Source organism: Ceratotherium simum, chromosome 33 (assembly GCF_057802395.1).
Source record: "Ceratotherium simum simum isolate JZ-2026a chromosome 33, ASM5780239v1, whole genome shotgun sequence".
NCBI lineage: Eukaryota > Metazoa > Chordata > Mammalia > Perissodactyla > Rhinocerotidae > Ceratotherium > Ceratotherium simum.
In genome coordinates this window covers 18,963,308-19,033,029 of record NC_141932.1, presented here as the reverse complement: position 1 = coordinate 19,033,029, position 69,722 = coordinate 18,963,308, and the positions used below count along the sequence as shown (strand labels likewise).

General features: G+C 54.6%; 1 protein-coding gene across 7 annotated transcripts; it reads left to right on the top strand.

Annotated features, from left to right (window-relative positions):
* Positions 1-34,954: 34,954 nt before the first annotated feature.
* POU2F2 (POU class 2 homeobox 2) lies at positions 34,955-69,405 on the top strand. 7 transcript variants are annotated; one of them, XM_087421690.1, is made up of 16 exons: positions 34,955-35,022; positions 42,625-42,690; positions 42,819-42,853; positions 42,992-43,048; positions 46,336-46,452; positions 46,699-46,977; positions 59,553-59,658; positions 59,745-59,836; positions 61,633-61,794; positions 62,025-62,166; positions 62,256-62,404; positions 62,480-62,656; positions 63,850-63,916; positions 65,028-65,229; positions 65,361-65,434; positions 65,686-69,405. In XM_087421690.1, exons 1-16 carry the CDS (start codon positions 34,956-34,958, stop codon positions 66,015-66,017), a joined length of 2,124 nt encoding a protein of 707 aa, XP_087277816.1. In that variant the 5' UTR covers position 34,955; the 3' UTR covers positions 66,018-69,405. The 7 variants fall into 7 exon arrangements, with proteins under 7 accessions (XP_087277816.1, XP_014650603.1, XP_014650602.1 ...); XM_014795117.2 differs by lacking the exon at positions 46,699-46,977 and having other exon boundaries at positions 61,681-61,794; XM_014795116.2 differs by lacking the exon at positions 46,699-46,977.
* The last annotated feature ends 317 nt before the right edge of the window (positions 69,406-69,722 follow it).

Genomic DNA, 69,722 nt, shown 5'->3' with positions numbered 1-69,722 from the left:
CCCCACCAGGGTGCGGACTCATGTGGCATTCACAGACTTAATCCGCCGCAGTGAGGCCAGGGAGGCAGCATCTGTCACTTTCACAAACACAGGCAACGGAGTCTGGGAGAGACACACTCCACTTGCTCACACCCGCTTGAGAAGTAGATGCTGGAACTGCTGCCCCCCGCATGCCCAAGACAGAAACAGCCCCTCATGGCCCCCCACACCCAGGCCACACCGATACACCGAGTCACTCCCTGCATTAAAGCACACACACATGTACACACACGTGTGCACACATGTGAAGCACAGCCCCGGACATCCTAACTCCCCATGTGCACAACCACACACTCAGACACTCTTTGACTTTAAGCACAGCTGCTGACATCCTCACCCCTCATTCACACACACACACTCACGCACGCACGCATGCACACACACTTCTTTTGACTTAAAGCACAGCTGTAGCCATCCCACCAGCCATACACACATGCCTACAAGCGGACTCACACACACACACTCCAACACACAGCCCTGCGATCCACCGGAACCACCGTGGCCAGCGATCATTGAAGAATGACGGCCTGAGTAGTGTGGCGAAGGGGGGGTTGCCCTGAGGCCTGGGCCGCGGGTCACACAACAGGGGACATCATTCCCATGAGGAAAGGGTCAGGCAGACCCTGAAGGGGCTCCGTTGGTCTGAACGGTTCTGCCAGGTAAGGGAGATTCAATACATGCAGGCCAGAGGCGGGAGCCGGCTAATGGCCGAGGCCGCCGATGGCCGAGAGGGCTGGTCAGCAAGGAGGGGAGGCTCGACAATTGATGTGACTCGGGGCTGGACAAACGATGGCGCATTTGGCTGGAGCCGGCTCGGGGGCCACAGGCCAGAGACCAGGTGGCCATTCTCGCCTCTGTGGGGAAGGGGCCAGAGCGGGCGGTGTTGCAGCAGGGTGGGTTTCCCAGCCTGGCTCCGCCATGCATCCTGCCTGGCGTGTGTGTCTTGGGGTCTTTGTATGTGTGAGTGTGCATGCGAGTGTGTATGTGTTTGTGCACACGCACGTTTATTTGCGATTGTCAGTGTGCACCTACCTCCGTAGAACTTTGCATCTTCAGGACTCTTGGTGTGCATCTATGCGCACACCTTTGTGTGTGTGTGTTTGCTTCTGGGTGTGTATATACATGCCCACCCACAAAGTGTTCAGGCACCTTTCTCGTTGGACCCTGTGCACCTTTGTGTCCAAGTGTGCATGTGTATATCAAGTGTGTACAGACCTTCTTATTGTGAGATGCTATGCTCTCTTGTGTACTTGTATTTTTTTTGGCATTGGGGTGAAGGTTGGGGTGAGGGAGAAAGCATGGATCTGGCTCTGAACTCCCAGCTCTCCGTTCATCTGGTGGCCCATGAGGCTGTCTTTGTGCATCCGTTTGAGCCTCTGTCTGGGTAGCGGCGGGTGTGGGATTGTGTGCTTGCCTGCTCCAGAGTTTGAATATCTGTGTGTTCATAATAGCATCTCCCTCTGAACATGGCTGTGGGTGGGGTGGGCCAGACCAGATGAGGGGGACATCTCCCTGAATCTCATCCTCCCTCTGGAGGGAGTCACACAACCCATGCTGGGTCTGGCTGGGACCCAGCAGCACGGCACAGTGTGGACCACCCCTCCTCCTCCTCCTTCTCCCCCCATGACCTTTGAGCACAGCAGCCCCAAATACATATTTATCAGAGGGGCTGTGGGGACCAGCCCCTCCCCCACCACTCCCCTCAGGGCCCAGCCTGCCTGGCTGCGGAGAAATTAACCTTGTGACACAGGAGCTCGCTGACACCCCGGCCCCCTCCCCATCCACACAGCACATATGAGCATGGGTGGGTGTGTGTGAGAGAGAGACAGAGAATAGGTACTCATTCCAGACTGGGAAGGCAGCAGCAGCAAAGGGAAGAGAGAGACACAGGTATACACATATCCACGTCACCCCTGACACACATGCAGCACATGTACACACACGCACACTCTCCGAACTACAGAGGCTACATAAGTCTTGAACAGATGCACGGGCAAATTTTGAAATAGATATACATGCAGACACAGGCCGTGGTTCTGAAACAGACACACAGACAGATTCTCAAACATGTGATAGGCATGTGCACCTGTGGGTCCTGAGACCCAGGTACACATAGCCTTGGTCAGAGATTCTCTTAGAAAATGCATGGATACTAAAGCCTGCTGATCCACACAGACATTTGCGCACATATCTCCACAGATGCCTAAATGGACACACCAGATTTGGAAACAAGGATAAGCACAGACTGACACACGGGTGTGAAAGCCCAGATGTCCATGCACGCACGTGGGTACCGAGACATCACAGGGCAAGACAAATGCCAGAACACCGGGGTTCTCTGCATGTGGAGATTTTTTTTTCAACAGAAAAGGTACAAACACAGATACTCAAACATGGCGGCATCCCAGCCCACATGCCCACGGGTGCACACGTTCAGAGGTTCATGAGGAAGCCAGAGATGGTGACCGGAAGGGGTATGTCCTGAGTTATAGCACACAAACATTCCCCACTTTAGACTTGTCCTCTTAGAGCAAAATGAAAATGGGTAGGTGCTCAAGTCTGAAAATGTTGTTCATGGAATGAATCTACTCATCACACAGGAACTGAGCCTTACGTGAGCCAGGACCCGTCTTAGAAGATGGGAGGAAGTGATTTATAGGACAGACCTGGGCCTTGCTCTCCAAGAGCTCTGAGCCGACAGGATGGGCACTGATGGGCCTCCGTATGTAGTTAGTTATAGCATTGGGGAAGGACAGGAAGAAGGGGCTGTGGGGGGATCACGGGAGATCCTGGTTTAGATTGGTGGGTCAGGTGTAACAACTCTGAGGAAGTGACATTTAAGCAGAGTGTTAAACACAACACACAGATTCTAAATGTGCACACACATCGAAACTCACCAAGGCCGCACAGGCATAAATAACACAGGACACAGATGCCGCCACCTGCACCCCGCTGTGCCTCGATGCCCCTCTAGAAAACTCCTTTGGTGAGAAAGGGGGTCCCCCTGTCAGAGGCCCAGATGTCTGGGTTCTGACAGAGGTGGATGGAGCATGCTGGGGTTGCGCCAAGCGGGAGGCTGAGCTGCCCAGGAGAGTCCAGGGGGCTTCACTGAGGAGGTGCCGTGGAGAAGGGTGGGCAGGGTCCAGAGGAAAAAAGGAGGCAGAGGGCTTTCCAAGTGGAGCCACTCACCTGTGCACAGGCACGGAGGTGTGAGCTCATGTGGGACGTCACTGGACCAGCAGGTGTGTGCAGGGAGGGTGAGAGATGAGACCTGACATCACTGGGAAGGGCCACGAGGCTCCGGCTTTATTCCAGGAGCACCGCGTAGTGCGGAAGGGTTTTGAGGGGGACTTGATGGGATGTGAGCAGGATACTAAGTCAGGGATCCCTAGGAGTCTGGTGTGGAGGAGGGCCAGGAGGAGAAGGGGGAGACCTGGAGGAGGGACCCCTGCCCTGTCCATCTACTCTGGGAACGCTGGACGAGGCCTGGCCAGGGAGGTGGCACAGACTGCCTTCCCCTTGCTCCCAGCCCCGTCTCTTGGCCACTGGGCAGAGTCAACAAGCTACAATTTGCCCCAACATGGAGCTTTGCTGGGAGGTGGAGGTCAAGGGTTACAGTCCCCCTTAGGAACCGCCAACGCTCTATTGTTTTGTGAGACCTCCTGTGGCTAGGCCTGAGCTGGGAGCCAGGGCACACGGATGAGCCAGACCCTTCCCTGACCCAGAGGAGCCCCCAGTCTGGGAAGGTGGACCCTAACAAAGCCTTGTCAGGGACTCCAAGGGTTTATTTATTTTTTTTTTTGAAGTTTTTATTTATTTATTTTTTTCCCCAAAGCCCCAGTAGATAGTTGTATGTCATAGTTGCACATCCTTCTAGTTGCTGTATGTGGGATGCGGCCTCAGCATGGCTGGAGAAGCGGTGTGTCAGTGCGCGCCCGGGATCCGAACCCGGGCCCCCACAGCAGCGGAGCGCACGCACTTAACCACTAAGCCACGGGGCCGGCCCTCCAAGGGTTTATTGAAGGCTTCTTAAGCTTGTTCTTAGAGAGCGAATGGGTCAGAAGGCCCCACAGGGTATGTGGGGAAGGAATGAGGACCAGGGAGCCTGGTCTTTGAAGATGAGACCAACCCTCACCTGCCACAGTGAGAAAGCCTGTGGTTCCCCCCATCACACTTAGAACATCTTCCTTATCCTAGAAGCCCTATGTGATCTGGCACCCTCCCACCTGTTCAACTTCTGCTCCTTTCCTCCTGCCTTCTGAAGCTCAGGCTACTCTGACCTTCTTATTCCTCAAACACACTAACCTTGTCCCTGCCTCAGGGCCTTTGCACCTGCTGTTTCCTTTGCCAGGAAAGCTCTTACCCCCACACTTCATTTGGGCCGCTGCTCAAAACCTACCTTCCGTGACAGACCTTGCCTCACCTCTTGGTCTAAACCTACCCCTTCACCTGCTTTATTTTCCTTCTTAGCTCCTGAGTATATATTCTTGTCTCTTGTATCTCTCCCTCCACTGAAAGATGAGGGCCATGAGGGCAGGAACTTTGTCCTGTTCACGCTGTAACCACAGTGCTCAGCGCACAGGAAGTGCTCAGTGGATGTTTGTCAGATGAACAAGATCCAGGTCCCCTGTCATCCTAGTTGCCCAGTATAATGGTGGAGCTGGACATCTACTGCGTCAGACAAGGGTGGAGGGAACTCACCTTCCAGGGGGCTGCACCTACCAGTGCTGTAGGGGGATCGGCAAGTCAGGCCACCTCCTCCTGAGCCTTGAAGCAGCCAGACTCCAAACCTATCATCCCAGGCCTGTGCGCTCCACTGCCTCCCTCATGACGCTCCCCTCACCCCAGCAAACTCATCTTCGTCCCCCATCATCACGTCTGCTCACCCCTCACACTGCTGCCCTTCTCCCCTTTCACCCCCAACACACACTCTGACGGCCCTGCCCCCAGCCAGCAGGAGGGAGACCCCAGACTGTGGTGTCGCACATCCTGCTTCCAGTCCCGGCCCACGGCCAGCGGCGAATCCCGTCACTCCTTTCAAGCCTCAACTTTCCTCTTTGGCAAAATAAGGTTTTTGTGGGGATGAAGAGTGATCGTGTGTGACGATGAGACTAAGAATAGCTGCTGTTTATCGAGTACCTGCCAGGTATTAGGCGTTGTGCTAGCAGCTTTGAACTTTTTTTCTTTTCATTAAAAGAAAAGGAGGAATAAAAGCCGAGCATGGCGTATCCCTCGCGTGTCAGGCCCGGAGTGCAAGGCTGTGACTCACAAAGGTGAACATAACCCGCCTGCACAGAGCTTACTATTCCATGTACACATGCCCTCCTGGAGTACCGCGGTCAGAGGGTGGGGGCTCGTGCTCCCGTAGGCGGCCCCTTTCCGCAGAAGCCCCAAGGGATAGTTTGGAGGCCACTGAGGCAACAGCTCGCAGGGACGAGACACCAGCCCAGCCATCCCTAATTCCCCTTTACTAATCCAGTGGGAACTTCCATTGTTCCTCCCTGGATTGCCAGCAGGCACGGGGTCTGGCCTAGACTTGGTCTCAGGAAATGCTTATTGAATGAGTGAATGGAGGAATGAATGAATGAATGAACAAAAGAGCACACTGACCCAAGTGTCTTCATTGCGTTTGCTCACCCCGAGACAGGTTATCAGGGCACACCTTCTCCCTTCCCCTCCCACTGTGTTCCCTCTCACGGCTTTCGTGTCCTGCTCGCATATGTCATGCGTGGCTGCTCATCCTAACATCATTTCCACCACTCGCTTGCCCCTTCCTGTGTCAGGCCCTCTGCTAAGCTCGTTATAAGCATGGTCTTGTTGATTCCTCACACCGGTACTGTGAGGCAGCTGTTATTATTATCTCCATTTTATGTTTGAGCAAACTGAGGCTCAGAGAGGGGAAGTGACTTGCCCAGGGTCACACAGCGAGGCAGCGGCAGACCAGCTTTTTGACCACCATGCTCTTCTGCCCCACAGAAGCACCTGCTCTCTCACTAGTCCTCCGGCCTGCATGCACACTGGCTTTTGCAATTTTCTGCCTCCCAGGAGTGGGATGGCACGACCTAGGAGCCAGGAGCCCTAGCTTTGGTCCCAGCTGTGTCACTTTGGGAACATCCTTTCCCTCCCTCTGGGGCTTGGCTTCCCCTTCAGCGGTTCCTCCTGTCTGTAAGTCCTCAGCTAGTTTCCTGAAGAGGGGACAGGGTGCAGAATTCGCTTTGGTCCTACTCCGCCCTCTCTACTAGAGGAGAAACCAGAGGAGCGAGTGCTTCTTCACTCAGCAGACTTCAGATCCATTCACATTCCGGGGGGCACTAGACTCTGCTGAGCTTGGACACAGGGGGACATAAGACACATCTGGCTGGGAAAGGGAAGGGGGACGGACAAACACCACTCACTGTGTGCCCACCAAGCACCTAGCCACGGTCCTGCCAATGCAGGGTTCATTAGCCCCGCTTTCTGCAATTACAAATGTTAACTGATGTGACACATGTTCATTGTGAATAAATAGAAAATGCAGATATTCAAGGAAATGGGAAAAGAACCCACCATGACAATCTAGTTAAATGAAAAAAAAAAAAAATTAACGTCTTGATGTCTAACCTTCTAAATAGCTTTTTCTTTTTTAAAGATTTTTATTTATTTATTTTCCCCCCAAAGCCCCAGTAGATAGTTGCGTGCCATAGCTGCACATCCTTCTAGTTGCTGTATGTGGGACGCGGCCTCAGCATGGCCGGAGAAGCAGTGTGTCAGTGCGCTCCCAGGATGCGAACCCAGGCCGCCAGCAGCGGAGCGCGCGCACCCAACCGCTAAGCCACGGGGCCGGCCCGTAAATAGCTTTTTCTTAAACGGGAGTATGCCTGCAAGTTTACCCAAAGAACTTATTAAAATTCAGATGCCCGAGACCAAACTCAGAGTTCTGAGTTCTGCTTTAAACCTTTTTCTTTGGGAAAAATAAAGAAAGAGTGTGTGTGTGTGTGTGTGTGTGTGTGTGTGTTTCATAAAAATAGGATCATATGCTACATACCGGTTTATAACCTGCCTTTTTTCCTTCCTGACAATGGATTGTGAACATCGCTCCCTTGTCAATGAATTTATTTCAAGCATATTTTCTACAACTCCACAGCCCTCCTTTATGTGGCTGCTGTACCGTTGTCTTGTCGTACCAGTCCCCAGTCATAGGACATCTAGGTTGTTTTCCAGCATTCCTTGTTATAATTATCCCCAGTTAACAGACGAGGACATTGAGGCTTGAAGTCTCTTGCATGTGTGACAAGCCAAGGCGCCATCCAAGGGGAGCTGGGGGTGGCTTGGGTGCTGAGGACGGTTCCCAGCCTCACACAGGGTGGTGCTGAGGGGCCTGAGTGGAGGAGGGGCTTGAGTAGAAGCCCCCAGACAGAAGACACGTGACCTGTCAGAGGGGAGGTGGGGGTGCTTGAGGAGGAGACCACCCTCTTCCAGGCCCCCAGACCCAGGCACGTTGTGGCTTGAGCGCTGCCCCATCCGGCTCTCCCCAGCCCTCTGGCTGCCTCCGTCCCTGAGCCCACTCACCGCCTGCTCCATCCTTGCCAGCTTATCAATAGGTTAAGTGGTCAGGTCAGCGATATTGACCATTTGATTAGGACCTTGTCAGATCAATCCCTGGCTCATCTCACGGGCCTCCTCCCCTGCCCACTCCCCCACCCTGCTCTTCCACGCCAGAGAGCAGGTGGCTCCGGAAGCCTCTGCCCTCCCCACGCAGCACCCCAGAACCAGGAGCCCTTCGGCAAGTTCAGAGCAGGTGAGAGCAGCCTTGGCCTCACCATCTCCCATCCTAGTCCTGCCAGCTCAGGAGCTCAGAGTGCTGTCTCCAGTTCTGCCCCATCTTGCTTGCCTGGCCCCCCAGCCCCTCCCCCCTGTGGGGGCCCCTCCCAGCCCTCTGTCTAGGGGCAGGATTCCTGCATCCCCTCCTTGCATCCCGCTCTCTTTCTTGCAGTCATTAGATCTTGTTTGCTCTGTGTCCCCTGCCCCTCAGATCCAGTCAGATGCAGCTGCCCCCTCTTGGCTGTGTGACCTTGGGCAAGTGACTTCACCTCTCTGAGCCTCCATTTTCTCATCTGTATCATGGGGATGATACTAAATAGTCGTGAGGATTCTGCGAGATCATACCTGCAGAGCAACTAACCATGCCTGGTGCATAGCTAGCGCTCAGGAAACACCGGCTGCTCTCACTAAGGGCTGGTCTGCTGAACTTATCTGAGCTGATACATTTGTGGGGGCCAGTCGCTCTGGTGTATGTGGGCAGTCGGTGTGTGGGGCCAAGGGGCACTGTGGTCCTCAGGCCTGTCCCAAGCCCCAGCTCGGGGCCATCCCCCGTGCTGGGCAAGGCTGGGACCCCCAGAGGATCCAAGCCCCAACCTACCCTCCAGGTACCCACAGTCCAGCAGGCGGGTGGCAGACCGACCCCAGGACACAGCAAACCATTATACCGGCTGCAAGGAGAGCTGAGGGGCCAGGACCAGACGCTGAGGTTTCTTCTCTTCTCCGGTGAGCGTTGGCATCTTCCCCTTCTCTGTGGCACGGCTGCAAGGAGCATAGACTTTGGAGTCAGAGGAATCAGAGTTCAAATCTCAGCTCCTCCACTTCCTGTGCCAGGTCACGATGGGGCAACCGCTTCCCCTTCTGTCCCTCAGAGTCCCCAGCTGTGAAGTGGGGAGAAGGCATCTTCTAAATAGCTCCCACTCCCACCATCTTCCGGTCTCGAGGCACTGCTGGAATAGGGCTCCCCGCTCCCACAGGGCTGTCTCTCCCACGGGGAGATGGTATCTGCTTGGGAGAGGGGTCTGTCAAGGGCATGTGGGGGCACGAGGGCCTGGAAGACGGGATGAGGAGAATTGGAGGCAGATGGGCCAGGGGTGGTGCTGCTCATGGGCATCGCCACTGAGGGGGGCAGAGGGTGGAGACCAGCAGGGGCGCTGCTGGAGGGAAGCCCCAACGTGGGACACTTCCTCAGGGGAAGACCCCAGCCCTGAGGCGCTGTCTGACTCCAGGCCCCTGAGAGGCACGGGGATTCCCCCGCCTGCCCTGCCATCACTTACACCAATATTGACGGTTAATGCCGTGTCGCCACCGTGTTCAACACTCAGCGCGGCTAATTGTTTTGACTGGGAATCGGCAAGGCGATTAAACGCCATCGATTTTGCCCTGCGCGCTGCATCGATTTTTAAATTTCCTATTGATCCTGGCCCTAAATCTCCTTAACCAAGACCTCACCGTGGAGATGACAGCAGCTGATTAGCTCCGGGGTGGGGGGGAGCAGCTCCTGATGGGGGAGAAACCCCAGCTCCTCCCTCCCCCCAGGGACCAGAGGTCCTGGCCCCCTTCTGCTCCTGAAGATGGAGGCCCAGGTAGAGAGAGGGGCGTGGGGGTGGAGTTGGGCCGCCCATGTTCCTTTACCCGCTTCTTTCTTTCCCATTTGGGTTTTTCTCTGGTCTCTCTGCCTGTGGCTCCCTCCGCTCCTCTTCTCTCTCCGTCTGTGTCCCCCCATCTCTTCTCTTTCCTATCTGTCTATCATCCATCCATCTCTCTCTCTCTCTCTCTGTCTGTCTCTCTCTCTCTCTCCCCACTGTCTCAGTCCATCTTTTTGTCTTTCTCTCTTCTCCTCCTGAGCTCCAGTCCTGCCTTCACTAATTCCTTGTGTTCTTAGTTGTTCTGGTCCTCAGTCTCCCCATCTGTGCTGGCAGATTTGCCATGAGATAGAAAAGTAGTCGGCCAAACTTCAAGGTCCGTGACGATCCTGCCTAACCCCCTCTCGCCTCCCCTCTGCAGACTGTGCCCACAGGGACTCACAGATGTCAGATACAGATGTCAGACACAGATGTCAGACACATGTAGGCTTCCTGCCTGTGTCACCTCGCCCACAGAGCTCTCCCTGTCTGAGCCACGGCTTCTGATGTTGCTCACTCTCCACTCATCAGTACCGCCTGGTGGGAGAGTCTCCCTAAAATCCTGTGTCCTCTGGGAAGTCTCTCTTGATCCTACAGTCCCTGCCCTGTCTCTGAGTGCCCACAGCAAACCAGCAAGGGTGGTCTTTGTGCGGGTTCGGGCAGCTTTTCTAAGAAGACTACCTTCCCAGAAGGCAGGAAACCAGGTTTCAGCAGGTGGTATGCAGGCCCAGCTCTCTAACCAGCCCCACCCCTTGCCAAGCTGTACAGGATCCTAGGGAAGTCACGTACGTCTCCCCGCAGCCTCGCCTGCCACATCTGTAAAGTGGGGATGATACCAGCTGTCACTCTTCCTGTGGGGCTGCAGAAAGGCTCAGTAAACACTCTGGGGAGGGGTTGCCCATGTCCTGTTGTCCTCTCTGTCCTCTCCATCTTCTACACAACATGCAGCGGGACCTTTCTAAAGACAAACTGGATCCTGTCCCTCTCCCCAGCTGCTTGGACCAGGCCCTGCTGGATGCAGCCCCTGCTGTCTCTGAGCCTCATCCTTCCCACTTCTCTCGTTGAACGGTGGGCAGGCAAAGGCCTGACATTCTTTCCGCCCACTTGGCCCTCTGCCTGACTAAAGTTTGTTTGTCTGCCAGGCTTGCTCGGTGTTCGCATCCTCTGTAAGTCTTCCCTGACCTCCCCTGGGATTCTACAGCACCCTCTGCCTGTCCCCAGGTGTTGGTACCAGCTCTTTATTTAGTCTCCCCAACCTGCCTGTGAGCCTCCTGGTAGGCAGGGCAGAGACTTTATCTAGTCCATCTCTGCATCTCCCACACTTGGTCCAGAGCCCAGCTCAGATGAGCCTCAGTATTTGCTGATTAACCAAATGAGTAAATCAACAAACAAACATACGTCAGAAATATCATCATGACTTATTTTCATCTCCCCACAGCACACAGGCACCTAATAATGAGTCAACCTTTCAAATTTCTTTTTCGTTTGATCCTCCCAGCAGTTCTTTGAGATAGACAGTTTGTTAATTAATTAATTCCTCCCTCTATCCATTCGCTCAATCATCTGTCATGAACTTGTTGAGCGTCCTGTGCTTGCCGGGCCCTCTGCCAAAGGCTAAAGCTGGAAGACCAGTCCCTGCCCTTTAAGGAGCTTCCAGTCTGATGGGAAAAACAGGGCAGGCACCAGCATGCCCATTTATGAGATGGGAACACTTAAGCTCAGAGCCCAGAAATGACCACTGAAGGCAGCAAGTGGCCAGCAGGACCTGACTCCACGTTCACCAACTTGGGACGCCTGGTGATGTGAAAGGAGCAGGTCCCTCTCCTCGAGGGGTGCCTCATCCTGCATGAAGTGGAGACGTTTCTCGAATTCCTCGGGGTGCTAACTCCCCTTTCCTCTCTCTCCAGGTTCTCGACTGGACCGGGTTGGTGGCCTGAATGTATTAGCTTCGCTGCGTCTGCCCAAGAGGTAAGGGACACAGCCCAGAGCTTTACTTGTTGCTGTGCTCTGGGTCCTGTTTCCTCTCGAGGCCCCTGCTTTCCCATTCTCTTCCCTGGCCCCAGCCGGGGGGTCTGCCCTTCCTCCTTGTGCCTCTGCCCTCACGAGGTTAGTCTGACTAATTTGTGTTTTCATCCTCTGTGCATCCTGTGGCTTTCTGGCCAAACCAGAAAGTTCTGGTTCTGGGTGTAGGTGACCGTGGTGGTCTCTGCTGATGAGTGTTGGGGCTCGGGCTCAGACCAGCTTGGGGTCAGGCACACCTGTGTCTGAGTCTCTTTTCTGTCCCTTCTTAACCTCGAGTGACTTGGAATGGTCAGAGCCTCTATTTCCTCACCTATAAAAGGGAATAATATCAGAAGCCACCTTAAGTGCTGTCGTGAGGACAGAGGCTAGTGAGGCAGTTCAGATTCCAGCTCCAGAGCTGGGTGGCGCCAGCTCTGTCCTGTGCCAGCTGGGTGAGCCTCAGTTTCCCCATCTGTCAAAGGAGGGTAATAAGAGCACCCACCACACAGGATGTGAGGGTGAAAGCAGTTACTCTGTGAAAGCATGTAGCCTCAGGAAGTGGGAGCTCGAAATACAGCTGGAAGCTCCCCTGAGCAAGTAAGGATCCATGAGGTCCCTCCCTGGAGCCCACTGAGACTCCGGAACAGAAGTGGCAGTTCTCCAGCCGCTCAGCTCTGTGTGAAGTGGGCGTTCTGGGCCTCTGCTCCGGTGCTCGCTCCACTCAGCTTGTGAGGCTCCCCAGTGAGCATCTGGGGAGGGGGGATGGGGCCTCTGGGTGGAACCTCCCCATGCTGCCACCCCTATTCCAACCAGAGCAGCTTAACCCACAGGCCTCAGGCCTCCGGGGAAGTCTTTGGTTGCCCTCATCGGCCTGCTACCCGGGCCTCCTTGCTGCACCAGGGTCACAGACAGAAGCAGGTGAGAGCTGTAGCCCTGGGTTTGCAATCTGGTGTTGTAGGGACCGTAGTGGACTGGAAAATGAGTTGGTGGGGCGGGGCTGCTTTTCAGCTCCACTGACTGTTCCCCTGCAGAGAGGCAACCCCCACTTGCCAATTTTCCGATTTCTCAAGAGAAGCCAGAAATCCAGACTTTCATGTGAAATCTCCCAATTTTTAAACGTTGGCAACTGACGCAAAATTTAAAAAATCCCCTTGTGGTTCAAACCACATGTTTCAGGCAACCTTTGGCCCATAGATTTCTAGTTTTACAACATTTTAGTATAGACTTTCTCCCAGGAAAACACATCCCTACATCTACCCTATTGTGCTTCAACCTCAAGATGTTCACAGACCCCCTGAAGCTCATCCGTGGACCCTGTTTTAGCTGGTAAGGAACGTAGGAGTCTGAACTACAGGATGCGTTCTTTCTCCAGAGAACCAGACTGGTAGCTTTGCCGGAACTCTCATGTCCTCTGATGCTCTTGACGCTGAAAAGAGGGTCAAGGAGCTTCCAGGCTGCAGAATTCGTTTGGAGGCTAGAGGCTGGCTTTGAGGAATTCCTGAAAGTTGGGCTAACGTAACAGAGGCATTTAAAAGGAATTGCGTTTCAGAGTTGGTGGAGGTTGCAATCAGGTCTACGATTTTAGTTCTTTTTTTTTTTTTTTTAAAGATTTTATTTATTTATTTTTTCCCCCCAAAGCCCCAGTAGATAGTTGTACGCCATAGCTGCACATCCTTCTAGTTGCTGTATGTGGGACTCGGCCTCAGGACAGACAGAGAAGTGGTGCCTCGGTGTGCGCCCGGGATCCGAACCCGGGCCACCAGCATCGGAGCTCGCTCACTTAACCACCAAGCCACGGGGCCAGCCCTATGATTTTAGTTCTTTGTGTTCAAATAGATATTTGTTAAGTATCCAAGGCTTCATATGCCTGAAGTCGTATTTGGAGTCAACCCTGATAAATTTAGCAATGATACTACTAACAATGGATAACACTGGGGCTAGTTGTTGGTGTTTTGGTAGAAACTAGAGACAATTATACAGCAGAGAGATGTTTTGCTGATGGAGTCGGTAAACTGGCCTTGAAGGCTGTTACCAAAATATCTGAGTGGTTCAAGGAAAAGTTCAACCTCCCAGGGAGACACGTTTGAAGAAGGCCACACTCTCTTAGGTATATAATTTTGTTCCAAAACAACAATTACAACTCACGTTGCCCCCACCCCTCACTGTCTTTAGAGCCACAATTGGAGGGTGAGTGATTCCCCAAACGTGTCTGGAGGCCTCCTCAGTGCCCCGCTGGAAGCTGAAGCCTGGAGCCCTGGGATAAGCGAGACCCCCTCCAGGTCTTGGAGGTGCTGGGTCAGCCTCTGGTGCCCATGCAGCTCCCCCTCCTTCACTCCTTCTGGCCCCTCCTCTGGCTTTCCTCCTGCCGTGCTAGGGCCTTCTCTCCACTCTTCGTTGAGTTCACTCCTCCGCCTCCCTCAGATCCATCTAAGTCTCCCAGACCTCCTTGGGCTGGGTTGCCCCAACCCCATTCTTCCTTTCTGAGCACTGTTACCATATCTGATCATAATCATTATCATTAGAGCTTCATGACGGGTTGGGGGGGGGGGGACTTCTCTGTTTGTCCAGCACGTCTACGCCCAGTCCCTGGCACAGTGTAAATGCTCAAGGAGTAGTTGTTGAGTGAATAAATAAGTGAGCACACAGACACATGAACCCATAGCCATCCATTTATTCCTTCAGCCAACATTTCCTGGGGGTTCTCGCAGGCCAGGCCTTGTGCCTCAATCTGGTGACGCAGAGGGGAGGCAGACCTGTGTGGCCTGAGGGTCCTCCAGGCTGGTGGGGAGACAGACACAAACACGACTAACCTGAACTGGTGGGTCTGCAAGGTGCTCTCAGGAAAGAGCAGGATGTGATGACCCACCAGGAGGGCCTCAGGCAGTCTTTGGGAGGAGGAGATGGTAAGGGGGCGCCTGAAGGGTTAGGAGAAGCCAAGGAGTAAGTTTGAGTGGGTGGGTCATTATTGGGAGCTGTGGAGGCTGGCCGGGCCTCAGAGTCCCCACGGCCAGCTACTGTCCACTGGGCATCCGAGGCCCTCCCAGTGCTGGGCAGGAGCAGGGCTGTGTCCCCACCTTGTCTCTCCCTCCCTCTGTCCTTCCATCCTTCCGCAAAAACTCCGTGGCCTTCCGTGTGGATGGGACCCTGGGGTCACAGAGGTGATTCAGATACAAGCACCACTTCGTACCCAGGGCACCTGCGTACTCCGAGGGGGGTCTGGAATTCCTGGGAAGTAGGAGTTTAGCCATGGGGGCAAGGCTGCCGTTGGTGGGTCTGGTGAGGTGACTTGGAGAGAACCTGGGGCTGAATAACGAGAAGGGACGTTGAGCTGCAAGGTGGGCACTTCTCCTGTGGGCAAGAGTGTGGGTGTGGTGGTGGGATGCTCCAGGATCAGAAACGCAGGTCTGTGTGGCAGCTCAGGTGTTCTGCAGACAAGAACTAAGAAGCCAGTAGGTGGGGTTAGGGATTTTCCCTATCCCCCAGGCCATTTAGCCACCCTTCTGATTGCACCTCTGGCGGGGGCTTTGGCCGCACAAATAGGGTGTGTGCTGTTGCAGATGCGGCTTGGGGGTGGGGTGTGCTGGGTGGAGCTTCTGTGTAGGGGTGGCTCCTTGGATGTAGGTGGGTGGGCCGGCGTGCCCCACAGGGGGGATCCGTTGGGCGTGGCTGTGTGAGGCTGTGCGCAGGGCTGTGCTGCTGCAGGCTGTTGGCCGGGCTGCAGGCTGTGGCACCTCTCACTGCTGTGGAGTCAGGATGCGAGGGGCTGTTTGCCATTGTGGGGTGCTGGCAGGTGGCGAGAGATTGCTCAATCCCTTTGGCTGCCTTTGCTGTCACCCGGTGAGCGGAGACAGCTGTCACCCACCCAGGATGGGGAGTGTCTGTCAGCCATGGGTTGGGGCATTACAGATGTGGAGGAGGTGGAAGTCGTGCACATCTCTCAGCAGCTCCGGGATCGATGGGTCCCTGGCAGCCCTGACAGTCCCAGAGCAAATGAAGGCCCAGATGCCCACTATCCTGGCCAGCATGGAGCCCCAGGGCCCGAGGGCAGGCACTTGGCCTTGACTCCAAATAGAGGGCAGGGTGAGGGCCAGTAGGCAGAGGCAGGCTGCAGAGCCCGACCCTAGATGTTTTTAGCAGCCTTTGTTGGAAGTCATGGTGAGCGCCCCCACCCCCACCCCCACCCGGGCATTGTCCAGCTCGTGTTTCCCTGCGGGTCTCTGCTTCTGGTTTCCTTCCTCTCCTCGTCCTCACCCTGGGGCTCCACCCGCTGTCATCCTCTTCTTTTTTCCTTTGCTTGGTCTTCATCCGTGTCTTGGCCTCTCCATTCCACCCCTGTTGCCTCCTTTTTCTCTGAGCTTGGACCGGTGTTCTGTCCTCTGTTTAGGGTGTATATGGGTCCACGTCTGGCTTTCTGTCTCCAGAGAGAGCCATACGGAGATGTGGACCTGGTGGGGTTGGGGAGAGGGGGGCGAGGAAGAGAAAAGGAGAAAATGCCCTTGAGGGAAAAGCAAGAAAGGAGGTGCCCCCCACCCCCGCCCCAGCCACTCAGCCTCTTGGGGCACATGTGGACAGGAGGGCCAGAGGGGTCATCTGAGAAGAAGGAATCAAGAAATATGCCAGAGAGGAGTAGAGTGTGAGAGAGACTTGGGGAGCTTCAGAGAGCACCCCACGACAGAGAAATGCCTGGAGAGAAGGAGCAATTGAGAAGAGCGGACAAAGAGACACGGAGAAAGCAAAAAGTCAGCCGGGAAAGCAGAGTAACTCTGAGACAGTTAGGAAGAAATAGAGAGAGAAAGAGAGAGCGCCTGCGAGCGTGAGGGCAAGAGAGCCTGCCGGTGAGAGATGAAGGCCACCAGGCTTGGGGGGAGGGGGCAACAAGAAAGATGGGGCAAGGGCAGCCAAGGAAAGTGGGCACGACTGTGGGGTGGGAAGGACGCGCCCCACCCCTGGTATCTGGGGACCCTGCCCCTCACCAGGCCACTGTGCTGGATAGAGTGTAAGGAACTTGGCCAAGGCCCCTGGTGTGTGTGTCCCTGTGTGTGGAGGAGGAGGGTGACAGGGAGTGTGGCAGGAGGGATGTACTGCTCCCACTTGCGCTTGTGATCATGAGCCCAGTCTACTCCGAACCTCCCTGCAGCTGCCCCAGACCATCTGTGTCCATACATGCTGTCCCCTCCCTGCCTCGGCTCACAGGGGCCCAGAGGACTGTGGGAAGGGCGTGGGCACCCCTGGCTTCTGGCTTGGAGGGTGGGGAGAAAGCTGTGTGTGTGTGTTTGTGTGTGTGCGTGTGAGAGAGAGAGAGAGAGGAAGGGAGGGAGGGAGGGGGGGAGGGAGCTCACTCTGGATCTGATCTCCTTCAGCCCCTCTCCAGCTTTGCTGTCCCAGTCTCTCCTGCCTTATCAACTTCCCTCCACCTCTATCTGCATGTCTCTCAAGGTCCGTCTCACCAACTGTCTCACTTTCCCTGTCTCCTCTCCTGTCTCTCTCTTTTATCTCTCTGGCTCCCTGCCTCTTCTCATTTTCTCAGCCTTTCTGTTCCTCTCTGTGGATTGTTCCCATTCTCCCATTCTCCCCTTCTCCCTCCCTCTTTCTCACTCGCTCTCGAGCTCTCTCTGTTTTCTAGCTCTCCCTGTCTCTGCCCCCATTCTCTCTTTATCTGCGTCTTCTCTGCGCCGCTCCATCACTGGGTTTTCAGCTCTGTTGTGTTCTCGCTCTCTCTCTTTCTGTCTCTCTGGTCTCTGTTTCTGTGTCTCTCCATCGGGCCCTCCCGTTTTCCCTTCCTCTGCTCTTTTTCTCTGCCTTTGCCTCCCGTCTGTGTCTCTTTCATCTTCTGTCTCTCACACTCTCTGTGGGTCTCTTTCTCGCCCTTGTCTCTCCCGGTCTCTGGCCGTCCATCCCTGTCTCTATGTGTCTCTCGCGCTCCCCCTCCCTTCCTCTCTTTTTTTCTGTTTCTAACACCCACACTCACATCCTACCTCAGGAGTAATTGCTTTTGTCTGGGTTGGACTGGACTTGTGGTGGGGGGAGGGTGGGGGGAGCGGGTGACGCTGGGGGGGTTGGGAGGGACGGAGGTCGCTTGGTGGAGTTGAGGTGGCCTCTGTCCACCAAAGCAGGGGGTGCTGAGGAGCAGAGGTCTGGCCACCCAAGGGGGAGGGGAGAGGTGGCCCTGGGACCATCCTGGCAGGGGTCTGGGGCCTCTGTCAGGGAAGGGAAGAAGGCAGGCAGGCCCTCACATTTGGATTTGGAGAGGATGTAGCGATAAAACCGGCTAGCCAACATTGAATTGGCAGGTTCTGCTGCCTCAAACCCTCCCCCACTCAGAGACCCTCCCCTCCCAAACATCATAGTGTGCACCGAATCACCATGACACACATGGGGACACACCCAGAGCCTCCGACCCACTCGTGGGGACAATCTTAGCCATTGGCACACAGGGACACGCGGAGTCACGTAGACACACAGAAAACACACAAGATCTCTGACATTCATAAAAAAGAAAGAGCCTCCGATACACACACCTACAGCCACCCACCGACACAGGCACAGAATCACACATGCAGACACGTGGGGACTCGCTCCACGGTCCCCAGACACTCACAGAAACATCCGTGTTCAGACACAATCAGCCAGGGCCTCACACATGCCAACACACGCAGATTTCCTGGAACACAGAAACATGCAGCTACCACATCACCTGGGGACGGGGGGTCACTGAGATGCTCCTGGGAACATATCCATACTTCCCTGAGGGACAGACAGATTTGCATACACACATTCAGACATTTGGGGACACCTAGAATGGAGGAGACATTCATGAAAGTACACACACATAGAGCCACCAAGGCCCCTGGGACACACCCACAGACTGGTGGTCACACAGACTTGACTTAGTAGCTGAGACATGTGGGGACACACAGTCCCAGAGTCCCACAGCAGAGCATAAGGACTCAAAGATACACAGCCACCCAGGAACACAGGGGACATGCGCACACCCTACACATATGGCAACTCAGACAGCACAGCCCTCTCCTGGAACCTCCTGTCCGAAGCCTCACAAGCCCCTACCCCCAACACAGGTGCAGGCCGGGCCCTGGGATGAGGCCACGGCAGCTTCTGCCCACAGATACCCCAGGATGGGGCAGCCAGGGGCTCTCTGGGTGGGCAACAGGCTGCCTGGGGGTTGCCCCACTGTTCTCAACACCCACTCACCCTTGCTTACTCCAGCACCCCCCTAGGCCTTCCCCACCCCATTGGCTCAGGACAATGTCTCCTTGGCCCCCCAGGTGCCCCCTGCCCACCTCCCAGAGGTCCATCCCTCTCATACCTTCAAAGGGCCCCATCTCCCTGAGCTGCTCCCACCTGAGGAGATACCTGCTTTCTCCTAGGGGGACTGTCCCTCAATGTATCCCAGCCCCTTACCTGCCAGTGTGACCCCCGGCCCCATCTGGTTCCCTGCCCACTCCCGTACTCACCCCCTCTCCTGGCTGTCCAAGCTCTCAGCCTCCCTAAGCTCTCCCGCTGTAGGGAGGTGGGGGGCCCTGGCCCCTCAGAGGCGTGGGTAAGGGGTACATGGGAGTGGGGGGCCTGGGTGCGGCTCCGAGAAAGGGAGGCCAGGCAAGTGGGGAGAGAGAGAGAGAGGCAGAGGCAGGCAGGCAGCCAGCCGGCTTTATATCCCTGCCGTATTGATCTACCATGTCACAGCCCCGGTCGATAGCCAGCCGAGAAAGAGAAGGAGAGAAGGGAGGGGAGGTTTGGGGGAGGGCAGCAGGACCCCTATAGTCCTCGGCCCATCTGGGGCTTCCTTGGCAGGCTGTTGGGGACATGTTCTAGCCGGCCCACCCCCGCAAAAGAGGCCCACCCATCCTCCCCCTCTTCCTCTTGGCTGCGGCCCTCTCCCTGAGAGCTGCCTGGGTAGAAGAATTTAAGCACAGATCTGCCCATTTCTTTCTGTCTCTGGCAGCTCTTCATCTCTCATGGGCACAGGCTGTGGGGGTTGGAGAGGGGTTCCCAGCTGTTCACTGCCTCAGCTCCTCTCTGCCCTCCACAGTTGGGCTGGACAGGTGGGAGGCCTGGAGGCAGTGTGGTGTTTGGGGACCAGCAGGAGTGCGAATCCTCCTTCTTTGCTGTGTGAACATGGGCAAGAGAGAACCTCTCTGACACCCTCTTCCCCAACCATCGCCAGCCAGGCGCTCAGGAGGGCCCTGTCCATGTCAGTTTCCAGCCCTCTCTGACTTGAAGTTCCACCTCGAAGCTGTGCCAGGCCCGTGCTAGAGACAGACCACATTTAGAATTTCTTTCTCCTGGTCCTCCCACCCCACTGGCCTGAGAGAGGAGCAAGCTCAGCCTCTCTTCTCTCTCCGTAGAACCTTCTACCACTTGTCTCCCCCGCCCTCCCCCCCATGGAGGAAGCCTCCCCTGACCTGGGCGGGGAAAGGAGGGATGTCTCTATGGGTAGGAAGGAGAGAAAAGGGAGAGGTTCTGGGATCGTGCTGAGAACCCTGGGGCTGTGCCTCCATCCTGGATCCCAACCCTGCTTCTGTCTCCCCTCTCTGGGCCTCAGTTTCCCCCCACCCCCACCCACCCCTGCCCAAGCTCGAAGGATCTGTATGGTTGTGGGATCCACAGGGATTGGTGCAGATGGGAGTCAGGGCCATCCGGAGGGTGCTACCAGGACCAGAGGGTGCCTGCTGCGCCTCTCTCAGCCAGGACTGCCTGGGTCCCAGGTGCGTCCCCCAGCCCCCACCTCCCCGGGGCTCCAGTTCTTTGTCTGTCCAGATCCTCCTCCTCTCCCAGCCCAGCCTCCCAGAGAGGTTGAGGAATCACCTTAGCCTTGACCGGAGGGGGAGGGCAGAGGAGGGGCAGGCTGGCCCCACCCCTGCCTCCTGCCCATGGCCATCCACACAGCCCCTCTCCTCCCTGCTTCCCTGAGTACCAGGCCACCCCCCCAGCGTCGGGCCGCTGCTCCCTTTGTTAGGAAGGGGGAGGGGAAAGAGCTGAGCTGAGGGACGTGGCCTGACCCCCGACCTCTCCCCTTCCCTCCTCCCATCTGGGTCCCCAGAGGCTCAGAGCCCCCTTGACGGACAGTTCTGACCATCAGCCAAATGGCTCTGGGAGTGAGCAGGGGGCCAGGTAGGGGGGAGGGGACGAAGGCCTGGCCAGGGCCCTGAGCCCACCAGAAAGGGGGGCGTTTCATGGGTTGGGGAGGCCCTTAGGACAAGTGGCAGGGAAGATGGGCACTCTCTGGGGGGAGACTGACTGAACTGGGGGATGTGGAGGCAAAGTGGAACTCAGCCCAGAGCCAACAACTCTGGACACCCTATGGGTAGGGGCCTGGCCTGGGCAGACGCCCCCACCCCGCCCCCACCCAGCCTGCGGCATTGGGAGTGCAGCGAGTTTTAAAAAAAATTAAAAGAAAAAAAAAATAACAGGAGCAAGAGAAGCTGGGGGAAAAAATATATAAGAAAAAATATAATAAGAACTAAGCGGTGGCTGCAGGAGAGAGAAAGGGCAGGAGGCGGGGAGGGGGGCGCAGGGGGGAGGCCAGCTCGGGCCCTGGTCGCTGCGGAGGCCCAGCCGCCGGCCTCTGCGCTGAGCCCTCCGCGTCCCCCCTGCCGGCCCCCTCCAGCCCCGATCGATCCAGTTTCTTGGCAATAAAGCATTTTTATTGTCAGCTGCCCTGAATGCCAAATGTGAGCCTGGTCCTGCTCCCCCCTCAACCCGCTTCCTCACCACCCCTCCCCCAGCCCTCCTCCACCCCCTCCCCACCGCCCCCCACCGCAGAATCAGCATCGTCCATCACCAAGACCCCCTCCTCTTCCTCCTCATCCATGTCAGCCATAGTCCTGTGCCTCCTCAATAATCCACCAAGCCCCCTCCCCAGCTAGGCTGCTGGGCCCCCCTCCCTAGCCCCAAACCTGCAGGGGAGCAAAAAGGTGGGCTCTGGGTGAGTGGTCTTGAGGGGTGCAGGGATGGACAGGAGGTTTTCAGGATGGGCAGGGAGGGAGATGATGGCCACAGGTTGAGGGAGGCGTGGGCAGAAGTCAGGAGAGCAGACACCGCCTGCAGCACGCTGGCCAGCAGGGCACAGGAACAGGTGGGGAGGCAGCCCAGCCCACTGCAGTCCTCCAGGGCCTGCCCTACCCCATCCACACTGAACTTGGGCCCTAGTCTCCTCTCCATCTTGGGGAGGCAGCCGGGGTGGGGAAGAGGTAGGCCGGGGTTGGACACCCCTCCTGCGTACCCTCTCAGCTGTGCTGCAACAGTCCCCCAGGGCTGGGGACAAGGCCACACACACCACAGGACTTCTGGTGTGAGGGCCAGAGCAGAGGATGTTGGGGAGCAATTGATAGAAGGCCCTGGTGGCCCCACCCGAATCGCTCCTCCTCCCCCTTTCTGTTCTCTCCTTCTCTTTGTCTCTCTGCTTTCTCCGTCTCTGTCTCTGTCTCTCTCTGTGTGACTCCGACTCTCCCTTTCTTGCTGCCTCTTCCTCCAGAGATTTAAGATCCCCCACACCCTTCTCTGTTTCACCTGCATAGGCCCCAGTTATTCTTTCCCTGCACCCCCTTTCTCTGCCCTGTGGCATGCTTTCCCTCCGACCCTTCCCACCCTGCCTGTCCCCACATCCCTGTCTCAGTCCACGTGTCTCTTGGTTTATTTCCCCTCCCACAGCCGTGAAAATACACAGAGGCCCAGGTCCCAGGAATGTCACCAGAAAGCACAGGGAAAAGATCTCAAGCCCCTCTTTCTTTTGGGGGCATCAGTGTCTAGAGGAGTTAGAACGTGTCTCCATGTGGAGAGAGGGAACTGGAGAACTGGAGATTGGGTCCCACAGACTCGCTGTGACACTGTGAGCAGTGGCTTCTCCTCTCTGAGCCTCAGTTTCCCCCTCTGGGTCATAGCCGCCATCTCAAGGAGTCAGTGAACGAGGAAATGTAAGGTGTCTGGCAGATAAGATTACTTGACAAATGGCCATCTCCTTCTCTCTTGTTCTTCTCATCTCTGACTCTTGCTCATCCCCTGGGTTTCAGCTCTTTCAAGCTTTTATATCTGAAGAGCATTTTTCCCCAAGCACCGTCAATATTCATTATCTTTTTGGATCCTCACCACTACCCTGTAAGGAGGAATTATTATTTTGATTTTACAGAAGTGGAAACTGAGGCTCAGAAGACTCGAGTCCTCTGCCTTAGGTGCTTGTCCCCATGAAGGATCCATTTAACTCATGCATTCCACACGTCTGAGCACCTGCTGTGTGCCGGGCCCTGTGCTGGGCCCTGGGGATAGAGCTGGGAACAACACTGGCACAGCCGACTTTCATGGAGTGACAAACTAGAGGGGATGCAGATCTTTAAGTGTAATTACCAATTCAATGCAAAATCAGAAACTGTGATAACCCCTCCCCCTGAAATTGTGATAGGGAGCCCACAGAGAGAGGGCAAGACATTTAAGCTGAACCTTGAAAGACAAGTGGGATTTAACCAGACCAAGAGCCTTCCAGGCAGAGGGAGCGGCACATGCAAAGGACCTGGGGTTGGACAGAGCTTGGTTTGAGGAAGAGAGAGGAGGCAGCATGGCTTGGAGCAGGGTAGGTGAAAGGGAGAGTGATGGGGGAAGAGATGGGAGGTGTGGGCAGGGGCCAGATCACACAGGACTCTGTAGGCTGGGTTAAGGGGTTTGGATTTTATTCCCAAATGGAGGGAAGCTCCTGAAGAGTCTTAAGCAAGAGAGTGACTCAGTCTGATTCGTTTTAGAAAGATTCTCTCAGGCTGCCAGGGGAAGAGGAGACTATCGGGGTCAGGCATGGGGGCAGGAAGACCTGCGGGGAGGAGGCCCCTGAAGTCATCCAGGTGGTGACTGGAGAGTGGAGGAATCAGAGAGCGCTTTTGGAATTGGTCCTGATCTCCAGGCTCAGAGAAGTGGAGTTGCCGATCCAAGGTCACACGGCTGGTCAGGCGGAGTGAGGGTCTGACCCCGCACACACCCGAGCTTTTCCTCTCACCAGGACAGGGGCTGCTTTTTCTCTATGAGGCTGGGGAAGCCTCTGGGAGGCAGAGGGCTGGTTTGCATCGATTTGGTGTTCTCCACGCGAACCTCAAAGTGCCTGGTGTTTTCGGCGCTGAGGAGAAGTTCATTGCCAGACAGAGGTCCTGCATGGAGCATGTGAGAGGCCTCCACGGAGGTGAGCTCTGAGCGAGGTGCGCAGGGGGCGAGTGGGTCCAAAGGTATCGGCTACCCTCACAGCTGGCCTGGCTGTGTGAGCTTGGAGAATGTACCAGGCCCAGGGACGCTGTTCATTGTGCATCCCAGCATGGCCGTGACTCAAGGCGGGTACCAATGTGAAACCTCTTAGCGAACAGTTCATATTGTCAGGAGGCCATAACTCGGTCTGGGATGGGAGACATGAGGATGTCTCAGACGGCAAGCCCAGGTCCAAGCCCAGTGTTTCCTGCCGAGCCAAAGGGAAGAGGTACGCAAGGGTCTGGGGGAGAGGTAGAGCGTGGTGGATGGCAATGTGGACTTTGGAGTCCAAATACCTGGATGCTAATCCTGGTTCTACCTGTGTGACCCCAGGCAAATGATTCAACCTTGCTGAGCATCAGTTTCTTCATCTGTAAAATGGGCATGTTGACAATGGTTCTTTTGTAGAGTGTTGAGAAGATTCAATGAGAAAGTGCACAGAGGGTGTTTCTAACCAGTAGGTTCAGGGCTCTTCCTTTTATTGTCTAAAGCAGAACTCTTGGTTCCCTGTCCCCGAGCTCCTCCAGGGGCTTGTCCCCATCTCAGTAAATGGTTGTCACACCCAACGCCTACCCATCTCCCTTGATCCCTCACTTTCCTTCAAGTGTCCAGAGCTCGGAGTTTGCTTCCATGACGGCAGGGACTGTTTCTCATATGATCTGGGCCCACCTGATTCCATCAGTTAAGCTCCTCTGAATAAATGTTTGTGGAGCATCCCCTGCAGGCAGGGCCCTGAGCAGATGCTGTTCAGAGACCACACAGTTCTGGAAGAGGCACAGAGAGGTTGAGTGGCTTCCTTAAAGTGACAGAACAAGGACTCAGCAGGCTCCATAGAGACTGAGAGAGGCTCAGGCCACTTCTAATTCTTGGGCCTCCCAGTGTGCTAAGAATGAAGGAATGCCAAAATGGAGTTACAGACTTGTGCTCTTAGCAACAACAACAAAAGGCCAAATTAACTGGGTCATTTCAGGATTTATTAAATCAAAATTCATAGTGTCCTACAGGTGGGCAGTCTGGCAGGGGTACCCAACTGTAAAGTCAAAAATGTACATCTCATTTAATGAGGCCCTTCATGAATGTGATATCTGGGCCAAGTGACAGCCCCCTGACACCTGACCAAGCCCTGCAGCTGGGAGCTCACCACCTATGTGACTCCAAAGTTGACACCTTTTCCACCATCCTCAGTTGCTTTTGCAGAGATGCAGGAGGCCTAGGACCTCTTGGATTTTTGAGAGGAGAAAGGTGCACACGATCAGTGTAACACAGGCAGCAGGCCTGGTGGTGAGGAGAGTTGGGCTCTGGAACCCACCTGCCTGCTCTGACCCAGCCCGGGGTACTCCTCGGAAAAGAGGGGATAATACCAGCACCGGCTTTATTGGATCGTTGGGAAGGTGCCAAGAGATGATGCAAGGCAAGCATGGAGCACAGGTCTGCACAGAGCAGGCGCCCGGTAGCTGCTCTTATTACTTATGATAATAGCAGACAGTCAGGGGCCGGGGCCATAGAGGTTTGAGAACTCCTGAATGGCGTGGCCAAAGCAGATGCACCCTGGGTCCCCTGCTCTTGGCACAGGGTCTGGCAGAGTGGGCCCTTGGTGAAGGTGTAGAACTGAATCGTATTGAAGAGGCTTTGGGCCAGGCTGAGCAGGGGGTGGGAGCAGCAGGGAGGACAGGGGAGCTTAGTGGGGGGCCTGGCCTCTGATTTCTTCTCCACCCCCATCCACTTCCTGTGAGGCCAGGAGCACTCCCATTGGCTCCCTTTTGCATGGTGTGGAGGCCACTGTCCCTCGGCTTCTTCAGCAAATAGATACTGAGTGCCTCCTCTAGCCAGTTACAGGCGGTGAGGACACAGTGGTGACACGAGTCATTGTGACCATTGTCACAGCTCTAACCTGAATGTTGAGTGGCGGGTTCACATGAACATATTATTAAAAATAAATAACATAAATAAGCAAATACATCATGAAAGAGGGCTCTGCCCGTCCCAAGGATGGGAGTATGCCGTGAACCAAGGATTACGATTAATGCAATTTTGTGCACCTGAGGCCCATTTATTTTTTTCACTTGTTTTATTGAGGTCATATTGGCTTATAACATTGTGTAATTTCAGTTGTACATTAGTATTTATCAGTTTCTGTATAGACTGCATCGTCCTCACCACCAGTACTCTAATTTTTATCCGTCACCATACATATGTGCCCCTTTACCCCTTTCGCCCACCCCCCACCCCCTGCTTCCCTTCTGGTAACCGCTTCTCTTGGTCCATGCGTTGGTTTATCTTCCGCATATGACTGAAATCATATGGTGTTTGTCTTTCTCTATCTGGCTCATTTTGCTTAACATAATATCTGAGGCCCCTTTAAAAAGGAGAGTAAAACCAAACAGGACAGACCTGCTCCCTGCCCCCCCCCCCACTCCGGCCTGAGCATTCTGGTGGGGGGAGACAGATGATCAACAAGCACATAACACGTGGAAACTTGAATGCTGGACAGTGGGAAGTGCAGGAAGAAAATGCAGCCTGGTCAAGGATGGAGAGTGATGAGGAGCGGAAAGGCTACGGGAGGTGCGGTGATCAAAAAGACTCCTCTGTGGAGAGGGCATGTGAGTGGAATCCTGGAACAAGTGAGGGAACATGCCACAGGGACAATGGGGAAAGGGCACCAGGCGGGGGAGAGCAAGAGCAGAGGTCCTGAGGCACGTCGGAGCTGTGCTTGGGCTGCAGGAACAAAAGCCAACCTGGAGGAAGTGAGCAAGGGGTGGGGGGCGGTGGGAGGTGATGTATTAGCCCGCGGGCAGGGGCCGGGTGACACAGCCGGGTGGAGAGGCGGCTGGTTAGGATAAGGAGTTTTGAAGCTGGCTTATTAGGCCAGCCTCCCAGAGGCCTCCCAGGCTTGGGCCGTTAGTACCCTGGACAGCAGCCACAGCCCCTCGGAGCACCTGCAGCCGTGGGGCGCACCCTACCGAACATGGACTTCCATTAAGGTCTGCTTCTGGGCAGGAATTGGGGGTGGGTGGGGAGCAGATGATATTGCAACGCGTACGAATTTGCCCCTACCCTCAGGAAGCAGAGTCGTGTGGACGAGTCATAAATGTGCGGTTTCACCAGTCTCTATAGAGTGAACATCTGTGCAGCCACCATTTAGGTTGGGACAAAAGAGGCAGCCAGTGCCTGGGAGCCCCCACCCCATCTGTCCTTTCCCGAACATACCCCACCCTCCCTCCTGCCGGAGGTAACCACTGTCCTCACTTCGTGGATAGTCATTTCTTTGCTTTTCTTTGGGTTAGCCACCTGTGTATCACTTAATAAATTCTAATTTTAATTCAAAAATGAATATAATCTCATTATAAAAACCAAAACTATAACAGAAAAGGTTAAAATCCCCGTTGAGTCCCCTCTGCTTTCCCAGTCCTGGTCCCCTCACCAAAGGTAGCCGTCATTAGTTAATTAGGTACCTTCCAGACTCTTTTCTCTGCATTTGTCAGGACCTGCGCGCCCATAGAAAATGAACAGTATTTTCTGTATGTGTTTTACATAAATGATATTAAGTGATATAAATCATTCTGCAACTTGCCTTTTCACTCAGCAGTGTCTTGGAGAACGTTCTATGTCCATATCTGTAGGTCTATCTCATTCTCTTTCATGACCACACACTGAGTATGAATATACTACAGGATCCTTAGCCACTGTCCTATTGGTGGCATCTAGGTTGTTTCTGATTTTTCTCCATTTCAAACCTTGATGTGATGAACACTTTGTGAACTTTTGAATTCCTTGTATGTGGTGGCGAGTATTATATTTAAGATTAATGAAGTTCCTGTCAGCCCATGTTACTGCCCTCATTTCACAGATGAGGAACCTGAGGCTCAGAGAGGTGAAGTCACTTGCCCAGGCCCAAGTGAATGGAGGAACCAGTTTCCAAACTCTCATATGTCTGACTCCCAAACCAGTCCTGTATACACTATATACACCTGTACAGATAATTACAGGGGGCAGGTGCCTCATTCAGCAAATACTCCTGGAGCCCTGGCTATCTGCAGCCCAGTGCTGGGCTGGGACTCCACAAGATCGAATCAAACCCACTCCGTGGGGGCAGACTCACTGAGAAGTAATTACCACGCAGGACGACTAGTGCTAAAGCCCTGGATGCTGCCTGGAGCTGTGGGAAGACTGAGGTCAATACTATTAATTGGGCCTCTGGTGGAGTCCGAGAGGGCTTCCAGAGAGGGGAGGTCTGAGCAGAGGCCGTAGAAGTGGGCAGAATTTGTGCGGCAGACAAAGGAAGCGTGAAGGACGGGCACATAGGAGAACCCAAGTTGTTGAGCAGAGGAAGAAGGTGAGCTCTGAGGGCAAAATGGTGAAAGAGGTTGGCAGGGGCCCCCATCCACCTGAGCTTGAAGAGCCAGCCTTGGGCTTCATTCTGTGGAGCCTGGAGGGGTTTATCATTCAACAAATGGGGCTCGAGCACCTGCTGTGTGCCAGGCACTGTTTTAGATGTTGGGAATACCACAGTGAACAAGACAGAAAGGGACACCTGCTTTCAGAGAGCTTAGGCTTCAGAGCGGGAAACAGACAATCAAACGAGTCGACAGTAATGGAGTTCCAGATAGTGCTATCAAGAAAATACAGCTGGGTGACGGAGTGGAGAGTGACTAAGGGAGGGCTTCTTGGAGGAGGCGGCCTTTGAGCTGAGTCCTCAAGGATGAGAGAAATGGGAAGAGACCGAGAACAGCATTCTATGGGAGGGGTCAGCAAGGTCAAAGGCCCCGAGGTGGGGACAAACTTGGCTTCCTCCACTGTGGCTGGTGCGTGGGGAAAGGTGAGGTCCTGCAGGGCCCCGGAGGCCAGGATGAGGGGACTGGGCTTGTCCTGGAGATAGCAGGCAGTTCCTGGAAGGCTTCTAGACCAAGGACGAGGAGCCTTGCATTTCAGCCTTTGGACAGCTCCCTGCGCTGTGGGGACAGAGGTGGCCTTGCGCCTGCAGTCAGTGCTGGGTGGGTGGGAGGTCTGGCCTGGAGTAGACTGTGCAGCGTAGGGGTGGGTGGGGGCTCCTGCGCCGGGAGCGGAGCCTCACCAGAGGCACTTGCTGCTTTGGCTCCTTTGGAGGCCCTGGTGGGTATGTGGTGATGATGCCAAGGACCCTGTTCTCAGGGGACCTACAGTCAGAGAGCCACATACAAGCCAAGATGAGGAGCGGTGAGCTCAGCAAGCAGTTTAGGCACAGGCTTTGCGGTCAGAGAGACTCCAGGTCCCCCCGGCCCAACTGTATGAGGCCTCAGTTTCCTCATCTTTAAAATGGGGATAATGAAAGTTCCTAATAAAAGGTGAGGAATCACTGGAACCCTGAGTATACCCAGCCAGGCCCTCCTCAGTGTAAGCCTGCAGGACATTCTCTCTCTCTCTCTGTATTGGTCCGACAGCTAGTTGATCCATCAATACATCTTGCCTGTTCTTGTTTCTTTCAAGCCACAGACTGTTCAAGCTGGAAGAAGTCTTAGAGTGCCCCTCCAGCCCCCCTCCCACTTACAGATGGGGAAACTGAGGCCCAGAGAGCACAGGGGGCTGACCCTAGGTCACCAGATGGCCAGTTTCAGCATGGGACCTGGTCGGTCTCCTGACTTTTCTTTAAGCCATATCATGTTGCTTCTCGGTTTCTTCTCACTTGAGGTGAACTCCTGGGAAATTGGTGGTGGTGGGGTGCAATAAGCAGTGTTTGTGTCGGTGTTAGTTTATTACGCATCTGCTGGCTTCCTGGTGCAGACCTTGCTGCTTCTGAGTTGCCTCTTCCTGATCCTACCCCAGCACTGACCCAAGCATCCTCCCCCAATCTGCTTCCCTCCCCACTGTCCATCGGTGACGGCCTCAGTGTCCACCCAACCACCCCGCCCAGCTGCCCACTTCCAGGCCCACTGAAGTCCTATAGCCTCTCACTTGAATATGTACCCTCATCTGCATCCTCACGGCCCCTTCCTCCCCTGTTGTCTGGACCATTGTCCCAGCCTCCACTCTGCTCATCCTTCCTCCAGATTCCACCCGCCAGCCTGATCTCACCAATCCCCGATGGATCTTCTTTACCCAGAATCTCCCTGCCCACGGCCTTCCACCTACAACATCAAATCCAGCCTCAAGGCACGTGTGGCGCTCTGCCTGGATCTTTCTCACCGAGCTTGAGCCCTCCCTTCTCCCCCAGTCTTTCTATGGCAGGGAAGGCACTTCTAAGTTCTGGGGCCTCATTCCTGACTCCTCCCTCTCCCTCACACCCCATCTTGAGCCAGTCACCCATCCTGTTGGGTCTACTCTCAAAATTGCTTCTAAGGACACCTGCTCCTCTCTTCCCCCACTGCCACCCTGCTGGTGCCAGCCATCTTCATCTCTCACGTGGACACCACCCATTTCCTCACAGCTGACCTCTCTCACACTCTGGCCCTTCAGACTAGCCTCCCACAGCAGTCAGAATCATCCAGGAAAATGTTCACAGAACCACATCACTCCCCTGCTTAGTACCTTCTCGGTGGGGTCCCACTGTACTTGCAGTAAAGTCCAAAATGCTTACCCTGGCCTGCGAGGCCCTGTGGTCTGGCCCGGGCCTCTCCACCTCGTCTCTCGTATCCTCCTTGTTCACTCTGTGCCAGCCATATGCGCCTCCTTTCTGCTCTGGGAATTGCTGTGTGCCTGCTGCCTCGGAGCCACCACCTCCTGTGTTCCCACTGTCTGCAGTGCTCTTCCCCACATTCGTTGCTTGTGAATGGTCGAATTGCTGTGTAAGTGCCACCTCCTCACAAGTCTTCTGCACCGTGCCACCCTCCATCTTACATCAAGTATCATCCTCTTCCTATTCTTTCTTTTTTTTGGTGAGGAAGATTGGCCCTGAGCTAACATCTGAGCCAATCTTCCTCTATTTTGTACATGGGATGCCACCACAGCATGGCTTGACAAGTGGTGTGTAGGTCTGTGCCCAGGATCTGAACCCACGAACCTGGGGCCATTGAAGGCCAGCGGGTGAACTTAACCACTATGCCACCACGCCGGCCCCTTGATTTTTTTTTAATTGTTTCCCCCCAAAGACTGTGAACTCTATGGAGGGAGAAAGAACATCTTTGTTTGTTTGTTTGTTTTGCTTTTTAAAAAAATTTCAGCTTTATGGAGGTATAATTGACTATTTTGCTTTTAACCACTGTGTTCTCTGAGCTTAGCAATGGCCGGGCACATAATAGCATTTATCGGATGCTTACTGAATCAGTGATGGAATATCAGGGTATTTTCGTCAACTCCATCTCCCCCTTGGGCCGTGAGCTCCTTGAAGGCAGGTTTCAGATCCACCTTGTCTCTGGGTCCTCAGCCCCCAGCCCAGGGCTTGGCACTAATGGACACACAGGAAATGTTTGAACTGAAGGAAATGGGGAAGGGTTGACCACCTTCAGCCTGGAACTGATGGGTCAGAAGGAGTCCAGCGCTTTGCTGAATATCAAGAACAGACTCTAAGGGCTGTGGGGGTGGGCTGTGGGCTGGGAGGAGATTCTGGTGTTCCTGAGTGGGCAGGAAGTGGCTTTTCCTGCTATCCACTAGAAGATGGGGAACATTTCGAAGCTCCATTCCTTGGACTCCTATGGTAGAGTAGAGAAAGAGCAAGCTGTGAGGAGGACAGGTCTGGGTTTGAATCCTGACTCCACTACTCACATGCTGTGTGACTTGGGGCAAGTGACTTCACCTTTCTGAGCTCCAATTCATCAAAAAATAGGGATGATAACAGACCTTCCCTCCTTGGATTGTCATGAAGATTATAAATAATGTCTTGGTTCAAGTAGCACAGAATAGACAGTGATGCTGCTGTTGATGATGATGATGATGACAGAGAAGAAGAAATACTTTAAGTTCCTCGATGCTGGGTGCTCCTAGGCAGAATATGGGACGATTACAGCTTGACCTTGACTTAGGGCCACTGGAGAAGCAATTCCGAAGGCAGGGGTGAGGATGAAGCAGGTGTGTAAACAGGAAATGAAGGCTGGAGCCCAGAAGCCAGGAAGGTGAGGAAGAAGTGGGCAAGCAGTGCCCAGGTGGGCCAGGCTGGGTTTGATTCAAGAGTATTGGAGGCCCACTGGAGGATCGCATGGCCCTGCAGCAGAACCAGCCAGACATCAGATATCTCTTTGTCTGTGTGTCTGTCTCCCCCACCCCATCCTGTTTTTCTGTGTGTTCGGGTCCCTAAACCAGCTTTCCCTGACCCCCCGGAGGCTGCCTGGCCTGGGCTCTGCTGGAGGCGGATGTGCTGAGATGCAAAGGGAGGCTGGAGTCAATGAATCTTAGGCCCGAGTTCATCTCCTGGCCCAGCTGTCGACTCATAGCGTGGCCTGAACCTGGTCTCCCTGTCTCCTGCCAAGCTGGGGGTCTGAGGGGCCTCTCTGAGCTCCCACATGCTACAGCCCTACAGGCGAGGCAGCACTTGTGGGGAAAGACCCCTTGGGTCCCCACGCAGAGCGGGGACACAGCGGGGGCTGAGTAGAGAGGTCGCCAGAGACAGCAGGACTCCAGAAAGAAGCTTGGGAACCGAACCACGGAGAAGGTCCCCAGGGGCGGCCGAGAGGAAGAGGCCATGGCTGGGGGCCCTGAGGGGTAAAGAATCCTGCTCTGCTGTCCCCGGTGGGCTGGCTACTCCCCCCCCCAACTCCCTGCCAGGCCCCCGGGGGCCTCGCTCTAATAATGTATTTGATCGACTCGCCGGCCGCGTACAAGCGATTATTGTCTTGTCGGGAGTCAAACGTATCGATCCGGTGAGAAATATGAGCGGAGCAATGGGGCCCGCGTGTCAGTTACCAGCCCCGCTGGCCCTGGGGAGCCCCCTACGTCTCCTTTAATTACCGCTCAGCCCTGAGCCCAGCCTGGCCTCCCCTGCACCGCCTCCCTCCCAGGCTCCCCACACCCGGAGTGGCCCCCGCTGCTCCCCAGCTCCTATGCCCTATGTGCCTTGCTCAGTGGAGCTTGAGGCCTCTTCTCTGGCTGAGAGGCCATCATCTCCTCTGCCTGGGCCTCCCCGTTCCTGGCTGCCAGGCTCTATGTTCCAAACTCTGCTCTTCTGTCCTCTCTTGGGCAGATGGAAGTCTCAGGCCCACTCTCCTTCAAGATTCCCTGACTCCGGCTCAGGGACTCAGTTCTGGTCTGCCTCCTGGCACGGGAGGCAAGAAGGACGGGGTGGTTTCATCCCATGAGGGAGCATGTAAGGCTTTCCCCAGCTCCCCCGCCAGCTGCAGACCTGGGAGGGCAGCGCTGGAAATGGGTGGTGCTTCTCTCCTTGCTCCCCATGAGGGGCTGACACCTGGTCACATTCAAAAGCTCACTCCTGACGTGGAAGACGTTGACTTTGTCTGGGGTGGAGCATGGGGTTGGCTTGGTGGGGTTTCGATCCCCCATAATGTCCTAATGACCCTCATTTCCAAGCCCCCAAAACATAAATCCTAAATCAAAACAGAACTTTCTGGGCAAATGCAGCTTCAAGACAAGGATCTAGCAGCCACCTGCCACCAGACTGCTGTCCGGAAGACCCTTACGTATAGAAATGCTGCATCTGAGAGAGTGCGAGAGCGAGAGAAAGGTGTGCGTGCACAGGAGGCCGGAGGTCTGAGTTGGAGCCTGGTTGATGCTGTGTGGTCTCTGGATCTCCTCAGTGAAATTCAGCCTTCACAATACGGGATGTTGTGGAGTGTAGAGAGCTGGGAACTGCCCCCTCTGTGTGCAGATGTAAGGACCGCTGGTCATTCCCATCGTCCAGTGGGCCTGCCTGCCTGGGCGTGTCTGGGTGCACAGGGCCTGTGTGCAGACGGAAGGGCACTCATGAAGGTCTGCCTGTGTGTTATATCCTGCGTGGGAGTGCATGGGTGTGAGTATGGGCACACATGGCCAGGAGGCGTGTCTGGGCACACATGTGTAGATGTGCTCTTGTGCTCGTGGGTCCATGTGAGGGAGCAGAGGGGGTGTCTGTACCGGAGTGACCAATGGAGGGTAGGGAGGATTGGTGTTGGGGCCTGTGCACACAGAGGAGTGTTTCCGTGTGTCTGCGTGTGCACACGTGTGTGTGAAGTGCTGGGGTCCAGGTGTAGAAATACTTGAGTGTGTGTGTGTGTGGGTGAGTCCAGGCGTCCTTGTGCGCGCGTGTGGTTTGGGGGTCCCCCAGCATGGGGCGCAGCGAGTCCTGCAGGGCCCGGGGCGGCAGACGGGCTGTTTGGAGGCGCCAGGCGGCCTGGCAGCCTCGGACCGGGCGCCGGGAGGAGAAAGAGGGTAGCGAGCTCAACCGCGCCTTTGTCTGCACCGCCGTGCGCCGGGAGTCCTGCGCCTTTGTGTGACCCTCGCAGGTGTGCGCGCGGGAGCGTGGGCGGGGGCGGGGGGGGGAGGCGCGGAGGGGAGCAGAGGGAGGGGCTCCCTCCTACGCAGCCGGCCCCGCCCTCCGGCCCATTGGCTGGGCGCTGTCGCCCTCTGGCGGGCGCGGAGAGAACCGCTGGGCCCGGAGCGCCGCAGCGCTAAGGGCCACCGGGCAGCTAGGGGACCCGGTGGTCCTCTCCGCCGGAGCCGCCTTGGGCGCCCGCGTTTGTTCCCTGCCGCTCCCGGCCAAGGCCCCGACCCGCCGTCCGCACTGCCACTGCCCACGGGCACCGCTTCCTCTCAGTGGTGGTCCCGGACGCCACACCTGCGGACAGGTGCGCGGCTGGGTCCCCCTCCCCACAGCCGAGCGGAACACCCACCGCGAACACCTCTTCCTCCTGCGCTTCGTGGCTTCAACGCTCTTGGCTCTGGGCTCTTGAGAAGGCCACCTCACCTCTCTGGTTCTCAGTCTCTTCGTCTGTAAAATGGGGCAAATGTGATGCCTCAAGAGATGAAGCCTGTCAAGTGCGAGATGCAGGGCCTGGCACTGAGAAAGCCCCCCCCCCCCGAAAACTTCTAGCCGGTGTTTTAGTGTAGCTGTTCTGGGCCCACCTCCTCCCAGACCCACTTGCCCCGTTCCAGATGTGTTTGCCCCCGTGGAGGCGGGAGGCTGGGGTAGCTGTTGCAGCTGCCTCCTGGAGGAGCAACTGTAGGAGTCAGCTCTCCCAGCCTGCTTGCCCTGTGCCCCGCTACCCCCACTTCCCCAACACACACACATGATTTGGGGTCCGCTGGCTGCTGGGGTGGGCCTTTGGGCTACGGTATTTTCCCTTCCGAAGGGGGCGGACCCTGTGGTTTCCTCCCTGGGTGACTTCCGGCAGAGAGGGCTTGGCCCCCAGAGAGGGCGGGGAGATGACACAGTTGTTCCCCCAGCCCTGCGGGGCGGGCAGCATGGTTCACTCCAGCATGGGGGCTCCAGGTAAGGGGCCGGAGCCGCAGCACCGGCAGCACATTGGGGTTTGTCCTGCTTTGCCGATCGCTGACCCTCCCTGCTTTTCCTCCTTAGCTGTCTCCTCTGCCCTTTCACTCTGCCTCAGCAGCTCCTGGCTTCCCACCCTGGGTCCCACCTCCCAGCTCCTCTTTGCCCTCCCCTTCCACATCCGCACCTGGGGGGCTTCCAACCTCTTCTCCCCGCCTCTGCTGCCCTGTTCTGAGGGGTTTGGGGGAGGAGGATGGAGTCTGAGGTTGGTAGCAGGCTCTTACACGGAGGACCAGTGGGTGGGCAGCATGAGTGCTCCTTGGGTGGGGGCCGCAAGGAGGTTAAAAGGCCGCATTGTTGCATTTTGAGTGTGTGCGTGTCTGTGTACATGTATGTGAGCGGTGGTTCTGAGTCTTCTGGGTGTGACTGTCATGTGTCTGTGTGTGAGGGGCCATTATGGATGGCATTGTGGGGGTAGCCTTGGCAATGATCAGTTGGTTCACTTCCTCACTTCATGCGCCTCAGATGTCACCTCCTCAGGGAGGCCCTCCCTGACCACCGCATCTAGACTGGCAACTAATCCCGCCGTGCTCCGTTCTTGGTCCCCTGGCCCTGCTTTGTCTGTTCTTCATGGCACTTATCACTGCCTGAAAATTTATTATATGTTTGTGTGCTTATGAACTGCCTCCCCCCACCAAATGTCAGTTGACTGAGCGAACGTTGTGTGCCAGACACCGTACAAGGCAATTTGTATTTGTCGGTTCATTTGGTATAATGCGTCTATCTCTGCATAGTGATACTCATCTCTCGGCAGTGCTGATGGGAGAGTTAAATGAAGTAATATGTGTAAATGCTTAACACGGTGCCTGGAACTCGGCAAGCGTCAATACTTCGTGATGGTTTCATTTGCGGCCGTACAGGCATGACTGTGGGAATGTGTCACATTCGTGGGTGTCTGTGGGGATGAGTCTTGGTTTGGCGTTTGCCACCTTGTGTGTCTCAGTGTATGCAGCATCTCTGTGACCCTATTTATTGAGCAGTTCTGTGCTGGGTGTTGGAAATACAACTGGAAAAGGCAGCTTCAGATGTGTCCTCCTGGAGTCCCCAGTCCAGTGCAGGAGACAAACCTGTCATTAGACAATGGAGGACACACGGGCAGAGGAGTCAGGGCTGGGATGCAGGAGGCACGGGGGGCTGTGGGAGCCCAGAAGACTTGCCCAATTCAGTGGTGGAGTGTCAGGGAGGGCTTCCTGGAGGAGGAGATGTCTGGGCTGAGATGTGAAGGGTGAGTGGGTATAAGCAAGATAAAGGAGGTGAGTTGAACTGGAAGACTACTTGCAGGATGACATATGATTATTTATGGAGGTGACCGTGTGTGCAACTATGTATATGTGTGTGTGTACATACAGTGGACACAGAGATCCAGGGCATCTGCACACGCATGCCGTCTGCTCCACCACTGACTCGTCCCTGTCTGGGGTTGAATGGGGGCCTCATACATGCTGGGCACCAGGTTAGACCCCTTACTTGGCATTTTCACAGAACTGCCCTGCCCGGGAGGCCTGCCCTGGGTGCTGCTGCCTGGACGTGAATTAATATATTGTGTGGCCTTGGGCAGATCACTTGTCCTGCTTGGTCTCAGGCTCCACATCTGTGAACTGGGTTCAGGGGTCTGCCCTGGCCGTCTCCCAGGAGGAGGTGACTCTGGGTGTGTGAGTGTGTGCACGTCTGTGTGTGTGTGTCTATCTGAATGACTTGGGGGGGGGTGTTTGCATATCTGTGTCTATCTGTGTCTGTCTCTGAGTGACTCTGGGTGTGTGTGTATGCACATCTGTATCTGTATGTCTGTCTGTGAGTGACTCTGGGGTGTGTGTGCATGTCTGGGTGTGACTTGGTGTGTGAGTGTAAGTGCAGGTGTGCACACGCATGTCTGAACATGTGTTTTGCATATCTGCCCATGTCATTGTGTCTGGGCATGTGTCTTCATGGGCAAACATTCCTGTCTGGGATCTGAGCACACCTGTCCCTGTGTGTGTTTGCATGGTCTCTGTCCATGTCTGGGGCCCTGCCTGGCTGTGGTGTGTGTGCTGTGTGGCAGCCCCTGCCTGTTGTCAGCACAGCTGTGGGGCCACCTCTCTTGTTGTGTCTGCTGCCCGTATTTCCATCCCTCCCTCCTGACAGCTCAGAAGTGTTCACTCCCTTGAGGCCACCCAGGGACAGCTGTGGGGCTGTGGAGTGTGAGGTGCTGCTCCTAAGAAGGCCAGGGCTGGGCCAGCTGGGCCCACAGAGGTTCCCGGCAGCGCAGACCCTGCCCACAGGGGCTCCCAGGCCACAGCCTTGATTGAAGCAGGCTGTGGAGGCAGGGGACCCAGGGGACAGGCCAAGCGGGGCCAGGAGGGGTGAGGGGCAGCCCTTGGGCCCTCTATATTTAGCCCCATTTTCGGTAAGTGCTAACGAGAAGCTGGCCCAAGTCTGCTAAAACCGGCTGGGGGAAATGCAGAGGAGAAGTGAAAGTCCGGGGAGGGAGGGGCGAGGGAGGGGTGGGAAGGGCGGAGGGGACCCAGAGTCCCAGGCCTGGGGCAGTCGGGCAAGCGGGTGTGAGTCTAGGGACGTGGGCAGCCATGGGTGGGTCTGACTCAAGGATGGTGAGATTCAAGGGGCCTGGTAGAGTTCTGCATTGCTTTTCCCTGCCCATTCCACTAAAAAGTTACACATTGCCTGGGGTGGGAGAAGGGAGGGCATGACCGTAAATCACCAACCAACCTTTCTGTGCGATATGGGTTTGAGAGGGGCTTCTGAAGACGCCCAGAGGCTGGAGCGTATTAGAATAAACTTGGGGCACTTTTAAAATTCCAGATGCCCAGGTCTCACCCTGTCCCGATGAAATCAGAGTGTCTGGGAGTAGGCATCAGTATTTCTCTAGGGTGGAGAGGGGGGCAGTGCGGCAGCCCTGCCTGGGCCGAGGCTGAGAGCCTGCAGGATGGGCGGCTTCAGCGGGCCTTTGACGGGTTGCCAATGCCCTCAAGTTGCTGTTGAGGCATCATTTGGCTTTGAGTCTGTGGTGGAAATGGAGGCCCCTATTCATCCTTGGTGGGAGTGATTTGATGAGACCCTTTTCTTGGATTGGGCTCTGATGGGGGAGGAAGAAACCAGAGCAAGAGAGGCCTGGATGGAGGGCAGCCAACTGCTGCCGGGGTGCACAGGCTGTGTGGGAGTGAGGGGGAAGGGGGGCGGAATTAGGGAAAATAAGAGAAACAGTGGTGGAAATTTCCCCTCAGACCACCCTTGCATCTCCAGCCACTATCTCTGCAGAGGACAGGTTACCTTAAAGGTTTAGGGGTAAGGTTTAAGGTAAACCTTAAAGGTTTACTTTAAAGGAGTTGCCTGGGGGTTGGGGCTGAGGGTCAAGTGTCAGGTGACAGCAGGGAGGGGGCCTTGTTTGGGACAGTTTTGGGTCCTGGTCTGTCAGGGACCCTTTCATGCATTCATTCGTTGCAAAGACACAGTCCCAGCTTGTGCAGTGATGACTCTAGCCTGGGCCCTAAGGAGCCCACAGTGTGGGGTGGGGAGTCATTGCCCAGGTGATCAAGGTGTGGGAGGGGCAGGGGCAGGGGGACCCCAGAGAAGAGAGACACCAAACACCTGGGGAGTCAGGGAGGACCTCACAGAGGAGGTGTCATGTGAGCTGGGGCCTTAAAGAGGAGCAGGAGTTTGCTAATAGAGAAGGAAATGGTCCCCAGAGGTGGGAGAAGAGCAGAGGCAAGGGCCTGGAGGAGGAAGATGAGGGCCTTGGGGCCACTCTTGTTCATTCAACCCACACGTCCTGTGCTGGGCAGTGTTGGGGACCCTAAGGTGAGTCAGACCAGGCCTTGAGGGGGTGGGTCCTAGTCTGATGGGCGAGACGTACTGGGGCCCAGATGGCTACAGCCTCTAGGACAGTGGCAAGGGGAGATGCCAGGCCAGAAGGAGCCAGGTGGAGGGACCAGGTGGAGGTCTCTAGGGGATTAGGGGTGACTTCATAGAGGACTGACCCTGTGCTGGGTCCTGAAGGATGAGTAGGAAGTCGTCAGGTAGACAGAGTGGGGAACAGTGTTCCTGGCAGAGGGACCAGCCCATGCCAAGGCCTCAGGAAACATTTGTTAAATGGCAGAGAGACAGCAGGACAGAGGGAGGAACAAGTAAGAGACAGAGCTGCAGGGACATTCAGCAAACATTTCTAACCTCTTCTTCTGGGCTGAGTGATGCTAGGGACACAGCGATGAGTCAGACCAGGCCTGCCCCTGGTCTTGTGGGAAAGGACCAGCACACAGACAGGCACTGCCCTGCAGACTCAGGACTAGGACAGTGGGAAGGCACTACTGTGGGAGGCTGTATTAGTTTGTTAGAGCTATCAGTCTGTAGACTGGGTGGCTTAAACAGCAGAAATTAATTTTCTTGCAATTCTGGAAGCTAGATGTCCAAGGTCAAGGTGTCGGCAGGGTTGGTTTCTTCTGAGGCCTCTCTCCTTGGCTTGGGATGGCCACTTCTCCCTGTGTCTTCACATGGTCTTCCCTCTGTGTGTGTCTGGGACACAGGTCCCAATCTCCTCTTTTTATAGGAGATTGGGACCTGTCATATTTGATTAGGGCCCGCCTTAATGACCTCATTTTAACAAAGACCCTATCTCCAAATAAAGTCACATGCTGAGGTTACTGGGGGTTAGGACTTCAACATATGAATGTTGGGGGACACAACTCAGCCCATAACAGAGGTCAAGGATGAGCACGGACTCTCTGGGGTGGAGGTGAGGTCAGAGGCTGCCCTGGTCCACAGGCAAGAGAGGCATGCACCAGCTGGGCGGGGTGTATAGAACCTGTAAGGTCTGGACTCCCCATCAAGCAGAACCCCCAAGCAGAGGGAGATGCCTGGTGTGGTTGAAGAGCGGGATGCATGAGTGGCAAGAGACAGGCAGTGGAGGGTGGCAGGGGCCACACCCCGAAGGCCAGACCTCGGAGCCTGGTGTTTTCTTAGGGAAGTAGAAAGCCAAGGAAGGGTTCAGGGCCAGGGGGTGCTGGGCGTGGAAGGGATCTCCCTGGGGCCCTGTGGACCCTGGCCGGAGAGAGGGGCAAAGGAGGAGGCAGGGATGTTAGGAGGGGTGGGATTTAGGGCCAAGTAAGCGTTAGCGGCTGCCTGGAGCAGGGCCAAGGTCTGGGCGAGTTAGAGTCAGGAGTGAGGCCTCATCCCCTGGCTCCCTTTGCGTCCTCCTGCATCTCTCGGGATAATTAGACACTCGGTGCCCCATCCTCAGTGCCCGGAAACAGGACCTGAGCTCCTGTAGCATCCTGGGCACCTACTCCCCACCCCTACCACACCAGCCTATGCCTTAATAGGACTATGTTCTGCCTTATTATTATTTATTTTTTTAGCTTTTAAATATTTTGTGTGTGTGTGAAAACATAACGTACGTATAGTAAAGCACTCAAATTTTAAGTGTACAGCTTGATGAATTTTTACGTATGTATAGACCCCTGTATTCACTGAATAGATCAAGATACAGAACATTTCCACCCCCCTGCAGGCTTCCTCACGCCCTTTCCCAAAGATACCCACTAATCTGACCTTGATCACCTGGTACCATCCTGCCTGTTTTTGACCTTCGCGTAATTGGAGTCCTGCTGCCTGTCCTCTTTTGAGTCTGACGTCTTTGCCTTGGCGTCAGGTCTGCGAGATTCAGTGGTGTGTGTGAGACGCAGGAGTCTGCTCTTTTCCTTGCTGTAGAGTATTTCATCATAGGGACATACCACATTTTGTTGACCCTTTCTCCATTAACGGGGCTTGAGTTATTTCTAGTTCTGGGCCAATGCAAAAAGGCTGCTGGGAACATAGGTGTCCGAGGGCATTGGTGGGCAGGACGCTCCCGTCTCTTGGGTGGATGCCCAGGAGTGGACGTGCTGGTCATAGGGAGGGGGCACCTCTTCGGCTTTCCTAACTGCGTGTCAATTTACACTCCCACTGGCAGTGTGTCGATTTACACTCCCACTGGCTCCAGAATCAGGAATTTTAAACCTGAGCGGCATTTCATGTTGAGTAATCCTCAGTTTCAAAATTCCTGGACTGTTCTTTTCAGTTGCTGAGGGCGTCCCAGCTCTCTCTTTAGCTGGCCTTCTTTAAGTATCTTGGGTACAGACCACACTAGAGCTGGACAGCTCCTTTGATAGGATGGGGTCAAGGTGCAGGTGGGGATTTGGAGTGAGTTGTGGGGGAGACTTTTGGGTCAGAGTCAGAGTCATGAGTAAGGTCTGAGGCCGAGTTGGGAGTCAAGGTCAGATAAAGGTCTTGGATCATCTAGACGGGAGCTGGGTTTCAGGATGGGGAAGGCGAGTGAGAACAGGTCAGGCAGAGGCTCAGATTTGTGTGGAGGTCTAGGACGAGGAAGGGCTGGGTTCGAGTGGGTGTCAGGGTGAGCTTGGGTTGTGGTGACAGTTGGAGATGAGGTGGGTGGAAGTCACCACTGGGGTCCGTTAGACCATAGCAGTTCTGATCAGAAGCGGGAACCCCGGAGTTACGAAGACTGGGGATCCAATCAGGGCACCTCTGCTGTCTCACTGTCCTCTTGGGGGGGTGATGCCTCCCTTGGTGCCTCAGTTTCCTCCTCTGTAAAATGGGGGTAATATTAGCACCAACTGCTCATGTGAATTCTGAATTATACTTAGTGCTGTGCTTGGCACTCACCTTTCCATTATCAGCATCAGAGAGCTTTGAGGACAGGGCATTTGTTGCCATTGCTTTGTGCTCCCTGCTGCCAGCTTGCCACCTCCTCTTGGCCACCTCCTTTCACTTCCTGCGTCTACGGAACTCTAGAATGGGATTGCATTTGTAGGGGCGGGGTATCTAGGTTGGATTTGGGTGTGCAGTTGGGGTTCAACCATAAAGTCTAGGATTAGCTTTGAGGACACGGTCAGGGGCAGAGCGGATGGAGTTGGAGCTGGAGTTACAGAGATCAGAATGGGGCTGCTAGGCCTGTGCGCTGAATGCAAGAAGGGGGGCCAGGTGGGAGTGAGATGTGGACGGGAAAGTGGTGGGCCGGCGGCCGGGGCCAGAGGGCGGCTGAATCACACCCAGAGATCTGCAGAATCGCTCCTTTGGGGATGCTGCAGTCCCTTCACACCCCCCAGGCCCCACTCAGAGTGGAAAACATGCCTCACCCGAAACCTGGTGAGGCAGGACGGGCGCCTGGGCGGCACGCCTGAGGAGGAGGCCCAAGGCTGACTCTCTCCTTTGGAACATCACCAACCTCCTCCTGGGCAGCGGAAACCTTCTCAGGACCGCCTTCTACCCCCCGCCCTTCCTCAGCGCCTCACGGGGGCTGACATTCCCTGTGCTACCTTCTGGAGGGGTGAAAGGATCAGGCAAGATCCCCAAGGCCTGAAGGCCACTTTCTTGTCCTGACGGAGGAGGGCAGAGGCCTCGAATGGAGAGCATCTCTCCTGGAAAGAGACACCTGCAAGGTGGCAGGGGTGAGGGGGGCTTTGGGGAGAGGCTGGGGTGGTGCTGAAGGAGGGACCTGAGAGCGCTCCTGGCTTCCACTCCCTCACCCTGCTTGCATCCCTCCTCTGTCCCCAGAAATAAGAATGTCTAAGCCCCTGGAGGCCGAGAAGCAAGGTCTGGACTCCCCGTCAGAGCACACAGGTGGGTGGGGAAGGGAGCAGGGAGGACAGAGGGTCACCGTGGGTGGGGGCAGGTGTGTTGGGGGAGCTGCGGTGGCTGATGACAACTCAGCCTTTGGGTGACAACTCGCTCTTTCCCTCTTGTTGCAGACACTGAAAGAAATGGACCAGACACTAACCATCAGGTCAGAAGGGAGTGGATGAGCAGGAGGGGTGGGCATGGGGAGAAGGGAGCAGAGGGGGCCTCTGCAGGGGAGGGACAGGGTGTCAGAAGCTGCTTCATCTCCCTGTTCCCATCATCTACCCCAACTTTCTCTTCACAGAACCCCCAGAATAAGACCTCCCCATTCTCCGTGTCCCCAACTGGCCCCAGCACCAAGGTAAGCACCTGTCAGAACAGCAAGGGCAGGGGAAGAGGGAGAGGTGTCCTGTGATAGGTGGCATTTGACTTTTGGGAGAGGGTCCTGCACCCCTGCTGGGGTTCCAGGGTCTGAGGGGGCACTGAGCCCTGGTACCTTGGTGACAAGCCTCCTCCCGCCCCTTCTCACCCTTGGGCTCCCGCCCCAAGCCTGTGACTCACCCAGGCTCCTTCCCCTTCCCTGGGGGGTGGGGGTGGCCAGGGAAATCCCCCCCAGAGCCCCAGGGCGATGAACAACAGGAAGCCGGGCCCCGCCCCCATCCCAACTTCCCTGACTGAACAGGGGCCTGCCCCACCCCCCGCCCCCCAAGACACACTCAGGGGCCAGCAGGGGGCAGGGGCCTGGGGGGCTGGAGGAGGCAGACCCACTGAGGTAGGCTGTGGGGTTATCGTAGTAGAGGATGAGGGGGAGGCCGGAAGCAGCCAGATAGAGCAAATCCCAAATCCAGATGAGGCCCTGCTGCTGGGCACTGCTGGGCTTCCTGGGATGTCTGGGGCCCAGGTCTCCACCCTCCAGCCTGGCTGGGGGCAGCTGGCAGGTCCAGTGGCCTGAAGGCAGCCTGCAGGGCAGGGGCAGAGGGGCCATGGGCAGGACTCCTGAGCGTGCAAAGGTGGCAGAGGGATGGGATGGGATGGGGAGCCGGGAACTACTCTGTGACCGTGGGAAAATCACTTCCCCCCTCTGGGCTTCTCAGTTTCCTCTTCTCTAACATGGCGGGGGACAGTCAGATTGGACGGCCTTTGAGGTCCCTTCTGCGGCTGGTGTGCCCTGATGCTGCTCGGTGGGAGGGTGTCTTGTCCTGAGTGCATTGGACAGGGCCCAAGTTGGGGAGGGCTCAGGCTCTGACCTCCTTCCCTCTGATCTTAGGCTCTGCTCTGGCCTTAGCCTGCATAGCGGAGCATGTGTCCGTCACCCCTACCGCCTCCTCCTCAGCCGAATCTCTGCAGCCTCTCCTGCCCCACAGCAGCCCTGCTTCTCCGTGGGGAAACCATGGAGCCCAGGGAAGGAAAGGCTCTCACTCCCCTTCCCTGGCCTGGGCCCTGGGAAAGCCCGAGGCAGAGAAGGTGGCGGCCTCTGACTCCGGGTCTCCGTCCATACTGCATCCTCTTCTCCGCTCCATCTCACTCCATCTCTTCTGTGTCAGTCTTTCCCTCCGTGCAGTGATTCATGTGCTCCCATCACGGTTTCCGACAAATCCACACACTGCTGTGTACAATTGTTTACATCATAATTTTGTTAATTGGCTCAATTTTTAAAAACATTTTATTATGGAAAATGTGAAGCAGATACAAAAGTAAAAAGAACAGTACAATGAATGTAAACCCCCAGGTACCCATCAGTCAGCTTCAACAATCATCAGCTCATGAACTGGCTCGCTTTTTCAACAGCTGAAATAAACGTTTTTTAAATGGAAATTTCATGAATGGAAAACCAGAATCACTTGCCATGGAAATAAATACAATGATTATTAAAATGTACCCAGAGACTCTTGCCTGCTGAAGGATCTAAACCTGAAGCCTGTTCTCCGTTTGTTAAAAGGGGAGATTAGCCAGTGTTGGGGGCATCCTAGCACCTAACGGAGACTTTCTTAAGAGAATCAAAAAGAATGAAGGAGCCTAGAAGAGGAATAGTGTTCTCACCACGGCCCGCAATGTTTGTTTTTTTTAACTTTTAATTAAAATGTGACACACACGTAGATCCTCCGTGTACGGCTCTGTGGATTTTCACAAACTGAACACCTATGCCGCCAGCACCAGATCAAGAAACAGAACACGATCAGACTTCCAGAAGGCCCTTAATTCCCGGCCAGGGACAGCCACTGCTCTGGCTTCTACCACTGTTGTTTCATGCTCGTCTCTGTACCCCTTAAACTTTCTGACATTCATATCCCATACTTTGGGGCACACCACTCACTCTGTTATTTGTTTCCCAGGCCTCTGTCCATTCATCTCAGTCTGCATTACAAATGCCACGCCCCTGCCAAGCCGCTGTGTCACCTTTCGTGAATTGCTTTCCCTCTCTGGACCTCCTTTTGTGAAATGGTGCTGGGACATTGGGCTGAAGGATGATCTCTAATGTCCCCCCCGGGCCTGAGAGTGTGTGATCCATCAAGCCATGCCTCCTCCCACCCCCACGTGTCCTTTACCAACAGACCCGTCTGGCTTGTTATCTGGGAGAGGAAGGAGGCCAGGACTGCTCTATGCTGGTCTATCCTATGTGTTGGATGCGAGATGCACCGGCATCCTGCACAGAGAGAGGAGGCGGGGCTCGGCAGACTCCCGGGGTGGAGGCTGAGAGCCGGCAACCCTGGGCCACATCTGGCCCTCAGAAGTGCTTTGGGGGTCCTGCTGGTGTTTTTGCTTTAGATTTTGAAATGAGTGGCCAGAAGGAGCAGAACAGGAGCTGCACAGGCCTCCCTTCAAGTGGGCAGGCTTTCTCGCCCCATCCACATTTGCCCACGTCACCGCGTTCACCTGTCTGCCTGTTTTCATGTGCACTTGAGTTCATGAGCTGTGTTCCAAGGTGGTGATTATTTTTAATACCCCAAGACCCTTTCTCCAATACAGTCTTTTTCTTTTCTTTTTTTTTTTTTGTGAGGAAGATCAGCCCTGAGCTAACATCCATGCCAATCCTCCTCTTTTTGCTGAGGAAGACTGGCCCTGGGCTAACATCCATGCCCATCTTCCTCTACTTCATATGGGACGCCACCACAGCATGGCTTGACAAGTGGTGCGTTGGTGCACGCCCGGGATCCAAACCGGCGAACCCCGGGCCTCTGCAGTGGAGCGTGCGCACTTAACGGCTACACCACCGGGCCGGCCCCTCTAATACAGTCTTACTTCATTGGGCACCTCTGGCTGAGGCAGCTGAGGGGTGTGGGACCCAGAACTCCCTTATTTGGTGTCCCGGGGCCCCCACCGGCATCATTTCCCATTTTACAGGTGGGGAAACTGACATCCAAGAGGAGAAAAGTGCCCTCCAAAGGTGATCCTCCTCTGTAGGGAGTTTGGGTGCAGGGGATGTGTTAGCCCTATCCAACTGATGAGGAAACTGAGGCCAGAGGGGTGGCCTGAGGCCCCAGGCCGGCCAGCGCTGGGTCTGGTGTCTTTATCCCAGTCCTCTCCTCCTGTGCCAGCCCGAGGTTGCTGTTGCCACACACGTGCCCTCTCTTTGGTTCACAGGTGGGCATTCTCTCTGGCCTCCACTTAACATTCTGGGGTCCCGGACCCTGCCTCTCTCCCCCCCAGATCAAGGCTGAAGACCCCAGTGGCGACTCAGCCCCAGCAGCACCCCCGCCCCCCCAGCCGGCTCAGCCACATCTGCCCCAGGCCCAACTCATGTTGACGGGCAGCCAGCTAGCCGGGGTAAGTACCGGGGAAGGACGGGGATGGAGGACGCCGGCCAGCCGCCTCCCATCTATTACAGGACTGGTGGCATGGGGTGTCCCGCCAGGGCCACGGCCACTTTCTCACAACTACCTCTTGCCCTCTTCTGTCCTCCTGGAAGACTTGCCCCCTAACCCGCTTGGCTCAGGCACTAACCCCTCTCTGCCTTCTCTGCTCCTCCCCATGCCCTTCCTCCGGCCCCTGCTGCCTCTGCCCGCCCCACAGCTCACGGCGCTGATGCCAGCTCAGCAGCAGCTCCTCCTGCAGCAAGCGCAGGCCCAGCTCCTGGCCGCCGCCGTGCAGCAGTCCACTGCCGCCGCCGCTGCCGCTGCCGCCTCCTCCACCTCCTCCTCCTCTTCCTCCTCCTCTTCCTCTGCCTCCTCCTCGACCTCGCAGCCCCCAGCCTCCTCTGGGGGAGGTGACCTGCCACCACCACAGCCTGCCAGCCAGCCCCCTGGGACCCCACAGCTCACCCTGTCCCAGCCCATCCAGCTCACAGCACAGGTAAGGGCAGCCCGAGGAGCACGCTCCCTCCAGCAGAGGACCACAGAAACCGGGAGTGTGCAGGGGGCTGACTGGTCCACATGGACCGTTCTGATCACCAGCCATGTGCCAGGCAGTTCCCAGCAACCCTAGGAAGGCTTGGGAGATGCTGCCGCCCATCTTTCAGCGGGGTAAAGCGAGGCTCAGAAGGGGGACATCCTCCACATGATGGAGTGCCCGGCTAAGCACTTTCTATGCATCTCGCTGAGGGTTCACAGCCATAGCCATCTGGGAGGTTGGCGCGTTATCCTCAGTTTGCAGCTGAGGAAACCGGGAGTCACCTCCATGAATGATACCTGTGTGGGTGCAAAACGAAAGGCTGAGAATCAGCATAAGTATCCCACATCGCATCCTGCGCCCATTCATCGAGATGTTCTTTCAGAAGAGAGGCCTGTGATCTCTGAGTTAGGAAGTGCTGCATCCTCTCTCTCCTTTCTGGAGACTTCCAGTATACATTGAATCATGAGTTAGTGGCTGTATTACTTTCCTAGAGAAGGCAGAACAAAGTACCACAAATTGAGTGGCTTAAAACAACAGAAATGTATTGTCTCAGACCAGAAGTCCAAAATCAAGGTATCGGCAGAGCTGCGCTCTCTCTGAAGGCTCTAGGGGAGAATCCCTCTGCCTCTTCCAGCTTCTCGTGGTGCCAGAAATCCTTGGCATTCCGTGGCTTGTAGATGAATCGCTCCAATCTCTGCCTCCATCATCATCTGGCCATCTTCTCTCCACGTGTCTGTCTCTGTGTCCAAATTTCCCCTTCTTATAAGGGCACCAGTCATTGGATTAGGACCCACCCTAATAACCTCATTTTAACTTGATTATATCTGCAAAGACCCTATTTCCAAATAAGGTCATATTTACAGGCACCAGGGGTTAGGACTTCCAACATATTGTTTTGGGGACTACAACTCAACCCATGACAGTGGCCAACAGGTTTCCCATAAGGATAACCAGCAGGAGCAGGGAGGAGCTGGGCAGGCTTCCCAGGCCTGCTCTCTCCAGCCCACCCCGTCCACACCTGCCCACGACACCCGTTTGTGCTGTCTGCCTGGTTTCTGTAAGCATTTGAGTCTGTGGCCCGTGCTCCAGGGCAGTGAGGGTCCTGAGAAGTCCTACAGAAACCTGTTTAACTTCCCGTAGCCCTGTGTTTCCCACAATGACTGTTCCTCGGATCGCTTCTTTCTCTCTCTCCCCACCTCCTTCCACGGAACCCCTGGGCCAGGCGCTGTCTACACAAGAGAGCTGTGTCCCTGACACAGTGGCTCTTCCCCTGACAGAGTTCAGCCTCCAGGGAACCCGTTCCACTACTGACCAGCACTCCCATTTGGGACAGTCCTTAATGCTGAGCTGGAATCTGCCTCCTTAGAGCTTCCTGCTGCTGGGCCTGGTTCTGTAGAAACACACAGAACAACCTATGCCTGCTGCTCGGTGACAGCTCTTCCAATGTAGGCTCCCAATGCCTGGCTCGTCCCAGCAACAGTAACTAGAGCCTGTTGGTGCTGCCTTTGTACCAGGCGCTGTGCTAACAGTGACCCTCTTGAACTCACAAATCCTCACCACGGCCAATGCTCCCAGGGGCAAAGTGACTTGCCTGCCCCAGGTCACACTGTGAGCACAAGTGGCAGAATCGGCCTGGGAATCCAGGGCTCTAACCACACAATCCCGGCTGCAGCCTTTAGCTCTCCTTCTCTGGACGTGTTTCCCTCCCACCATGGCTGCCAGAGACCCCAGCAGGTGTTCCGTTTGCCTTACAGCACACACGGCTCCTCATTGAGCAACACCAAGGCTCAGGGCTCCTCGCTAGGTGCCCCTGCTCTTGTTCTCCTTCCTCCCTGGAAGTCAGCTCCCTCCCTTTACCTGGTTAGCTCCTCTTCATCCTTTAAGCCCCAGCTTGGGAGTTCACACCTCCAGGAAGTCTTCAGTGATTTCCCTCCCTCCAGCTGGTTTGATTTCCTGCCTCCTGCTTCCTCTGGGGGCCCCCAGCCCAGGCCTCTCCTTTTGCCAGAGCCCCGATCACCCAGGGCTCTATCCAAATATGCCCATGGAAATATCTGTTGAAGGGACAAAGACTAGAGGGAGAGAGGAGGGACAGGACAGCCTAGTGTAGATCCAGCCAGGCCATCATCCCTCGTGAGCGGCAGACTCTCCTTCTCTTCGTACACTCCTAGAGCCACCTCCCCCAGGCCCCCACAGGCCCCAGCAGCAGCAGGCCAACCCTCTGCCACCTGCTATCCGCCCAGGCTCTGATTCTCCAGGTCTCCTCCAACCCCTCCCTGCCACGCCCTTTCCTCTTGCTCCTCCCGCCCCAGCTTCCCTCAGCTCTGATCTTCCCCTGCCTGTTCGCTGCAAATGCAAAGCTGACCAAGTTTGTTTGTGGGAGTTCTGTCACCCCGTGACCTCATTTCCCCAATAGACAAATGTTTGTCCCGTCCGTCTATATGTCGGGCACCATGCTAGGTCCGGGCTGCAGTGGGGACCATGTTCCTGCCACCCTAGCTGCCCACCACAGGCACAGCTGTCCCCGGCCCTGGGCTTGACCCCTCTCCTCAGCCTGTGTCTGGTGCGGCTGAGTCCACTTCCTGTGCCTTTTCGGCTCTGTCCTGCTATCATTTCACAGACATCTCCCGGCCCCCTGAGTGTCAGGCCCTGGCAGGAAGATGAGGACTTAGGAGTGACTCAGACCTAGCGTTGCCCCCAAGGGGCTCCCAGTCTTGTAGGGAAACAGACACAACAACAAACCACTGAGAAATGTCTTACTTGAAAAATACTAAGAAAGCTAAAAGCCCCCATAAACCCTATCGCTTTAAAGTTACATAAAGTATGAAGGGAAAGTCCCTCGTCCGTCCCTTTAACGCCAGCTTCCAAGGTAATGTCGGTTAAACAGTTTGGCAGGAACCTTCCCTGCATTTTCTATCTTGTACAGATAAAGGGACGATTTTAACACAATTTTATAATTTGTGTGTCCCGCGCTCAGCACCATGCCTTCCACCGAGGGGGCTGCATGGATGTTTACTGAATCAATGAGGGATGTTTTGCTGCAGCTTTTCAATCAAGGGTAGGGAAGACATCTCTCCAGGGGAGTAATTCAGACTGTCTAGGGTAGAGGTAGGCATTGATTGAAAATTTACATTAACTGTTAAAACATCCTTTTGTATTTGGAGAGCGAAAAAGAATCCCTATTTCGTAATATAACCGCAGCAAATAAAGCTTGACAAAATCTTTTCGGCTGGTAAGACCTAGCGAATAAAGGTTTCCCAGGGAAACCTACTTGATTTGGTGGGAGTGTGTGTGTGTGGGAAAAGAAAGGGGACCTGTGTCTCAGGGAGTCAGGGAAGGCTCCCGGGAGGAGGGGATATCTGAACAAGGAGGGACAAGTAGGAGTTTACCAGGTGGACGAGCTGGAGAAAGGGGTTCCAGGCATGGGAAAGGTGAATGCGAAGTGAGAGAGCATGGCGGGCTCAGGGAGTTGCGGGGGCGGGGGAGCCAGCGGTGGAAGACAGTAAAGGATGAGCTGGAGGGAGTGTCGGCCCAAAGCCACTCTAGGTGGCTGAAAAAGAGAAAGGAATATTTGGCTGAGATCACTGAAAAGGCCCAGCCTGGAACATCAAAACCTGGCCCCAGGGATCTGTCTGCCTTTTCATTCTGGGGCAGGCAAAATGGGTGCCAGCTTCTAGACTTGCGGCCACCCTGCCCAGGGAGATAAAACACGCCCACTGGCCAGGTTTGAGTTGGTGCCCCCGACGCCTGAGAAGGTGGGGTCAGCCCCATCTGGACCCCGTGACCTGAGAGTGGGGGAGGGCAAGTCCCCAGGAGGAAGAGGTGGGTCCTCTTGAAGAAGGGGCAGTGGGTGCCAGGCCAGCCAGACCACCCACCTGGAGGTGTGTCGTCAGTATGCCCACAGGCCCCTGGAGGCCAGGAGTGAGCTGAGTTGTGCCGGTCACTCCATGACTCCTGGGTTTTTAGCATCTGCTATTGCTCATCTAGCCTGGATTTTTAGCATGACGTAGCATGGGCTATAACACACGATCCACATGCAGGTATCTTTTCTCCCTGTTGATGGTTCTCTGTTCTGTGCTGTTCTGCCCCAACCGCCGGGATTTCCTGGGCACCATGTGGCAGGGCCAACCTCGGGGGGATGGGGCTGAATAGAAGAGCCCACGCTAGAGACAGGTCACCTCTGTCCATGCTCCCCGCCCCTGCCCCTTTAGAGCTTCCCTTAGTGGAGTGACTGGAATAATCATAGTCGTTTACTCATTCAACTAGCACTTATTGAGTACCTTGTGTATGCCAGACACCCATTCATGGCCCCAAGGGGACAGCTGTGAACAAGGCAGAGGTGGCTGCCCTTGAGAACTTTATGTTCTAGTGAGGAGACAGACAGTAAACAAGTAAACAAGCCAGCAAAACAAGACAGTTTTAGAGTAAGTGTGATGAAGAAAATGAAACAGAGGGTTGTCAGAGAGAGGAAGCCACTTTTAGTGGGGTAGTTAGGAAAGTTTCACTGAGAAGGTGGCCTTTGAGAGCCAAGGTGTGTATGAGTCAGTCATGATGAAGCCAGGGGGAGAGCTTAGGAAGAGGGAACAGCAACTGCAAAGGTCCTGAGGTGGAAACCTGCTAGGCTTGTTCAAGGCACAGAGGAAGGGGGTACGGCCGGAGCAGAGTGAGCGTGGGAGGCAAGTAAGAGGTGAGCGGGGAGGCAGGCAGGACCAGGTTTTGCAGGGCCTCATAGGCCAGATCAAGGAGTTTGGAAAGTATGCTAGGTATGATGGGAAGCTGTTGGGGGTTTTAAATAGGAGAGAGGCCTGACCCGATTGACCCCTTACAAAGCTCCCTCCAGCTGCTGCGGGGAGGATGGACTGTGGGAGACAGGGGTAGAAGCGATGAGCTCAGTGGGAAGTCGTTCCAGGCATCCAGTGGGAGATGAGGGTGATGGTGGGGGTCCGGGATGCTATTTTGTATGGATCGGATAGATCAAGGATGACTCCCAGGATTTTGACTTCAGCACCTGGGTGGTGGTGAGGTGGTTTCCTGAGTTGGGGAAGACAGGGAAGGAAGAGGGTGTTTTGGAGGGCTGGGCTGGGGAACCAGGAGTTTCACTTTGGACCTGGCAGGGTGTGAAGAGTCTATTGATCATCCAAGTGGAGACATCAAATAGGCAGATGGATATTGGAGGCTGAAGCTCAGCGGAGAGTCTGGGTGGGAACTGGGAGTTGTGAGTTGTCAGGAAGAGGGTGGAATGGACAGCCAGATAGGGCTCCTGCCCTCGAGAGCTCATGGTCTGGTGGGATGACATGATGGGGGAGACATGAGGGTGAAGTGGTAGCAGATGTTCGTGTTTGAGGAGTATGTTGTGATTTCCAGAATGCTTTGTGGATAATAATGTTACTCAGGCCTCAGAACAACCCGGCAAAGAGTTAGACTTTATTATCCCCATTTTGTAGATGACAAAACTGAGGCCCTGAGAGGGAAATGACAGTAATAATGACTACCATTTATTATTATTATTATTATTCACTACTATTAAGTGAACAGAGATCAGGCTAAGCATTCTTCATGTGTTGTCTCATTTAATTCCTTTAACAGCCCCATGAGGTAAGAATTATTGAGGTGTCACCTTAGGAAGTTGAGGCTTAAAGAGGGTGAGGGACTGCCCACGGTCCCACAGTGTGTGAAGGACAGAGTCAGGTTTCTGGCGGTCTCCAGAGCCTGGGTCTTTCTAGGACCCTGTGCCTCATCACAGTTAAAGAGGCTGAGGCCCAGAAGGGAGAGGTGGCTTCCCCCAAGTCACACAGCAAGAAGCAGGCAAGAAGGCCAAGACTCAAACTCCTAAGGTTCTCAGCTGGAAGGGACCCTTGCACCCTTGTAGTCTACCTCCCCCCCCAGTGTAGGAACTCCCTCCGCACTGTTCTGGGCAGGTGGGGGTGCAGTTTCACCCAGCTGGCTCCCAGAACAGGTGCTCACTGCCTTCCCAGGCAGCCCATTTCACCGCTGGGCAGACTGACACAACCCCGTCCTCATTTTAACACAGTCAATCACAATATAATTTACTGTTATTAAATATTATTATCCCTACTCTGGACTTAACCCTAGGCTGTCCCTGTCTTAGCATGGGATGACCAGAATGGTCATCGCTTGCCACATCAGGGATGGCAAATGAGTCGACATGCACACCGGCACCATGCCAGTCGTGGTGGCTGCCGGAGCCCCCGTGGAGGCCTGAGCGGGGGAGTGGGGTGCTGCCCTGTGCGCTGGAGCGAGGCTGCACCTGGGCCGGGGGCAGCCAGCCGGCTCCGGGCCAGGCCTCTTCTAGTTCGTTCTGAAGGCTTTCTCCTGCCCCCAGGTAGAACCAGCCCAGACGGGAAAGTGGGCGATTACACAGCAGTTCACTCGTGTGTATTATAAACTGTGTTTCAGGCTTTCTGCCCCAATCCGTGGTCAAGACCCCAGCTGTGGCAAAGCACAGCCAGTCTGCCCCGAAACACCACCAGTCCTACCTCATTCGTTCATTGAAAATTCATTGATCGCCTGTTAGGTGCTTGCACTGGGGTGGAGGGTGATCAGAATACAGCCCTGAGCAAGAATTGATCTCTTCCCTTCTCGGCTTTGATGAGGTGTGCTAGCCCTCTGGTTTTTCTCACGGGCTAGGGACGGAGCAGATGATCCACTAAATATCCTGGCCAGGGCCCTTCCTGGCGTCTCTCTACTTATGCTAACTTCTCCACCATCTGACTCGGTCGTAACACGCCCCCAAGTGGCTTCAGATTGCCTCGCTGCCTCTAGATTGTGGAGAAATGGGGCCTCCTACTGGCTAACCCCAGTCCTGAGCCAGCTCACTGTTCACCCAGAATCTTCTCTGTTTCTCTCGTTCTTGAATTCCTTTAGTCAGCAAACATTTAGGGAACATCCACCATGCCCAGGCACCTTTCTTCATGGGGGACACAGTGAGGAATAAGGAGACCAGTCCGTGCCCTCATGGAGCTGGCACCCACTCTTGTTGGGGAGACAGACAGGAAACCGATAATTGCTATGAAAGAAAGAAAAGAATGTACTGTAAGAGAGAGTGACTGAGGAAAAGGAAGACTCCTTATCAGAGCGGGCGGTCAGGGGAGGCCTCTCTGAGGAGGGGGCATTTGATAGAGACCGGAATGATGAGGAGGGGCCAGTCATGTGCTGATCAAGAAAGGCAGAACAGCAAGAGCAAAGGCCCTGAGCTGGGGGCTTCTTTCTGCTTTCAGTAACAGGAAGGAGACCAGTGTGGCAGAGTTAGGGAGTGAGAGAGTTGTGGGATGTGAGGAAGGCCGGGTCATGCAGGGCCATGGCAAGGAGTTAGATCATATTACAAACGCCACGAAAGCCAGTGGAGGCTTTATGGTTCAATTAATATGTTAGAACAGGAACCTGGATTCCACAGACCACCCCTCGAGGGGTCTGTGGATAGAATTCAGCGGGGAGTGTGGAGGGCGGTCCATGAATTTGGATGGGAAAAAAATTACATCTCGATTTTTACTATCCTCTAACCGAAAATGTAACATTTCCTTCTATTATGAATGTAGGCCACAGACCACAGTAGCATTGGCAGTACTTGGACTTTGTCGCCAATGGAATCACAGATATTTCCATATTCTACTACGGTTGTTGCAGATTTCATAAATATTGTCTATGAGATTATAGTAGTCATCAGACCTATTGCTTGTTCTTGTTATTTAACATGCTAGTAAAGAAACCCATAAATCACCATTAATTATCACAATTTAAAATACGTTTGATGACTGTATTTCTTTTTTTTTTTATTTCAAGGGAAACTTTATTTTTGTTGAGTACTAGGTCAGGTGATGACTGTATTTCAATCTAATTGATTTCATTTGAAATCCTATATATTTTATTTTATGCATTTTTTAATTCTGAGAAGGGGGCACTAGGTTTTTCCAAACAGCACAGAATCCAGAGCACAAAAAGATTTAGAACGTTTTGGTAGGACGTTGTGGATGGATTGGCTGGACGGGGGAGAGGAAGGGAAGGAGGGAATCAAGGCTGACCCCCAAGTTTCTGGGCCAAGTAATGGTGGATGGGGGTGTGGTTAAGTTTTTCATTTGGACTCCTCACCATGAGACCCCACTGCAAATTGGGATTCATTTCCCTCCCTCCTTTTCCTCTCCCTGCTGATTCAGAAATAAATCTGCAGAGACCTTTCTTTTAGGTTTTTTGGGGAAAAAAAGGATTTTCACTGAGTGTCATGCTCAGGAGAGACAGGAGTTAACAAGTATTTTAATCAACAAGCTAAGGGTTATAGGAAATCAGAAAAAATACTAGTAATGAGACTTTATTTCTGGTCTTATTCATTTGATTAAATTCAGTGGGCATTTAATGGGGGCTTACCAGGCCCTCTTAAGGATTAGGAATACAAGAAAATAAGATATGACCTCTGCTTTCTTGAGTTTCAGTCTAGCCAAGGAAAAACATATATAAGCAAATGCAATGCATTGTGAGAAATGCAGCATAGAGCAAGGGGGGTACAGTTTTGTGGGGCCTGAAGTTTACACAATTTGCAGAGCCTTTAAGAAAAAGAAGACAAAATTATGAGACCAAAATTAGGTATGGGGTCTTGGAAGTGTCCATTGTAAATGGGGGGCCCTAAATGCTAAGTTTCACTCACTTCAGGGTCAGTCCACACGTGGAAGGGAGACAGCCATGCAAGTTTTATTGGGCGGAGGAGTCTCAAAAAGGCAGGCAGATTAGACACCGTTTCAAAGGATAGAGCATTAGGACTTCAAACTCCTTAAGCTGTATTCTTAGATGATTAGCAGCTAGAATGAGAAAGGTGAGAGGTCAGGAGCATCTGGGTACTCTGTCCACTTCCCAAAGCACGTGGAGAAAGCAGAGGCCTTTGCAGGTGGACAGGGAACAGCCTTGGATGAATGCTGCAAGACGAATGGTTGGAAAAGCAGGGATGCTGAGCAGAAGTGACTGTTCAACTGGGTGGGTGGGGGCAGGACACGATATTTGTTTATTTATTTATTTAGACTAGGTAGATGTTCAAAATTCAAGAGGCATAGAAGGATTTACAGGGCCGGCTCTGTGGCTTAGCGGTTAAGTGCGCGCGCTCTGATGCTGGCGGCCCGGGTTCGGATCCCGGGAGCGCCCGGAGGCACCACTTCTCCATCCAACGTGAGGCCGAGTCCCGCGTACAGCAACTAGAAGGATGTGAACCTATGACATACAACTATCTACTGGGGCTTTGGGGGGAAAATGCTGAATAAATAAAATCTTTAAAAAAAAAAAAAAAAAAAAAAAGAAGGATTTACAGCATTGCCAGTTTCTGGTATAGTTTTCTGGATATAATCTGTGCATACCCAAGCAGATACCTAGATATAATTTTTTTTAACACAAACAGTAGCACATTATACCCACTGTTCTGCCTCTTGAGCTTTCCATTCAACAGGGCATCTTGGAGATTGTTCCATATCAGGACACAAAGAGCATCCGCATTCTTTTCTTTTTTTGGTGAGCAAGATTAGCCCTGAGCTAACATCCGTTGCCAATCCTCCTCTTTTTGCTGAGGAAGACTGGCCCTGGGCTAACATCTGTGCCCATCTTCCTCTACTTTATATGGGACACCACCACAGCATGGCTTGACAGCAGTGCATATGTCCACGCCCGGGATCCAAACCTGCGAACCCTGGGCCACTGAAGCACAGAATGCAAACTTAACCTCTACACCACCTGGCTGGCCCCATCTGCATTCTTTTTGATGTCTGCATAGTATTCCCTCATAAATATCCACCCGAATTCATTCACCTGTTCCCTATTGCTGCACGCTCAGCTTGTTTCCATTCTTTTGCTGAAACACCACTTGCTGCTGGGAATATCCTTCTAGAGAGGTCATTTTGTGTAAGTGAGTATATCCCTAAGATAAATCCCTAGAAATGGAGTGGCTGAGTCAAAGGGTACGTGCATTTGCAATTTCGATAGACATTGCTAAATTACCCTCTCACCAGCAATGTGAAAGAGTGTTTGTTTCCCCACATGGCCCAACATAGTGTGTCATGCACTATTGTTATCTGTCAATCTGATAGGTAAAAATTGTATCTCAGTGCTGTTGTAGCTGTGTTTATCTTATTGTGAGTGAATCTGAATGTTTTTTCATTCAGAGCTGCTTGTATTTCCTTTGCTGGGCAGTCACCAGACCTATCTGTTGGCCAGATTACTATTGGGTCATTAGTTTTTTTCTTACTGATTTGTAATCACTCTTTATATATTGGAGAAATGAGCCCTTTGTGTCAAGTTTATATTTTCCCCCAGTTTGTTCACTTCCTGGGACATTAAATTGATCTTTGAAATAATAATAGCCTTGGGAGGAATTGAGGATTCCCCCCCCAACTTCCCAGAAGGAAAACTATTGTAACTGTAAGTAACATAACTTTCAACTCTACATAAAAGTTGCTAAGTAAATTATGAAGCATCACTCTTGATTCATTCAACAAATGTGTGTGGAGCACTTACTGGGTTCCAGATGCTCTTCCAGGTGCTGAGATTACAGTGATGACCAAAATTGCCAAAATCATGCTCTCGTGGAGCTGATGCACCATGAAAGAGTAAACAGAGAGATACCTTGAGATAGTGATAAGTCTTATGAAGAAGGTGAAATGAAGGTGACAAAGGGAGGTGTGGCAGTGGGCTGGTTTAGATTAGATGGTCAAGGAGGGCATCTCTGAAGAGGTGACTTTGTGTTAGGACCTGAGTGACAAGAAGGATGTAGGCTGGAGTGTAAGAACTAGAGCAGCCTGGCAGAGGTAACAGCACGTGTAAAGGCCCTGAGGTAGGAGTTGAGATCAGGAAGACTAGCACAGGCCTCAGTATAAAGGGCCTTAGAGGCCAGGTGAAGAGTTCTGATTGTATTGCTTTGGGCTGCAAGAAGCCATTGGAGTGTTTTTGTGTGTGTGTGTAAGGGGGTTTTGCTTTTTCTTTTGGAGATGTTCAAACCTAAAAATAGAGAGAATGATATAAGGAACTGCTTGTACCTTCACCCAGCTCAACACATACCAGCATTTTGCCAATCCTGTTTCATCTCTACTCCTCACTTTTTTTGGTGGAGGGGCTCGATTTTTTTTTTCTCCTTCTTTTCCTGCCTTATTCCCTTAAAAAAAAAAATCTCTTTGTTGAAGTATAACAAATACTGAAAAGTGCCCAAATCATAAGTATACAGCTCAGTGATACTCACAAACTGAGCACACCCATGCAATTGGCATCCAGATCAAGAAACTCAATATGGCCAGCTCCCCAGAAGCCCCCTAGATCCCTTCCAGTCTCCACCTCCCAAACTTCTAACGTGCAATTGAACATAAAAGGAATCATACAGGACATCTCTGTCGTGACCAGCTTCTCTCACTTGTCATGACATTGGGAAGTCTATATTGTTGTGTGTCGTTGTAGACTGTAGAGTGCTCATTCTCATTGCTGTAGCATTCCGTTGAATCACAGTTTATTTACCACAGTTTATTCAATTGTGGATGGGTACTTGGGCTATCTTCAGGTTTTGGCTATTACCAATGGTTCTGCCGTGGACACTCTGGTACACGTCTTTTGGTTAACAGACATAGGCACTTATGGTGGCTTATACCCACCATATACATATTCCACCATGTGGAATCGCTGGTCATAAGGCAGGTGTATGCTCAGCTTTAGTAAATAGTGCCTGTATTCATTTGCTAGAGCTGCCATAACAAAGAACCACAAACTGGGTGTCTTAAACAACAGAAATTTATTATCTCACAGTTCTGGAGGCTACAAGTCAGAAATCAAGGTGTTGGCAGGGTTGGTTCTTTCTGAGGGCTGGGAGGGAAGGAGCCTCTCTCCTTGGCTTGTGGATGGCCCTCTTCTCTCTGTGTCTCTTCACACCGTCTTCCCTATGTGCGCGTTTGTCTCTGTGTCTGAATTTCCCCTTATTATACGGACACCAGTCATACTGGATTAGGGCCCACCCTAATGACATCAGTTTAACTTGATCATCTGCAAAGACCCTATTTCCAAATAAGGTCAAACTCTTGGGTTCTGGGGGTTAGGATCCCAAGCTATCTTTTTAGGGGGGAACACAATTCAACCCATAACTGTGCCAAAGAGTTTTCCAATGTGGTTGTACCAATTTACTCACCCACTATGTGCTAGAGTAGTTTAAAGCTAATTCCAGACATGATATCATTTGCCTTGGGAGTGTTTTAAAAGGAGGGAAGACTTGGTCTGATTTACCTTTTTAAACAATTCTATTTGTTCCGTGGGAATGTAAGACAAGGTAAACATTTCATCAAGAAAGAAAAGGTAGATAAAGAGTGAGCCCTCCAGGATGGCCCAGGGAGGACTCTCCGGTACTCCGGGGCTGGGAGAAGCCTCCTGGGACCCTTAGCACAGGGATGCTGTTCAGAGACCGTGCTCCATCCTGTACTGCCCTGTGCTGTGGAGCACCCCTTGGGGCTCAGGTTAGGCAGAGGGAGGAGCCAGGCCAGGACTCAGGCTGTCTTTCTGTCCATCTCCCTCCCTGCTAGGACATACAGCAGCTCCTCCAGCTCCAGCAGCTGGTGCTCGTGCCGGGTCACCACCTCCAGCCACCTGCTCAGTTCCTGCTGCCACAGGCCCAGCAGAGTCAGCCAGGTAAGGCCCCCACCCTAGATGGCCTCCCTGATGCCCCCACAAAACTCCCACCCCCTCACCCCATGCGTGCCGCCTTGTCTCCCTAGGCCTGCTACCGACGCCAAATCTATTCCAGCTACCTCAGCAAACCCAGGGAGCTCTTCTGACCTCCCAGCCCCGGGCCGGGCTGTCCACACAGGTGAGAGTGTCCACTGAGTGTGCCAGGCTGGGCCAGCAGCAGGGCCTGCAGAAGGCTGGGTGAATGGGGTAGGGGGTGAGGATCTCCCCTCCATTTGGCCCACCCCACAGCCACAGGGGCCAGGACAGGAGTTAGGAGACCTGAAGCCCAGCCCTGCTCTAACACTAATTTGCTGTGGGACCTTAGGCAAGTCACTCGCCCTGCCTGGGTCAGTTTCTTCCTCTGTAGAATGAGGAGAGTCAACCAGACCAGTGGCTCTTAACTCTTTCAGGCACATGGACTCCTTTGAGAATCTGACGCAAGATTTAGATCTGACCCCCGCTGCCCCAAAATGCACATGTGTACAAACACACAAAAAGACTATAGGTTACATGCCTTGGGTCTTTTGCAGGGCTATGAATGGAGGGTTCTCTGGGGAAGGCCTCTATTGGGTACGAATTCACATCCCCTTCCCAGACCAGACACTAAAAACGAGGGGCCCACAGATGTGTTTTATTTGGCCCATACCATATTTTTAAAATTGAACTAGTTGTCAATAAAATTCCCAGCAAACACCAGATTCTCAGCTTCTTTTGACAAACCAGAAGCTCTGGCAAGGCCGGATCTGCGTCCACGTAGCATGGTGGCAGTGGGCAGCTGGCCACTGGCCGGAGCAGGGGCCCCTCCAGCAAGGCGTGAGCTCTCCAGGCCCCCTCTGTGTCCTCCTGCCTGGCCCCCATGGCCTTTCTTTAAATTTGCTGCCTGGGTTCTAGACTTTAATAATAATCTTCCACTATCTTTTACTGATTTCAAAGTTCCCTCCTACCCATTTTTTTAGCAGCCCTTTCAAAAAATACATGAACTGTTAAGAAAACCCGAAAGTGTAGCCGCTTAGCCGCAATTCTGAAATCCAAAAATGCTCAGAAAATTAAGTTGTTCTTGTAATGTGGACACCAGAAGTCATTTGGCTGCAAAACCTATCTTGAACTGATGCAAGGTGGCATGTGCCTTTTCTTTATCCCTCTTGTGTGATGATATTCATGCTTTGCTGAGAGCTGTTAATATGTCTGATTATGGGGTAATGGCTTGATCCTGATGGGGGAGTCACATTAGCTATGATATATGCCCCATGTAGGCTTTCTGAAATCTGAAAAATTTCTGAATTCCAAAACACATCTGGCCCCAGGGTTTTGGATAATGGATCAAGGACTTGTGTGACCAAGATCCCTGCACCCACCACCAGCTTCAGATCTTTTATTTTTAGAGAAATGAAGCATTCCAGAGAGAGCTATTGCTTCTTTGTAAATCCCTCAGTCGCCCTCCCATCTGGTTTTTAAAATACTTTTACTTTATTTTCAACCTACTCATTTTTAACCCAATGCTCCCAACAACCCCATGGGGTAGGCAGAGCAACCATGATTGTTCCCAACCTGCAGACGGGGAAACTGAGGCCCAGGGAGATTAAGAAACTTGCCCCAGTCACCCAGCAATTCGGTGGCAGAGCCAGTCCTTGATTCCCTGCCAGAGAGGAGGATAAAACCACCACCCCCAACTCCAGAGAGAGCCCTTGGCGAAAGGAGCTGGCTGCTCCTTCTGGGAGTTTGCAGGCTGGGAGGGAATGTGCAGAGAGTTCCAGGCAGCGACAGGACCGTTGTGGGGCAGCAGTGTCACCTTGATGGAAATTGACAGGTGGAGGGGAGTCTGCAGGAAGAGGCTGGACGGCAGGGAGGGAGGAAGGCAGGGGGAACTGCGCAGCCATTACTGAGCCCCATCCTGGTCCTCGGTCCTGCATCCTACCCACCTGCCCACTCCACCAGGCCGTGACCCGCCCCACGCTGCCCGACCCGCACCTCTCGCACCCGCAGCCCCCCAAATGCTTGGAGCCACCATCCCACCCCGAGGAGCCCAGTGACCTGGAGGAGCTGGAGCAGTTCGCCCGCACCTTCAAGCAACGCCGCATCAAGCTGGGCTTCACGCAGGTCTGGGGCCACCCGGCAGGACGGGCGGTGCGCGTGGGGCTGAGGGGGCGTGACCATTTGGTTGGCGGGGTGGGGGTCGGGGTGGGGTGGGTATGGCCATCTCCTGGGCGGGGCGAGGGGCGTGGTCAGATGGTGGGCGGGGAGAGGGCGTGGCCAGCTGGTGCGCAGGGTGAGCCCAGTGCCCGAAGGCTGGGTCCTGACTGCCGCCCCGTCCCCGCCCACTGGCCCAGGGTGACGTGGGCCTGGCCATGGGCAAGCTCTACGGCAACGACTTCAGTCAGACGACCATCTCCCGCTTCGAGGCCCTCAACTTGAGCTTCAAGAACATGTGCAAACTCAAGCCCCTCCTGGAGAAGTGGCTCAACGACGCAGGTGGGACTGGGCTGGGGCTCCGGCTGGTGGTGGGTGGCGGGCGCCGGCCGGGGAGGCATCTTCTCATGCTCCGTCTCTTACTGGCACAGAGACTATGTCTGTGGACTCAAGCCTGCCCAGCCCCAACCAGCTGAGCAGCCCCAGCCTGGGTTTCGACGGGCTCCCGGGCCGGAGACGCAAGAAGAGGACCAGCATCGAGACAAACGTCCGCTTCGCCTTAGAGAAGAGTTTTCTAGCGGTGAGGCTCCACCTCCCGGGCGGCCAGGAGGGCGGGCAGGAGGACGGCCGGCGCTAACAAGCCCTCTGCCCGCAGAACCAGAAGCCTACCTCAGAGGAGATCCTGCTGATCGCAGAGCAGCTGCACATGGAGAAGGAAGTGATCCGCGTCTGGTTCTGCAACCGGCGCCAGAAGGAGAAACGCATCAACCCCTGCAGCGCGGCCCCTATGCTGCCCAGCCCTGGCAAGCCGGCCAGCTACAGCCCCCATCTGGTACCAAGGGCCCCTCTGGGGGGTAGGGCACAAAGCTCTGCACCCCGCTCGCCCCTCAGCAGGCACCTTGTACAAAGCACAACCTCCCTGGTTGTCCACAGTGCCTAGAACAGAGGCAGGGAGAGTCACCCTTGGGGACAGGCTGTCACATGGGTGGAGCACAGTCACACAGGGACACACAGTTTTCAGGGAACTGTGGTCTTATGTGGGGAATACAAGCACCCACAGACATAGCCAAACATAGAGCTATCACAGGACACAGCCACATGGGGATGGATACCAGCTAGGAGATACAGGCACCCCCCCCCCCCCCCGCCGCCACACACAGGTTCACAGCCACACAGACACTGGCAGGGACATCATTACATCCCTGGGTGTGCACTCAGGTCCACAGCCACACACAGACCCTCTTAGGATCAGACACCCTGGGACATCCCTTTATTCCATCTAGTGTGGAAAGGGCTGTGATGCTACAGAGAGGAGCAAGGGGCGCAGAGGAGCCCCCCACCCTGATGTGGAGGAAGGGGACCATCTGAGCTGAGTCAAAAGGACAAGAGAGAGTTAGCCAGCCATGTGAAGGACAGGCAAAGGGACCAGTGTTCCCAAAGGCCTAGGAGCCAGTGTGCCGAGCCCATTTTAAGGAACTGGAGCTGGAATGTATGTGAATGAGTGTGGGGGTGGGGTGGGGGATGGGCAGGGGCCAGACACCCAAGTTACATGCTGAGGAGCTTGAACTTGAACCATGGGCAGTGAGGAGCTAAGGAGGAGTTTTGAGCTGGGGAGGGACAGCGTCACATTTAGGGTGAGGCTCCTGGGGCTGATGGAAGGATGAGACTGGAGCCAGGGAGACCAAGAAGGAGGCTGGTGGATGTTCCCAGAAAATGAAGCAATATGACATCTCAACACTCTGATGCAGAGATATAGCTTATCCTCATAATGCCCCCCTCCCCACCCCTTGCTTCAGACCTGCAACTGGATAATGTCAGAGGAGAGGTGAGGGAGCACGCTTGGTTGGGAATATTCCCTCCTGCTTGTGGCTCAAGATCACCCAGGATAACTGTGAAGAAGGATATGATGGAAAGCACCTGGCATAATACAAACATAGCATTGTACCCCAAGTCGTCCCCACAGGGAGCAGCTTGGGGGCTGCTGGGAGACAGTGGCCTAACCATGCCTTCTTTCCTCTCTCCCAGGTCACACCCCAAGGGGGCGCCGGGACCTTGCCGCTGTCCCAAGCTTCCAGCAGTCTGAGCACAACAGGTCAGGGAGGGCAGAAGATGGGGAGGGGGACCGGGAGACTCAGTGCAGGCCTGGAGCCCGGAGTTCTCCAGTGGCGCAGAGCGCAGGGTGTCTGCAGGCCTCAAGGCTGAGCCTGGGGATGAGGGGGCAGGGGTCAGAGGGGAGAGGGCAGCCTCGCCCTCCCAGCCAGAGCAGCTGGCTTTCACCTGTTCCACGATTTCATATGAGAAAAGCTTGGGGTTGCTAAAAGGCAACGTACTTGGGTTCTATTCCCGGCATTTATAAACTGTGTGAACTCCAGAAGCAAGTTTACCTCCGTGAGCCCCAGTTTTTATAAAATTATTGTGAATGTATAATACATGCAGAAGCTATATACATGAATACACACACACGCACACACACACACTTTTGTACTCAATGCCCTCCTTTCCCCCTTCCTGGGACAGGGCATGTTTAACACCCTATATAAGAATAATATAAAACAAACACCATATTGCCCCTCCCCAGGTTAAGAAATAATAAGTAGAGGTTTATAAAGTGGTAAGGGTGTGCCTGGCACTGTTCTAAACTCGTTATAAAGAATATTGCCTCATTTAATCCTCACACCCATTTTGTGAGGTAGGTTCTATTATTATCCCCATTTTCCAGATGAGGGAACTGAAGGCCAGAGAGGTGAAGGCACTGGCCCAAGGGCACAGCTGGGATGTGACAGAGCCAGGAATTGCTGCCCTGGCTGGCTGGCCCAACTGGGCTCTGAGCCCTCTCAACCTCCGTGTGCACAGCTGCACCCCCCTGCCTGGCCCTTAGAGGGAGCCATAGGGCTTTGTCTTCTGGGAGCCCCCAGTTCTTGTCTCTATAGAAGGAGCTGGGTGGTGAGGTTCAGGGTGGGGTATGCGGGGTGCCAGCCCACGCCCAGGCTGAGTGGGTGACAGCTGCTCTTATTGCAATTACTGTGGTTGCTGTCACTGTGGCAGGGGCATAAAAAACTGGCTCTGGGAAGAGAGGACAAGAGGCCTAAGTCTGTTCTGACGGAGGAGATGCTGCAGGACTGGGCAGGAAAAACAAGCAGGAGGTTCCTCAGTGCAGGACGAGTGGAAGCTGAAGTCTCCATCTCTCTGTCTCTCTTTGGCAGTTACTACCTTATCCTCAGCTGTGGGGACGCTCCACCCCAGCCGGACAGCCGGAGGGGGTGGGGGCGGGGGCGGGGCTGCGCCCCCCCTCAATTCCATACCCTCTGTCACACCCCCACCCCCGGCCACCACCAACAGCACAAATCCCAGCCCTCAAGGCAGCCACTCGGCTATTGGCTTGTCGGGCCTGAACCCCAGCACGGGGTAAGTGAGCAGCTACAGGTGGGAAGGCTGTGGGGAGAAGCTGGGGGCTGCTGCTTCTGGGGTGGGAGCTGCCCCCTAGTTCTGCTGGTGGGTCCCTGCCCCTGCTAACGCCTCTGCTTTGCCTCTTGCAGAAGCACAATGGTGGGGTTGAGCTCCGGGCTGAGTCCAGCCCTCATGAGCAACAACCCTTTGGCCACTATCCAAGGTGCGTGCTGCCTCATGTCACTCTCATCGTCACCAGCCCTGCCCCCCAGGGCCTCGAGCCCCCCCATTGCTGCTCCTGCCATGCCATTCTGCCCCTGCTCACTGCATCGCTTGCCTCTTCATACCCATCTCACCTTGGGGGAAGGTGTGAGGGGTGCTGATGGGGGTCAGTGAGGCAGATGGGAAGACAGGGCGACTGTGGGCGGGATGCTGGAAGGCACCCCCAGCCCAGCCTCTCTCTCTCCCCACCAGCCCTGGCCTCTGGTGGAACCCTGCCCCTTACCAGCCTTGATGGCAGCGGGAACCTGGTGCTGGGGGCGGCCAGCGCGGCCCCGGGGAGCCCCGGCCTGGTGACCTCGCCGCTCTTCTTGAACCACGCTGGGCTGCCCCTGCTCAGTGCCCCGCCTGGCGTGGGCCTGGTCTCGGCAGCCGCTGCGGCCGTGGCGGCTTCCATCTCCAGCAAGTCTCCTGGCCTATCCTCGTCCTCCTCCTCATCTTCCTCCTCCTCCTCCACCTGCAGCGAGGGGGCAGCACAGACCCCTGGAGGCCCTGGGGGGCCCGAGGCAGGGTCCAAGCCCGAGTGAGGGCCCGCCATGCCTCCCCTCCTACTCCTCTGACCCCCACCTCGGTCCCCCGCCTGGGAAGAGGGCGCGGAGGCCAGCGGTGGGGGCGCAGAGGGTCCTTGGAGCAGGAGTGACAAGGGAGGAAAGACCAAAAAAAACCAACCAACCAAAAAAAAAAAGAAAGAAAAGAAACCAACCAACAGAAAAGAAAACCAAAAATAATCACAACAGAAACCAGCTGCCCCAAAGGAACCAGAGGTGAAAAACAAACAAACATAAAAAACCAAAAACAAACAAAAAATTCCCCAGAAAACCAAACAAACCAAAAACCAGTCTGGAGCCAGACCTCAGTGTGCTCACCCTCACCGCTACGACACCAAATAACCCCAGCCAGGGGTGGAGAAGCCCGGCAGGGCGGACCTCACGCCGAGCCCCTGGCTGTGGGGCCAACCCCAAGCTTTGCCTCCCCCGGCGGGGGCCAGAGAAGGAAAACAAGAATGTGCCAGCCTCGCAGCCCCAGCCCCCAGCCCTGGGCCGGCGAGGAGAGGGCACAGCCTGGGGCAGATGGAGTGGGCTCAGAACCACCCTCCAAATGTTCTTTTCCAGAAGGTGAAAGAGAAAGGGCCTGAACAACCTTACACCAAATATTCAGTAGCTTCATCCAAAGGATGTACAGAATTTTTAGCGTTGCGCTCAACAGAATGTGTCCCTACCATGTGTCTCCCTCTACCCTGGCCCCCAGCTCTCCCCACCTGGGCGGGGGTCTTGCTGTAACCTCCTCCCTCCCCCAGCCAGGGGAGAGTTCAGGGGAAGGCCTGGGATGACTTCACCCCTTGTACCTCCTCCTTTTCCCTTTGAAGGGTGGGCTAGGCCGTTTTGCCAAGTTCTAGCTCTCACACGTCCCCCCTCAACCCTGTCACCCTTTTCTGCTCTGGAATCTGCCCCCTCCCCAGCCCATGGGAAGGTGGAAGTTTCAGGCAAGAGGGAATGAGGTGAGGGCATTCAAGTTGTCTTTTTTTCCATCCTCCTCTGTCAGTTTCCCTGAAAAAAAAAATTCATATTCCAGTGCCTATCCGTGGGATCCTTCACGTTCTTTGACATTGACCAAAAACCAAAAAGAGAACTCACCTCGCTCTTCCCACCCTGTGCCCCTCTGATACTGGCAGATGCCTCTTCCTCTCCCCCCACACACATGCACACACGCACGCACCCCAGTGGTGGGTTCCTCGAGATGGCATCCCCATCAGGGTCCAGGTGGCGGGGACAGTGCCATGACCTGTGGTCCCCATCCGAGAGGGCGCTGTGGTGGCCACCACTCCCATGAGACCTCCCTCGAGTCTTGGCTGGACCCTGTGTTTGCCCAGCCCTGGACACCTCTCGACGGACAGAGGAGAGACGCCGCTGGGAGCCACTTTGCCCTCCTGCTATTGTGGAGGCCAACAAAGTTTTGAACCAAAAAAAACAAAAACAAAAAACCAAACAAACAATAAATTAAAACTAGAAAAATAAAAGAATTTATAGATATATATATATTTAAGGGAAAGAAGACGAGGACTCTTCAAGAATAAGAAGGAGCCGCGAGGTGGAGCCAAGCCCCTGCACCAGTGGTCCAGGCCCTTGGTCCCCGAGGCGGATGGAAGGACGGATGCTTCTTTCTCTTCACAAATACCTCATGGACGTCGTCTTCGGGAAAGCCGGAGGGGGGCGGCTGGGGCAGGGCCTGTCCCTCAGCCAGGGCAGATGGAAGCGGGTGGGCAGGGCTGAGAGAGGGTGTCAGGGACAGGGGTAAAGAGCCCCAAGCTCCCTGCCCCCCAATCAATTGAAAAAGCTTTAAAAAAAAAAAACAGGAAAAAAGGAATAAGAGCAAAAAGAATGGACGAAGGAAAACTAAGAAACTTTCGGGTGGTTTGATTCCTCCTTTGATCTCTTTTTCTGTTCTCTTCTGTCTGTCCCCTCCTCTCTGTCTCCTCCTTTCTCTCTGCTCACCTCTCTCTGCCTCTCTCTCCCTCTTCCTTCGCTCTTCTCTCACCTCTCTCAATCTCGTTCTTTCTGTGTCTCTCCTCAAACCAAAGTGTTGCTGTGAAGGACGCGAGCCATTGAAATCAGAGCGGAGCCCGGCGGCGGCTGCAGAGTGGCCCCTGTCCCTTGCTGGGCAGAGCAGAGGGAGGGGAGAACCCCGGGAGACGGGCAGTGCTGCTGGACACTCCGAGGAGAGGCAAACAAAGCCTCGGATGCCATCCTGGGCCCTGAGGCTTCAGCGTTCTCTCTTTCTTTCTTGTCTCCCTTCTCCCACCCGGGAAATGCAACTGTTGGGCTGGGCCACGGCGGCAGCAGAGACTCAGCTGTTGCAGGGGTTTCGGGGTGCCTTGTCGGGCAGCGGTGGAGTGGCCGACCCTCCCACCCTGGCAGCGATGGGGCCTGGCATGCTGTCGACCCGTCCTCGCCGGAATGTAAGCATCTCTGCTGAACCAACTCCCTGCCCTGACCCTACCTCTGAATTTGTCCATTTTTATTTCCTGAAGAGAAGGGACTGGCAAGAGGGCCTGGGCCCCAGTGCAGGGGTGGAGAGGGGGCTAAGGGCTCCTGACCAGATAGGAAGGACATTTGAGCAGAGCAAAGTGAAAGGAATTACAACCAAAAACCCCTCCGAGAAGACAGGCAGCATGGAAGGCATGGTGGAGATGACTCAAACAAAAACTGATTCTAGACCAAAAGAAAAAAAAAAAAGGAAAGAAAATCCAGGACTCACCACCACCCACTTCATCCTGCTTCCTCCCCATCAAGTCCTGCCACCTGGGACCTCTCCCCAACCCAAGTGTGGGGGGAGTGGGGCAGAGAGGAGGAGAGGAAGCAGGGGGCAGGGATGGGGCCGATGCCCTGACATTGGTGGAGGGACCCCCGTGCAGCCGGGGTGGTGGGGACCCTCCCCATCCAACCCCCATAACTGGGAAAAGAAAAACAAGAAAAAATGAAAATTCCTGGGAGGGGGAAAAATAACCAAATCCCAAGCTTTAACTACAGCTGTGAAACCAAATATTGGGAAGGGGGTGGGAGGGAGGGAGGGGCAAGTGTGCCCCAGGTCTCCCCCCTGGGCCCCCCTCCCCTGAGGACTCGAGATAAGGCACCAAATACCTCATAGAACTTTAATGTTAAAAAAAGGAAACCAAATATCGTTGGCTGGGGGCCAGCCAGGGCAAGGGGCTGGGGGGCTGGATGGAGCCAGGGTTGGGAAGGTGATGGGGGAATTCACGCCCCCCACCCCCCTCTGCCCCTTCCACTCCGGTCCCCCATCTCGACTCCGGGAAACAAAACTATCTCATCATTTTTATTTTGTGGTCTGTACAGAGCCTGTGTCCGTGTGTCTGTGTGTGAGCGAGAGAGTTGGGGGCTGGGGAACTTTATGTGGGGGATGGGGAGGGAGACCCCGGGCCAGGCTCTGGGCTAGGTGAGATGTCTGAGGTGGGTGGCCAGGGGCCTGGGCTAGAAAGAGAGGAAGATGAGTGAATTGGAGAAAAGGGGAGCCCTCTGAATTTCTCTTCTCCCCAACCTTGACTTGAGGGAGAGACAGAGACTGGGTCTACCCTAATGGTGGGCCTTTTAGTTGTGCCAAAAAAACCAAAATGCCAGTAACGAAAACACCTCTCTCTGTTCTCTTCTGGGAGGGTGGGGGCTGGAAGTGGGAGGGAGGGGCTGGGGGTATAAGTAGGGGTGAGATGGGGAATCCAA

What these genes read in the sequence shown, in the direction of transcription:
- POU2F2 (XM_087421690.1), top strand. Translation starts at nt 34,956, where the DNA reads ATGACACAGTTGTTCCCCCAGCCCTGCGGGGCGGGCAGCATGGTTCAC. An exon ending in CTCCCCGTCAGAGCACACAG is followed by an intron (nt 42,691 to 42,818) that starts GTGGGTGGGGAA and finishes CTCTTGTTGCAG; the next exon opens with ACACTGAAAGAAATGGACCA. An exon ending in GGCCTGAACCCCAGCACGGG is followed by an intron (nt 65,230 to 65,360) that starts GTAAGTGAGCAG and finishes TGCCTCTTGCAG; the next exon opens with AAGCACAATGGTGGGGTTGA.